We start from the raw sequence: 72,089 nt of genomic DNA, 5'->3' as shown, positions 1-72,089 counted from the left end.
ACAAGACAGGGATGTCCACCCCCACCACTGCTATTCAACATAGTACTGGAAGTCGTAGCCTCAGCAATCAGGCAACAAAAAGACATTAAAGGCATTCAAATTGGCAAAGAAGAAGTCAAACTCTCCCTCTTTGCTGATGACATGATACTCTACATAGAAAACCCAAAGGCCTCCACCCCAAGATTGCTAGAACTCATACAGAAATTCGGGAGCGTGGCAGGATACAAAATCAATGCCCAGAAGTCAGTGGCATTTCTATTCACTAACAATGAGACTGAAGAAAGAGAAATTAAGGAGTCAATCTCATTTACAGTTGCACCCAAAAGCATAAGATACCTAGGAATAAACCTAACCAAAGAGGTAAAGGATCTATACCCTAAAAAGTATAGAACACTTCTGAAAGAAATTGAGGAAGACACAAAGAGATGGAAAAATATTCCATTCTCATGGATTGGCAGAATTAATATTGTGAAAATGTCAATGTTACCCAGGGCAATTTACACGTTTAATGCAATCCCTATCAAAATCCCATGGACTTTCTTCAGAGAGTTAGAACAAATTATTTTAAGATTTGTGTGGAATCAGAAAAGACCCCGAATAGCCAGGGGAATTTTAAAAAAGAAAACCATAGCTGGGGGCATCACAGTGCCAGATTTCAGGTTGTACTACAAAGCTGTGGTCATCAAGACAGTGCGGTACTGGCACAGAAACAGACACATAGATCAATGGAACAGAATAGAGAATCCAGAACTGGACCCTCAACTTTATGGTCAACTCATATTCGATAAAGGAGGAAAGACTATCCATTGGAAGAAAGACAGCCTCTTCAATAAATGGTGCTGGGAAAATTGGACATCCACATGCAGAAGAATGAAACTAGACCACTCCCTTGCACCATACACAAAGATAAACTAAAAATGGATGAAAGATCTAAATGTGAGACAAGAATCCATCAAAATCCTAGAGGAGAACACAGGCAACACCCTTTTTGAACTTGGCCACAGGAACTTCTTGCAAGATACATCCACAAAGGCAAAAGAAACAAAAGCAAAAATGAACTATTGGGACTTCATTAAGATAAGAAGCTTTTGCACAGCAAAGGATACAGTCAACAAAACTCAAAGACAACCTACAGAATGGGAGAAGATATTTGCAAATGACGTATCAGATAAAGGACTAGTTTGCAAGATCTATAAAGAACTTCTTAAACTCAACAGCAAAGAAACAAACAATCCAATCATGAAATGGGCAAAAGACATGAACAGAAACCTCACAGAGGAAGACGTAGACATGGCCAACATGCACATGAGAAAATGCTCTGCATCACTTGCCATCAGGGAAATACAAATCAAAACCACAATGAGATACCACCTCACACTAGTGAGAATGGGGAAAATTAACAAGGCAGGAAACCACAAATGTTGGAGAGGATGTGGAGAAAAGGGAACCCTCTTACACTCTTGGTGGGAATGTGAACTGGTGCAGCTACTCTGGAAAACTGTGTGGAGGTTCCTCAAAGAGTTAAAAATAGACCTGCCCTACAACCGAGCAATTGCATTGCTGGAGATTTACCCCAAAGATGCAGATGCAATGAAACGCCGGGACACCTTCACCCCGATATTTCTAGCAGCAATGTCCCAAAGAGCCAAACTGTGGAAGGAGCCTCGGTGTCCATCGAAAGATGAATGGATAAAGAAGATGTGGTCTATGTATACAATGGAATATTACTCAGCCATTAGAAACGACAAATACCCACCATTTGCTTCGACGTGGATGGAACTGGAGGGTATTACGCTGAGTGAAATAAGTCAATCGTAGAAGGACAAACATTATATGTTCTCATTCATTTGGGGAATATAAATAATAGTGAAAGGGAATAAAAGGGAAGAGAGAGGAAATGGGTAGGAAATATCAGAAAGGGAGACAGAACATGAAGACTCCTAACTCTGGGAAACGAACTAGGGGTGGTGGAAGGGGAGGAGGGCGGGGGGAGGGGGTGAATGGGTGACGGGCATGAGGGGGCACTTGATGGGATGAGCACTGGGGTGTTATTCGGTATGTTGGCAAATTGAACACCAATAAAAAATAAATTTATTATTTTAAAAAAGGCAGATATTACTAATGATTATAATACTACTAATAATTATTAATACTTATATCTGTTATAAATATTATTTTTTTTCTTTTTTTTAATTTTTATTTATTTATGAGAGTCACAGAGAGAGAGAGAGAGAGGGGCAGAGACACAGGCAGAGGGAGAAGGCAGGCTCCATGCACCGGGAGCCTGATGTGGGATTCGATCCGGGGTCTCCAGGATCGCGCCCTGGGCCAAAGGCCGGCGCCAAACCGCTGCGCCACCCAGGGATCCCTGTTATAAATATTATTAATTAATATGCCTAAGTTGCTTTTTAGAAGTGAGAAAACAGGGGCTCAGAGAGGTTGAATAACTTGCCGGAGATCACACAGCTTAGAAGTAGTAGAACTAGGATTTAAATCAGCATTTGTCTGGCTCAGCCATCTCTGTGCTTACCCACTAGGTTCTACTGCTTCCCCCTTATCACACCTTTCTGAGGCACAGTTGAGGCGCTGTGAAATATGCAAATATACGCAATGATAACTACCTTCAAAACCCGTCAACCTAGTTGGGAAATAAATGGGTAGAAATATATGTAACTAATTATAATTATAGAACAAGTTCTGTTGTTGTTGTTGTGTTTGGTTTTTTTTTAGAATAAGCTCTGTTAAAGAAGAATGATAAATATGGTAAAAAGAGATATGGAGTGAATTGGAGGTAAGAAAACCAATTAAGAGACCATTGCATTAGTCAGGGCATACTCAAGATAAAGTGAAGGAGTTAAATAGTACAGATAGTGGAAATAGGAAGAGGCATAGAGGAAGAACAGTCCGTATTCAGAGACCATTTGCATTTAGGGAGAAAGAAACAGGGAAGTGTAGTTGCCAGTCTCTAAGATGAGCCCCCTCCCTATAGTGATCCTTGCTTTCTGGTATTCATGCTTTGGTGAGTCCCTCTCATGTTAGTGCTGACCTGTGTGACCAGTAGGATGTGGTAGAGGTGATGGCATGTGACTTCCAAGGGTAAGTCATAAAAGCAGCTTTCACCACCTCTCTTGGTTTGCCTACTCTGTGGGTGGCCAGCCACCATGTTATGAGGCTACTTAAAAGTCCCATAGGGAGGTCCACATGGGGATGAAACTCGAAGACATAATAAGCTCCTATTATTGTTTTTAGCTACTACATTTTGGGATGATTTACTATGTAACAATAGATAGCTAATAGAAGAGGTATCGGATTATTTTATGATTTCAGACTTGGGTAATGATGGAGCTAATTATTAATTTTCCGTCTTTTCAAAACATAATCCATATAAGCAAGCCACTTTGTGATCCAATCTCATGTGGACTTTCATTCAAAGGAACAACTGTCTGGCAACTAAAAAGTAGATAGACACTATTTAATCTTTTACAACCATCTCTCCTGAATGTGCTGGAGATGGACTACTTTCAGAATACTTAGTTACATTTCTTTTTTTTTTTTTTTTTTAAGATTTTAATCTTAAAATCCCCTACAGGGAGCCCAACACAGGACTTGATCTCAGGACCCCGGGATCAGGACCTGAGCTGAAGGCAGACAAACTCTGAGCCACTCAGGTGCCCTAATTAGTTACATTTCTTTAAAACCTAATTTCCCATCTGATCCTCCATATTGCCTTGATACCAACTTAGCTCCAAAATTTGTCTTTAAGATCTTCCAAAAAACTGAGCCATAAATTCAAGCAAGGTAGGCTTTTGCCACTCTCTTCATTGGTCAGAGTTTTATTATGTGGATCTATATTAACCTCTGTCTTTTCAGCTTTTCTATCCTCTCAGTATTTGCATTCCATACAACAAAAAGAAGAGCTCAAGAACTATCCGCAAAAGCAAAGAATCCTCTTTTAGAAGGAAAGAGTGGGCAAGAGAGTGAGATTATCCATGTTGCAACTACAAATAAGAAAACAAAAATTCTCTGCAATTTTTTTAGATGTATGTTTACCAAAGAAACAAGTCTTAGGATGTAGCCTGTTACAAGCAAGTTCATTTACCTATCTGGTTGACACTGAGGATGTTAGATAGCATTTCTGTATCTCAGTTTCCTAATTTGCAGAATGATAAGATCTATTTGCTGGCTTGTGAAAGGATAAAATGAGTGAAAGCACAAAAAATACTTCATACAATAGTATCCACCAGGTTGGAAGCCGGCAATAGCTACTAAAGTCTAAAATATCTCAATTCTTGGAAATTCTGCGTCCTGAAATGTTACACAAAGGGTAAGTTATTTCAGATGCTAATACTTGAGTATCCCTTCTAAATCATGCTTTGTTTGCCTCTTCTCATATTTTGAGATAGCTGCTTCTATCATTGTTAGGACAACAGGTGGCTGCAGTACTGGTGTGCATTGAATAACATTCATCATGTCTGGACCCAAAAGCTGTAAGCACATTAACTCTGATTATATCATGTCCCATATGACCAATACCTTCTACAACTAAGTTTTTTCATATCTTTTGCACATTTGTTTCTGATTCTGAATACATATAATAGAGCCCGTTATACTGCAATTGCTGAATCTCACTATGTTTAACTCCACAACTATTTTAAGGGTCCTTACTATGTGCCACAGTTAGGACCACAGTCTAGGTATTTTATTTGCATTAAGGTACAGAGAGCCAAGACTTGCCCCTGTGGAGCTTACATTCTAGTGGGAGATACAGAAAATAAACAATAAACATAGCCTATTAGTAAATTATAAAATATTAGAAAGTGATATTACAACAACAACAACAAAAAGAAGTGAAGATCTCGGATAAAATACTTATGGCCATGACTTCTCTGAGGATAGTACCTGATACATCCAAAGACAGATTTATCCCTAGAGTATGCACAGCCAGAGTAGTAAAGTGGATGAAGCTGTGACTTAGAGATAGAAGTCTTAATGAAAGTCCCTGCTGGGACACCTGGGTGGCTCAGTGGTTGAGTGTCTGCTTTTGGCTCTGGTTGTGATCCTGGGATCCTGGGATAGAGTCCCACAACAGGCTCCTCACAGGGAGCCTGCTTCTCCCTCTGATTATGTCTCTGCCTCTCTCTGTGTGTCTCTCATGAATAAATAAATAAAATCTTCAAAAAAAGAAGGAAAGAAAGTGAGTTCTGGGAGCATCTGAGTGGCTTAGTTGGTTTAGCGTCTGCCTTAAGCTCATATCATGGTCTCAGGGTCCTGGGATCCAGCCCTGCATCAGGCTCCCTGCTCAGCAAGGAGCCTACTTCTCCGTCTCCCTTTACTGTTCCCCCTACTTGTGCTCTCTCTGTCTCTGTCAAATAAATAAAAGAAATCTGAAAGAAGGAAGGAAGGAAAGAAAGAAAGAAAGAAAGAAAGAAAGAAAGAAAGAAAGAAAGAAAGAAAGAAAGAAAGAAAGAAAGAAGAAAGAAAAGAAAGAAAGAAAAGAAAAGAAAGAAGAGAGTCCTGCATTGGGAATAAGAACTTCCCTAGATATCTGAGTTCTCTAGATTAATTCAGTGCTTCTTCCATGCTTTTGAGAGCCTTTGGGCAGGGGGTCTTTTCAAGAACTTTAGATATATGTCTTTAGGTGTATTTTTTATATTCTTCATATACATCCATGTAGTTCATCTCCAAACCAGTGGCCCGGAAACCTTCCATCATTTTCTTCCCTTATTCCCCATACTGACCACGGTTCCATTTAAGAATCAGAACCACTGTGGACATTAAGGACTAAGGAATTCATTGTAGAAATTAGACCTCATACAATTATTGGGGAATCTAGGGAAATAAAGGTCTGAAAGGATCAGAGAAAAATCACTAACCAGTTGCTCGAGTGGAAAAAGAAATAAAAATCTTTGCATATACATTAGAAAATTTTAGCAATCAAGGGTTATTTTGGATTTGACTAATATTGTTACTGGAATTAAACTATAAGAAAACACAAATTCTTGACCATTTCACCCCGCAAGGATGAACAGTAACTTTTAAATGAACCTCAAAATAAGTATTTATAAAGTCACCTATAGAGCAGTAGTGACTTAATTCTCCTCTTTATCTACTATTTATTTTAAATATCAGGAAGTCAAAACTTAGTAAAATGTCTCCTACAAGAAAGTCTTAAATGAAAACTCCCTAAAACAACTTCCTGAGCTCAATATTTCAAACAGGGAAATGTGAAATAAGCTAAGAACTCTTCATGTTACTGATTTTACAGTAAATAGAAGAAAGAATAAAGACAGAGTTTTCCTACCTATTCCTGACCCTTGACTGGGTCAAATGCAGTCTGCATCATAATAAATCAAGATGCCTCATTTGATCTCAGTATTATTTCTCCATGATTTTTTTTCCTCCATATGCATGTCCCCTACTTAGCCAACATTTATATATAAAGGCAACTTCCTAGGTTATTTATAAATATTTTAAAATGTATATATATTTGAAACTTGTTTTTTTAAAATGTTACATAGATGAAAATGCCCTATAAACAGTAAATAGCCAACTCCTAACAAACCATAAGTAAATTTACTACACTGAGATATGTCCATAGCAAATTTTGGCCTTTAGGTATTTAAGGATCTTCTGCTTAGATTCCATTGCTTAGGTCTTCTGTTGAAATAACAGATTTTGTGGTAGTGCAAGTAGTGAAAGAGGGAGCCATTTGTTTTGGAACACCTAATTATCTCATACTATCCTTATGTGACATATGAGAGTGTATGTGAACTAGTTAAATTTATGTCTTACATCCTTACCCAATCCATAGTGGGCAAAAATTAGGCTACAGGAAGTATGTTTAGCTTCCTCCTCTGCATCTTGCCTTCTCAAATGAATTGACTTTTTCCTTTTGAGTTTTTATGGATCTTGTGAATTTTCAGTTTACTTATATTTAAATGCAAATGAAGAACACATTTTCAAGCCAAGTATACATGATTTTAGGTTTAAGTGTACTCCAGAACACTTCAAGTCCAAATTAAAAAACAAAAACAAAAACAAAAACAAACAGAAAAAGTAGTGAATTCTGAATTAAGTATTTGTGGTTGGCACAACAACCCTACCTATCTAGAGAGCATATATATACCTCAACCATGAGGTGTTACAAGAAAAGCACCTGGCATTCATCATATTGCTTAGGAGTATGTAAATTAAAGCTTTCCCTTAGAACTGATAAAACCCTGAAAGCAGCTAGAAATGATAACTGACAATAGAATTCTTCAGACTATGTCCATATTAGAGCAATTCTGTCTTACAACACAACAGATTATCCTTGAGGATGAGCCAAATTACCTAAGTATTGAAATTATTTTCTTTAAACTCTGTATTTAGGAGTGTATATATCTTAGGAATACAACCATCACAAATGTGCACACATTCCTATCAGCTCTTGAGTAGTAAACTCTAGTTAACTGGGAAACACATTTGTTTGGAATCCTTCATTCTTTGATAATACTAGGTAAATGAAGCACTTAAAATATTAAGGGGGGGCATATACAAAATAGAATACAATCTTCAGGCTTTAATATAATACCGTAATGGTACAAAAGTATCTACAAGGTTAAAAACAGAGAAATGTCTTTCTAAAATATCATCATTACCATCGACAGGAAGAGAATCTCCTGCATGGTCAAAGGACCAGAAAGCAGCAGGGGGTCTGTTCAGAGCTCATCAGTGCACCAGAATCAGAGGGAAAGACCAGGGAAATCGACATTCTGCAGTTTTTCCTATTTTATTTCAACTTGTTAAATATTACAAACTAGAAATAACAAAATAAACTCCATTCCACTGTCCTGTAACTAAACAAAAACACTGTGACATATTTAAACATATCTCTCAGCAAAAAAAAAAAAAAAACAAAAAAACAAAAAAACGAAAACTTCTTGTTTTTTCCTATGTTCCTTAAACATATAAAATAGTAAATGTTATTTCACTTGAGCTTACAGTATGTTAAATATAGGTACAACAGAATAAAGCAGTTTATCTGGATAACAAAATTTAAATTCATGGCAAAAAAGCTGTGGGGTAAAGATTTCCATTTTGAGGAGGAAGGAGTCACTCATACCCTGGATGCAAAAGCACTTATATACCCAATCAATGTTTAGTCTAGTCCATAATATGTTGATTCAAGTTAAACTGATCAAACTACCCAGGCAGTGCTGATTTCTAATCAACAGCTCAAGTGACTGCTGAGTAGGGTAGATTCACTCACTAGTCTGTCCTGTGCCTCCATGATATATAAAAAAGGCTAGATTCTGACTGAAATGCCAAATTCTTGATTAGTGGTAGTAAGAGTTTAACAGAACCCCCATGGTTATTTTTTTAAAAGTGATGACAGAGTAAACATTTCAAGAATAGTTAAATTGTAAATATCATTTGCTGATTTCACTTAAGACTAGTGACACAACCTGTAACAAATTTAATAAACATCTATTGTATTCCCAGCTGAAGATTATCTTTCTTAAGGAAGATTCTCCTTTTATTCACATAAATTCTTTTTTTAATGTTTTTAGTTTAAAACAGTAATTTCAAACCATGTTTAATCTATGGAAAATCTCAAGGGGAAGTCAGCATGTAATTCAAAATGGTGGACAAATGTCTTACATTTTAGAACACTTTGTTTTTCCTGTGCATATTGCTATAGCTGTTTCTTAGAAAACAAACATGAGCTTATGTAGGCAATTGTTAAGACAAGGCAATAGTCCAACTACAGGAAAATTGAGATGTTTTCCCTTGATTTCTTCTTCCTTACCTATTCTTCACCAGTATAATTTTCTATTTGACAAACAAGGAAATAGAAACACTGAATAGAGGTGTTTGAACAAAAATCTATGCCTGTGACAATTGTGAAATTGGGAAGCTTCTAAGTAAACTTAGCAAAGAAGGCAGCTTTTTAAAGAGTTTCTCATAAACACTTTAGGAGACACTGACAAAGCATCACAAAATTAGAGAAAGCCCATTTAGGGGGTTCTTCTGGAGATTTAGAAAAAGCAACCACAGAAATATTAATGGTGATCAAAATCCTGTCCCAGAAATTTGCATAATATTGAAAAATCAAGCTTATAAAATGTGAAATCCATGTTGTATTATAAAATTCTGTAAATTGCAAGCTTTTCTTTTCTTTTCTTTTCTTTTTGACGCTTTTGATAAAATAGTTCTTTGGAATCTCAAGAAACAAAAGGGAATGCCAAAAATTACTACTGGGATTCCCCTGACAGAATAATTAGGGGAGCATGACAAAATGGTTATAAATGAAACTCTTCTATGACTTTAGAGGCTTGACAGTCCCACCCAAAATCACCAGGAAGGTTTTGAACTTTTCACAGCTCAGTACATTCTGCAGCTCTACAGACTTTTGTAAGGAAGAATGAATCAATTTTTCTCAGTACTGATATGTATAAATTTAGGCAGTTTTGATGGATGATCACAAACAGGAAATAATGAAGAAATATGTAAGAGTGTTAACGGCAAGAACCTGTGTTTTCAACTTTTGGGAAATAGAGTCAGAAGAGATTAAAAATGTGACCCCCAAGATATACATACCAGGTGGGTAAGCCTACAAATAGCAGCCAAAGAAATATTCGCTATTTCAAAAGCTTCTAAGATGTATAGTTGTAAGAAAATACTTTAGTATTTCAGGATGTCCAGAAGGCAAAGAGTTTATGTTGAAGTTTTGCTTTTCAACCTTTGGATAGTGCTACTTTATCTGAAAATCTTTGGTGATTAAAATTCTCAAAATGTGATCCTTTGGGGATCACAGCAGTTTGAGACACAGCAGTTCGAGAAGTTTTTGAAGAGACTGGTATAAAATCAGAGTTCAAGTTCCTCCTGAGCATTCGGCAACAGCATGCCAATCCTGGAGCTTTTGGGAAGTCAGATATGTATATCATCTGTCGCTTAAAGCCATATTCATTCACCATAAATTTTTGCCAGCATGAATGCTTAAGGTGTGAACAGATGGATCTCAATGACCTGATCAAGACTGAAAATACAACTCCCATCACCAGCAGAGTGGCTAGGCTGCTGCTCTATGGGTACAGAGAAGGGTTTGACAAGATTGATTTCACCACGGAAGAACTTCCAGCAGTTTACACAGGCTTGTTCTATAAACTCTATCACAAGGAACTGACAGACAATTACAGAACTATGACAGGAATGGATTAAATCCATATTTGCATATTTTAAAAAATCTTAAGTAAATTGTACGTGCAGAATAATGTGTGCCATATTATAAATAGTGGACATTTGGGGGTTAACTAAATATCTGATTTTAATTTTCTCAGAAAACAATTTACAGAGTATAATTTACATGAAGAAAACTTACTTGAAGAAAATGTGCAAATTTTAAAAGCCTCTTTTCAAATGAAGCAAATGTAAGGAAGAGAGTGTAGCTCTAAGTAAGCTTTACTAGATAAAGGCAAATGCAATATAAAAGGTGGAAGTCTATACATTTTCCAGGCATTTTTGTTACCTTTTCTTTAGTAAGGCAATGATTAAATATTTACTCTTAGATAAAAGGTTATCTGACCATTTATCCAAACCGAGCAGATAACTGTACACATTTTTTCTTTTCTTTCATTAACAAATTTCTAAAATATACGTCTTCTTTCATGTGAAATGAGATCACATGCTGCCATTTAGATCAGCTCTTAGCAGACATTGGAAGAAAAGGTATAGCGTTCTGCCCAGGTCCTGTTTTTGGTCCAAGTTTCTACTGCCCAGGTCGTTCCAGCGCCACATCCGACTGGAGCATTTCCTTGACCGGTAGGTGTTGGAGGTCTTCGATTCCAATCGCTCAAAAAAGAAGCACTTGTCGGTAACGCATCGAGAAGCCAGTAACCTTCCACCTTCCTTCGTAGCAGGATAGCGATTTGCACGTACTCCTCTGACGGACACAACGCCTCTCTTCTAGTTGAACTTGCAATTTGACGTGAGGATCGCTCTTCTCCCGGACCCGTCCACCCGGCCCTCGGGGTGGATCCGCAGGAAGAAGCCCCCGTTTTTGCAGTACAGCCTCTTGGGGTCCTTCAAGTGGCCGGGCGGGAAGGCGCCGGCAGGGCGGACGGCGTGGTGATGCTCCCGGCTGCCGTGCCCCACCCCGGGGGGGCTCTGCCGGGGTGTCCGCGCCCCCAGAGCCGCGCGAGGAGCCGCCGCCGCCCCCGGGCCCGGGCCGACCCGGTCCGGGGCGCGGCCACGACCCCGGCCCCCCAGCCTCCCGCCCGGCAGCGCGGCAGCGCCCGCGGGCCCCCAGCCTCGCGCCGTCCTGCCGCTCCCCTCGCCGGCTGCCCTCGCGGGCCGTGAGCTGGGCGCGGGGCCGGGGAGCTGAGCGCGGGTAGCTGCACTCGGGGCCGGGGAGCTGAGCGCGGGCGGGAGCTCCCCTCGGGGACGGGGAGCTGCGCTCGGGCTGGGGGAGCTGCGCGCGGGCCGGGGAGCTGCACTGGGGCCGGGGAGCTGCGCGCGGGCCGGGGGAGCTGCACTCGGGGCCGGGGAGCTGCGCGCGGGCCGGGGGAGCTGCACTCGGGGACGGGGAGCTGCGCGCGGGCCGGGGGAGCTGCACTCGGGGCCGGGGAGCTGCGCCCGGGCTCGAGGCCTGGGAGCTGTGCTCCTGGAGATCATCTTTGAATTCTGACTGCTACGCAAGGCATCTAAGGTATAAGGGGAAGTACCAAGAACTGCTTGGATGAAGCAGTTTTGAAATATCTGAAGCCCTGCAAGGAGATAGACAAGGAGCTATTGTACACTGTGAGAGCCCTTGAAGGTTCATCACTCTTTTTGTAGTGCCTAGTATGGTGGTTGGCATAACAATCAATAAACAGTTATTGAATTAGTAGACAATGAATAAATAAGAAACACTCTTGCATCAGGGAGTGGAGAATGGGAAAGTACACCAAAACCCAAAGTCACAGGGATGTCAAAATCGGGTGTTCATTGGAAGTGATAGGAACCAGGACTAGAAATCAGTAATAACGTAGATGAATGAAAATGGACCAGCAGTTCAGCTGAAGAAGAAATCAATAGGCAACCAGGGAAGAGGGAGTAAGGAGATGAGATTAAAATGAATATTTTGCAAGAAGATATACGGAATAGATTTTGGTGAGAAAGAAAAGGAGCAAAAGCAGATGAGGCCAAGTCCCTCATAATTTAAGAGGGATTCGAAAATAGCTTTGAACAAAAAAAAAAAAGCAAAGAAAATAGCTTTGAAACTGACGAACTGGGATCCTGGGCCGCTCACTCCGCAGGCCTCGGGAGCGGTCGCCCCGCCCCAGCTGCGGCCCCGCGACCACCCGTACAGGTGCCCCGCCGGGACCCTGCCGAGCCCCGAAGACCCGGAAGTGCCCGACCACGCCTACCCACTGCGCCTGCGCGAGGCGCCGCTCTCCGGCGGGCGTGTTGACAGGCGCTGGGCGGGCCGAGAGGCTCGTCGCGCCTGCGCGGAGGGCCCGGGGCGTGCTGCGTCGTTATTTTCCAAACGAGTGGCTGGGGGATCCGTTGGAGGCGGTGGCGTCGCCGTCTGCCGGGTCGCAGCCGCTCCCTCGTCGGTAGGCCTGGCCATGGCGCTGCAGCTCTCCCGGGAGCAAGGCATCACCCTGCGCGGGAGCGCCGAAATGGTGGCGAGTTCTTCTGTAAGTCCCCCTCGCGCAGGCCAGAGGGCGGGGAGAGCTGAGGCCCGGCGGCCCTGGAGGCCCCGGCCCGACCCCGGAGGCGGGGGACGGGGGTGGGGGGCCGGCTCCCTGCTCAGCGCCCCCCTGGCTGGAGAATCTAATCTAGGCGCCTTCTGGTGCAGCGGGAAGCCCACGTGCTGCCCAGGCCTGCCTCGCGCCGGCCCCTCCCCAGCAGCCTTGCTTTAAACTGCGGGTCCGACGGGCTTCCCAGCCCCGGCCCCAGCCCCAGCCCCAGCCCCAGCCCCAGCCCCACCCCCACCCCCACCCCCACCCCCACCCCGAGCGGGTGGAGCCCCAGTATATTTTGCACACCCCATCCACCAAGCTTTGATTCCGGTACTGACTGGCGATGGACTAGATTTAGGAAACTCTGTCCTGGACCAGGCCATGTTTGTACCCTCTGATAGACTCCGGCAGGAGAAGAGGAGGGAAAAGTGAGGGAGAGGCTTGCTCTGGAGCATTGGACCGGTTTATCAGTTGCTAATCCAGACGCAAAAGCCTATTTCAGCACCCTGTGGTCACATAACCTGAATTGGGGCTTGCATTACCTGTGAGCTTGTAGTTCTACTTTGACACTAGGTTAATGCAGTTTGGCATTTTTATTTCTGCATAAACGAAGGTATCGTGTTCTTTTCACTTAGAAGCAACATTTTTAAGGATTTTCAGTGGCACTTTTCACCTACTCTGCTTTCAGCAAGACACCCACAAACGTACATTTAGCTTTTTCGGTTTGATACCATGAATGAAACCGCAGCCACATCTAAATAGGTTTTATTTTCCAGAGTTACAAAGTGAAAATGACTTTAACATTCCTTTTGTTTTCAGCATTTGGCATCAACAGCAATTTATATCAGCGTGGCATATATCCACCTGAAACCTCTACCGGAGTGCAGAAATACGGACTCACCTTGCTTGTAACAACTGATCCTGAGCTCATAAAATAACTCAATAATGTAGTGGAACAACTGAAAGGTATTTAATTGTTGAAAACCATTTTGAGTTTTGCAGGCCTTCTTGGACCCATAATTTCTGGCATCTTGGTGTTCATTTTTCAGCTCTATACAAAGAGGTGTAAAACACTGCAATCACAAATATAGTGATTCTCAATCGGAAGGAAGCAAATAATAAGTTGAAAGAAAGTCCACTCTTCCCTACCACATTTTGAGTGGGTTAAATACGTTGATGTTAGGAATCTGATCTGGCTTCACAAAACTGTCTCTATCAACTCCCTTTGATTTTTGCATTTCGTGTAGGCAGGTGGAACAAGTTGGAATTTTACATAACTATGATGGTGTTTATTATTGGAGAGAAATCCACTATATACTTTTAACATGATATGTTTTCTATAGCTGTCTAGAGATTAAAACCATTATTATTTTATAATAAAAGAAAATGAAATTGGATCCAGCCTGGGAACTAAACTTAAAAAAAAAATACTACTAATAGAGTACCCAATAAAGTTTTCTTTTTTTTTTTTTTTTTTTCCAATAAAGTTTTCTAATGTCTTACTGTCTTCATTTGTCTTTGTTAAAATCCTGCCAGTAAGTTAGCCATTTCTATCTGAACATTCTTTGTTTTTTCTTAGCTCAAGAAATTACTGAATACTTGTTGAATGAATACTTGTTCTCCATCTATTCTCTTTTCCCCCCATGTTTTTCTCTACTTAGGAGTCTCACTTCTAATTTTTCTGTGTTATAGGATGTTTCTCCCTGGCTCCTCATTTGACCTTCCGAAACTAGTTCCAAAAAAACATTACAGTAATTTTTTTAATTCCTGAGTCATATATGTATATATTTTTTTCTGTTTCATTTTTAAAATTCTATTAATTGTATTTTTATCATCTTCAGGGCTAAATCACCCAGGGCTATACTCAGATTATTTAGCCTGAAACGTAGAAGTAACTAAGAATCTATGTCACCTTCATTTGATGAAGAAGCAAGCCCTGCCTAAGCTACTGGTTTTTAGGTTGTCTCCTTTAAGACTACACTGATGACATTTCACCTCAGTTGTATGTAGACCTCCCTATTTAATCTGTCCCTTTTATTTTAGTTAGAATGGAGGAATTGCTCTTCTTAGAGGCAAATTGTTCGCTCTCTGTAACCTCTTGCATATTTAATGGTATTTACTTGCAGAACTGAAGACAAGTGAGAATTCCCTGAGTCAAATTTTCCTGTATTCTCTCATTGGATCATACACTGCACCTTCTTAGCATTTATTACAATTAAAATTTTACATTTATTGCTGCAGTGATTAGATTAATGCTCATCTTCTGCAGTTTACCTTGGATTAGAGTATACTGCATGTTCACTACTCTGTCCTTAGCCTTTAGTACTAGCTACATCTGGTACAGATACTGAGAATTGGAAAACGGGAGCTAGGTTATGGTGAGGCAGGTTTTCTGTACAGGTTGGAGGAGTTCCAAAATACCAGTGGCAGGAATTTGCTAAGGGTAGAAAGTGAGACCTGGGAAGAGTTATTTTGGAATGCAGTGAACCTTAAAAGATGCCTTGTTATGTATTGCAGATTGGTTATACAAGTGTTCAGTTCAGAAACTGGTGGTAGTCATCTCAAATATTGAAAGCGGTGAAGTCCTTGAAAGGTGGCAGTTTGATATTGAGTGCGACAAGACTGCAAAAGATGACAGGCAAGTATGAATTAAATTGCTTCCACTTTCATAGATTTTTTTTCCAAAACTTGTTTTCTTGACTAAATGAGTTCTAACTATATTGAACTAGTTTCGTATAAGGTAGTTTGTTTCTAACTATGTTAGATTCAATCTTTCATCTCCCGTGGAGAAGGATTAGACTCACAAACTGTGCTCACAAGAGTCGTGCCTATTATGGACTTGTATAGTGTGCTCTTAACATAATTGCCCTTAGTCTAAAATCCAAAAATTTCAACCTTTAGTATTTATGGTGCTATATGTAAGCTACACATGATGTACTAGGTGGGCCATTTTATGAATTGTGTCAAGGTACTTTTAACCATGAAGTATTATCCTAGACTTTCTCCTAGCTTGATCTGCAGATCTACTGTATTTCATTTAATGCTATGAACTTCCTAAGACACTCTTAACTGAGTTCTTAGATCCTCTGGATGGGAAATGCCCCTCATTAAATGCTAATTCTTAGCATTGTCCTAAGCATGCTTACTTGTAAACTCAGAACTCTCTCTCATAATGATATGTAGTTTGTTCCTGAAGCCTTTGGTCTATTTTAGAAAATGTTTAATTATAAAAACAACTTGATATAACATCTTATTTGAAGCACTACAGAATTAGACATTTAGGTATTACTAAAAATGCCGAAAGGATTATGCCATTTAAAGATCTTAGATACTACTTGTTATCTTTATTTTACAATATGCTGAATGTTTCCTGAGTTGAAGCACTTGGCAGGTTTTCTAGTCATCTGTTATTTAATGACCTGATACTAAGATCAGCCTTAAAAACTGGAATAATAAATGAAATTATAATTGTTTTTTAAAAATTCCTTTTGAATGCATTACTTAATTTGAGTTTTGAAGCATTTAATCAAACAAATAATCTTACCAGTGTTTTAAATAACTTGTTAAAACTTAAAGTGAATCAACTCATTTGGTTTCTTCAGTAGCACACCCAGAGAAAAGTCTCAGAAGGCTATCCAGGATGAGATCCGACAGATCACAGCTACTGTGACGTTTCTGCTGCTGTTGGAAGTCTCTTGTAAGTATTATATGACTTCATGTTGGTTCAGATTTGTTGTGGAAAGACTAAGCTATTTAAGAATTAGTTTTGTTGAATTTTTTCTTAATTATCCATGTCATGGTATGTAAGTGAGAAAAACGTCATGAATCTAAAGTAATGCTGGTTGCATTTTATTTACAAGTGCTGAATAGGGAAAGAATGAAAGTTTCCTACAGTACTCCTGAATATTTTGATGTGATTTCTTCCATTACTTTTATTTTCTACATATTTCCTTGTATATAATCAAGACTTACAGGTATAACTGTGTCTTTCTTTTCTAGCTTAGTTACTCCTTCATTCATCAGATATACCCTAAATGCCTACTGTATGCCTGACACGGTTTTGGGCATTGGGATACAGCGGTCACAGAACCAAGATGTTCTCTTTCTCTGGCTTAGATTCATGCTGCCTCATGATTAATTATATACTTTCTGTAAATATCTTGAATGGCTTTTCTCTTTGAAGAAAAAAAAAACTCGAGTTTTTTCATTAAGTAAAAAGGAGTACAATATTTTCTGTACTAAAATTTCCATTGAAGAAGTGCAATTAGCTAATATAACTGATTAGAGATCAAGCTAAACTAGCTTTTCTGACATGATAGGTGGCTCACATTTGAGGGACACAGGAAGGATAGTTGTACCTTTCAAAAAATAATTGTACTTTAATGATCTTATCCCCAATTTAGGTTCATTTGACCTACTGATTTATGCAAAGATTTGGTTGTACCTGAAAAATGGGAAGAGTTGGGACCTCAGTTTATTACCAATTCTGAGGAAGTCTGTCTTCGTTCATTTACTACTACTATCCACAAAATAAATAGCATGGTGGCCTGTAAAATTCCCACCAATGACTGAGGATGAGATAAGGACAGTGATGTACTTGTAGTTCTCAGTTGCGGTTTTCCTGAAACCAAGTCAAGTATAGTTGATAAATTATGTTTCACTGGTTAATCTTTAGACTGGGAAAACAACACAACATTATACATCTATTGAACTGTGCATAATTGTTCCATTTTTGGTACCTGTATGACTTTATACAGGGTAGGCATAAATTATTGCACGTTGTTCAAAAGGGAACTAGCAGATCACATCAGTATTGTTGTCAAGTCCTTGAAAGTAGTAACTGTAGATGGATAACTTTTGCCATAAAGCTAAATGCCTTATTAAATCAGACCTTTTGGTCAAGTACTTTGACTCTGGAATATAGGTAGGGAGATATTAAATGTAAAATACAGGAAAAGAAGTCTGAATATTGAGAGTCTTTGTTTAGGTTCTGAAATTATCTAATGATAATCTGCAAGTAATGAAACATTGCTTCTAAGAGGTCTCTGCCATTTATCTCATTTGTATATTTTCCATATTGAAAACATTTCCAATTATTTGATTTTAATTTGTTGGAGAACTCGAACCTGCAAAGCTATGTATATTGCCACTGTTTAAATTCCTGTGACACAAAACTCAAAATTTTTTTTATGTTTTATAAAATCAAGCTTTATTTTTTTGTTTATTTTTTATTTTTTTTAATAATAAATTTATTTTTTATTGGTGTTCAATTTGCCAACATACCGAATAACACCCAGTGCTCATCCCGTCAAGTGCCCCCCTCAGTGCCCATCACCCATTCACCCCCACCCTCCTCCCCTTCCACCACTCCTAGTTCGTTTCCCAGAGTTAGGAGTCTTTATGTTCTGTCTCCCTTTCTGATATTTCCTACCCATTTCTTCTCCCTTCCCTTCTATTCCCTTTCACTATTATTTGTATTCCCCAAATGAATGAGAACATACAATGTTTGTCCTTCTCCCATTGACTCATTTCACTCAGCATAATACCCTCCAGTTCCAACCACGTTGAAGCAAACGGTGGGTATTTGTCGTTTCTAATGGCTGAGTAATATTTCATTGTATACATAAACCACATCTTCTTTATCCGTTCATCTTTCGATGGACACCGAGGCTCCTTCCACAGTTTGGCTCTTGTGGACATTGCTGCTATAAACATCGGGGTGCAGGTGTCCCGGAGTTTCATTGCATCTGTATCTTTGGGGTAAATCCCCAACAGTGCAGTTGCTGGGTCGTAGGGCAGGTCTATTTTTAACTCTTTGAGGAACCTCCACACAGTTTTCCAGAGTGGCTGCACCATTTCACATTCCCACCAACAGTGCAAGAGTGTTCCCTTTCTACACATCCTCTCCAACATTTGTGGTTTCCTGCCTTGTTAATTTTCCCTATTCTCACTGGTGTGAGGTGGTATCTCATTGTTGTTTTGATTTGCATTTTCCTGATGGCAAGTGATGCAGAGCATTTTCTCATGTGCATGTTGGCCATGTCTATGTCTTCCTCTGTGAGATTTCTGTTCATGTCTTTTGCCCATTTCATGATTGGATTGTTTGTTTCTTTGGTGTTGAGTTTAATAAGTTCTTTATAGATCTTGGAAACCAGCCCTTTATCTGATATGTCATTTGCAAATATCTTCTCCCATTCTGTAGGTTGTCTTTGAGTTTTGTTGGCTGTATCCTTTGCTGTGCAAAAGCTTCTTATCTTGATGAAGTCGCAATAGTTCATTTTTGCTTTTGTTTCTTTTGCCTTTGTGGATGTATCTTGCAAGAAGTTACTGTGGCTGAGTTCAGAAAGCGTGTTGCCTGTGTTCTCTAGGATTTGGATGGAATCTTGTCTCACATTTAGATCTTTCATCCATTTTGAGTTTATCTTTGTGTATGGTGCAAGAGAGTGGTCTAGTTTCATTCTTCTGCATGTGGATGTCCAATTTTCCCAGCACCATTTATTGAAGAGACTGTCTTTCTTCCAGTGGATAGTCTTTCCTCCTGTATCGAATATTAGTTGACCATAAAGTTGAGGGTCCACTTCTGGATTCTCTGTTCTGTTCCATTGATCTATGTGTCTGTTTCTGTGCCAGTACCACACTGTCTTGATTACCACAGCTTTGTAGTACAACCTGAAATCTGGCACTGTGATGCCCCCAGCTATGGTTTTCTTTTTTAAAATTCCCCTGGCTATTCGGGGTCTTTTCTGATTCCACACAAATCTTAAAATAATTTGTTCTAACTCTGAAGAAAGTCCATGATAGGGATTGCATTAAACGTGTAAATTGCCCTGGGTAACACTGACATTTTCACAATATTAATTCTTCCAATCCATGAGCATGGAATATTTTCCATCTCTTTGTGTGTTCCTCAATTTCTTTCAGAAGTGTTCTATAGTTTAAAAACATCAGTTTCCTTGTAGAAAGGTAACACCGTCTTCATGTAACATGTTTTTAACAGGCTCCTGTAGATGCTGTGACACTGAAGAAGATGCCCAGATGGCAAATCAATGGTTAGTATCACTAACCATTAGGGAAATGCAAGTGAAATCCACAGTGAGATATCACACTACACAGCTATCAGAATAGCTAAAATAAAAAATGACAACACCAAATGCTCATGTGGATGAGGGGAAACTGAATGACTCATACAGTACTAGGGAGACTGTGAAATGGCACAGCCATTCTGGAAAACAGTTGGACAGTTTCTTAAAAAACAAAACATAGCAGCCACCATATAACCTGGCTCTTGCAGTCCTGGGCATTTAGCCCAGAGAAGTGAAGACTTAATGCTGACACAAAAACCTGTATGCAGATGTTTATAGTAGCTTTGTTAGTGACAGCCAAAACCTGCAGACAATCCCGAACTCCTTCAACAGGTAGTTAGGCAAACTGTGATACATTCATATCATGATGTAGTACTAAGGGACACCAAGAAATGAACTGTGAATACTTGCAGCCGTCCAGATGAGTCTCCAGTTACATCAAATGGAAAAAAGCAAATCCCCAAATGTCATAAACTATGTGATCCCATCTGTATAACATTCTTGAAAGGCCAACATTATACACATGGAGAACAGATTTGTGATTGCCAGGGATTAAAGAGGTGGTGGAGGGGGAAAGAAATTTGTGTGGTTGTAAATGAGTAATAGGAAGGACCCTTGTGGTGATGGAAGTGTCTCTGGAAGACTCCATCTTTAAAAAAAACTGATGTCATCTCTCTGTATTATTTCTTATAGCTGCAAATGAATCTACAGTTATCTCAAAATAAAAAAGATTACTTTTAAAAAATCAAAACTTGGAGGCCAAGATAGGGAAACCAGTATGTCAGTTTGGCAGTTATGACATGAGCCTTGAATCTGTGACATCATAATGGCAGTGATCGTGGAGCACTGCGGAATCTTCAGGCTTCAAGCATTTGACAGTACTCTGCCAAGTGCTGTAGACTCACTCGGTTTCCCGTCCCACGAATTGAAGAAAAAAGGATGTTCCCATCAATCAGAAAGCATGCTGAACTTACAGGGGGTCATTCAAGGCTTCACCGCATGAGGTAGTCTTCTGATACACTATTTCTGATCAGACAGACCGGCAATAATAGGAAGTGTTTTCTTTTTGTTTCTTCTAATACATAGAAACTAATTAGTAACTTCAGCACCAGCTTCCTGAAAAGCTGCTCCTGTTCAGAAGATTCAGTGCTGCTGAGCAGAAGGGAGCAGGCTTTATACATCCTTGGGGGAGGCGGAGGCACTTTCTTGGCTCCACGAGAGAGCCAACTCTCTCTCTCCATGAGACAGAATTTTCAGCGGGTCTATGAAAATACCTGTCCTATTTATGAAAGAATTTTTACATTCTGTTCAATTGAGTTGTTTTACCCATTTTGACCAGGAAGTCCTGTCAGAGCTCAGCCAAGCAATGGCTGAACTCTTGTGTTCAGAAACTTTTTGAGGTTTCCAGTATGTTTGCTGATCTTTGAGAATTTTTACCCAATTTTGAATATTGAATTAGATAAGATGGGGGTCAATATCCAGGATCTTCAGTTATCTTCATTTTTATCTTAACATAAAAGCAAATTGTAATTAATTCTTCACACATTGCTTTATTTTATATTAGGCCACAAGTTGTCCAGTTTGTTGTTGTTCATTCACCTTCTTGTAATCTGCTCTACCTTTGGCTTCTTGGCTCTCGCCTACCTAATGGCTCACGATTAGCTTGGCTGCTTTTCTCCACCACACCTCTAAGTGTGAACTGTCCTCCTCCTGCATCAGTTCCCCAAGTGACCTCACCTCTTTCTATAGCTTTCTGTAACTCAGGGATCCCTGATTCTGAGCTCTGGAGCTCTGCTTTGGGGGTTGAGACTAAATTTTAGTGTTGTGTGAACCTTGACACTTGGCATTAAACTATATTGTGTATTTGACTAGTAACTAGCTGCTCTGTGTTTGATGTGTTGCAGGAAGTGCTCGTCTGTGGAGGTGGACACCCACAGCGAAAGCACTACATCATCTGAGGGTGCCACTCGTACCGTGCTCATCCATGGCCCCGTTGAGCTCAAGAAAGGCTGGTGGAGGCAGAAGCGGCAGCTTTTCTTGTACAGCGATTCGTTGCTGATGTCTAATACCAAGTAGGTGTACCATGTTTCGTGCTCTTGTGATTCTCAAAAAAATTGCATTCCCATTGACCCTTAGTATAAGAAAACATTACATTTTTTTTTCCTTTTGTGTTTGCCTATGCTTGAATCCTTCATTCCACGAGTACTTCTGGAGGTCTTGTTTGTGTCATGTCCCTGCAGTGAATGCAATTGACAATGTGACAGGCCAGTGTCTCTCCTGCCTGGGACTTACAAATGATAAAAATAAGAGGGGGAATGATAATGATTAGTGCTACTGATAGAAGGTGGATAGGGGGCTGTGTGGAGAGGGTGGGAACGTATTAAAGAGGAAGAGTGTAGCAGGGCCTCTCTGAGGTGGAGCATTAAAACCAAATCTATGAGAGGAGAAGCAGCCACATTCCCAGACAATGTGCCTGAGCCGTCGAGGTTGAGGGACTTGCAGGCCTACATGGGTACAATTTGACCCCTCAAAGAGAAGGGCTCAGGGAAGCCTGATTTGACTAGAGCCCAGAGCGTGGGCCATGCTATCAGATATGATACTGTGCTCAGGTTTAGTCACACAGGGTCTTCACAGGCCATGGTAAAAAAAAAAAGTGGAAATATTTTGCCGAAGGATTTTTAACTAGGGGACTGACCAAATCTTATTTATATTTCTAGCAAATTTTTCTGACTGTTGGTAGATAATAGATGGATGGGTAAGCAAGAGTAGAAGCAGGGAGACTAGTTAGGGGAGGCAATAGCCCTGATGGATGGTATCAGGGCTCTATCTTAGCAGTTTAGTAAAAAGGAAAGATGGAGCAGGGTAGCCCTGGTGGCTCAGGGGTTTAGCGCTGCCTTTAGCCCAGGGCTTGATCCTGGAGACTTGGGATCGAGTCCCACGTCAGGCTCTTCAGGGGGCCTGCTCTCCCTCTGCCTATGTCTCTGCTTCTCTCTCTCTCCTCTCTGTGTTTCTCATGAATAAATAAATAAATCTTTTAAAAAAAGATGGAGCAGATAGATGGAATGTAGGAGAAAGAATCAACTGTGTGCACTTTCCTCTCAACCCTGAACACAAATGCATCAAATATCCAGTCTAGAACATGATGATTGCTCAGTAAATGTCTGGGAGCAGGTCATGGAAGGTCCCCTGTTTACTTACTCCATCTCTGTTTGCATTATTCACAAAACATGGAAGACGAAGAAGACTCCCACAAACAAAATATCAAGAAGTGTTTTGGTCATGAGAAAAGACTAACCCCCTGTTTTTTACTGCCTTCACCCTAGATCCCAGTTATGCCATGTCCTAGGTAAGACATGCTAGTAATAATTTGGCAAAATGCTATACTCATCTGAGTTACATTAATAATTTATCAGGGGCTTACTACATGTCAGATATTATGCTAAAAAGCTTTATGTACCTAATTTTGTCCAACCTTACAACTACCCTGCGAGATGGGATTATTTTTATTTTGGAGAACCTTGATGCTCAGAGTTCTAATGCTGCCCAGGTTACCACATTAGTAATTGACAGAGTCTACATTTGAAATTAGGTCTATTTATTTCAAAGCACAGGCTTTTATTCACTATGTGGTGCTACCACTTCTATTCTCTCTTTTCTCCTGAATTTCATAGAACATTCCATGAACACCTAGATTCTTTAATTTTTTTTTTTTTAATTTTTATTTATTTATGATAGTCACAGAGAGAGAGAGAGAGAGGCAGAGACACAGGCAGAGGGAGAAGCAGGCTCCATGCACCGGGAGCCTGACATGGGATTCGATCCCGGGTCTCCAGGATCGCGCCCTGGGCTAAAGGCAGGCGCTAAACCGCTGCGCCACCCAGGGATCCCAGATTCTTTAATTATTGAAATCAACCCTTCCTTTACATTGAGTGAACAACTAACTCCAGTCTGCTTGGTAAGAAATAGATCAGAACGCTTAGTGAATTGAAAAATGAAGGAAATATAGGTATCAAAAAAATCAGAGGCAAAGATAGCAGTAAAATATATTTGAGATTAGGGAAGTTGCCCATAGATGTAACCTTGAAGGTGGTGATGTCCTAAGGAGGACAAAGAGAAAAAGAATGTCCAGGCCTTGGCATGAGGTCCATATGAAAGACTCTCCTCCTCCTGACAGAGGGCCAAGTCATTATTTTAAAAATGCAGACTAGTTACCATTCTCTTTATTTAACCAAGGTGAGTATGGGAGACCAAAATATGTGGGATGCACGCTGGGAACCACACTAGGTACGTCACAGATGCCTCACCCACCTGGGTTGCTCAGTGATTGAGCATCTGCCTTTGGCTCAGGTCGTGATCCCTGTATCCTGGGATCGAGTCCCACATCAGCTTCCCCACAGGGAGCCTGCTTCACCCTTTGACTGTGTCTCTACCTTTCTCTGTGTATCTCTCATGAATAAATAAAATTCTTCTCACAGTCCTCCGAGGCCAGTATTTTTTATCATCCACAGGCTGCAGAGATGAAAATGGGGACAGAGGAAGTCTCAGAAATGGCCCAGTCATACAAAGGGAAATCATACAAGAGATTCCATCCCGGGCCTGCCTTCATCACAAGGCCATGTTCCTCCTCCCATACCATGTTGTACCCTTCCATCCTTAGCCCAAGAGACATGCTAACAAATAGCAAACTCATTTCCTGGTTGTTAGGACCTTGCAGACCAGTCATATTCAATTTATAAGAGGAATATGTTCGTCTTTTTTTTTTTTCATCTTTGTAATTATTATAGCATTTAGGAAGAGGAGAAGACTTTCCTTTTCTTACTAGAACCATTTATTGTCCTGGGTGCTGCTTACCTCTCAGCGGGTTTTACAGAGCCTACGATGTTCTGCTAAAAAGATTTTTATATAAAGACAGTGTTCTTTTTCCACTAGAGAGTTGCATCTATTGAAGGGCTGAATTTTTATTTCGAGTGGTTCATTATGACAAAACAAGTTGAACATTTTTCATCTTTCACATATTGCTTTTGAGATATGTCCTTATGTCTACTCAAGGGTTTTTATGTGACAAAATCTTTATCAATTTTTTGTTAAAAAAATTTGTTCTTTGAAAGAGACTCAGCTCCCAAAAGATTATCTTATATACTTTATATATACATTGGTAATATTAGAAAATGTAAGTGATCACAGGCATTTGAATTTCATTTTTAAGCCAAGATCTTTGATATAGAGAGAACACAGATTTTTAGAATTCCGAGTTCGGGATATCATCACGGTCAGGTTCTGGTGAGAGCTCTTTTTCTGCTTGCACATGGCCACCTTCTCACTTATACCCCAAGGTATTTCCTCAATGCATGTATGTACACACATACAGATCTCTCCCACTTCTTACAAGGCCATCCATCATACTGGATTAGGACCTTACCTTGATGATCCCATTTAAACTTAATTACCTTCAAAAGCTCTTATCTCCAAACATGATGATACTGGCAGAGAGGGCTTTATGGTAAGATGGCGGGAAAACAGTGGGAGGGAGACACAGTTTCATCCATAGCAGTAGCAAGCAGCACTTAATGCTTGCCACAATCTTTACAAAACTACTATGAGATCATTCCCACAGTAAATATTTGGGTATATTTATGATCACTGTTAATATTAAAAAAAAAAATTACCTTTTTTTTCTAGAAGGAAACAACTAAAAAGGAATAGCCCCTGAAATACCAAACAAATTTCATCCTTGTCATGCCTTGCTCTTACATGGAGGAATCAATACCCTCAATCAATCTATTCAAATTAATAATCTGAGTTTAGTGCCTAATTTTCCCAATTAGCTATAAAAAGGGGGTAGGGTGACCCAGGTTCCATTTTACCTCAGCTCACCCTCAGGCTTCAGCTGGAGACTGTCTCATCTTTAGGTTGACACTACAGAACTTAACAGAAATTGAATAAATAGTTGATTATTTTCTACCTATTTTTTTGGTCAGAATTAGCGAATTTTGGCTTGTGAAATAATGAGGGGAATTAAATATTTGTTTCTTCACAAAGAAATTCTGTTTCTCCAGTTGTACAAGATGTTAATAATAGTGAAAATTGTTTGGGGATTTTTGTCACTTCTTTCATACACTAGAAACTTGTGTTCACAAGAATTGAAGTCAAATGGAACCTTCCTTATCATTTTTGATATTCATAGAATAGTAAGTTATTTTTCAAATAAAAATTACTTTAAAAATTAAAGTACTTAAAAGTACTTTAAAAATTAAAATAAAAATTACTTTATTTTTAAGAACAGTATCTACTTGGGGCCCTTGGGTGGCTCAGTGTTTGAGTGTCTGCCTTTGGCTTAGGTCATGATCCCGGGGTCCTGGGATCAAGTCCCTCACCAGGCTTCCCACAGAGAGCCTGCTTCTCTCTCTGCCTATGTCTTTGCCTCTCTCTCTGTCTCTCATGAATAAATAAATGAAGTCTTTAAAAAAGAGAGAATAGTATCTATTTGATAAAATATTAAGATATTTGTACTAGTAGAAACCTGTGAAGAATTTAGAAAAAGGGACTGAACTTAGCTCACACCCTCTTTAGACATCACATTCCTCATTCTTAGTTATTAAAGAACATAGAAATGAAATAAAAAATGAATTTAATTTGGTCAAAAGATGAAGATGACTATTAACTCACTGTCAGTGAAATGACAAATAGTTACAGAATAGACTGTGACCCCTGCTCCCAACATTTGTAAGAGAATACCTCTATCTTAGAACAGAGGAAATCTCCTTAGAATCCCACAAAACTCCACAGTTCACTGGGGCTTAACATCTGGCATAAAGTTTAAGGTAGTGGAAAGCAAGAAGGACATCTATCATGTTAATACAACTATAATAAAGGACAATTTTTAGAAATAAAAACTGCAGTTCTCCTCCTCTTCCTTCTTCTTGAGTCAGTTTACAGTAGATTAACACTTCCTAATTTCTGCTGAGATAATCCAGTTGGGTCAGTGATTGAAATTAAAGAAACACATTAAGACCGTAGAAGAATCTATTGAAGTATAAAGCTTTGTTGTAACACATTTTAAAAATTTCCAAGCTAGCAACTGGCTTTATTAATATAATGCCTTGAGATTTATCCTCTCACTCCCAAGATAAATCCCATGAGAAAGCCTGATGGCTCTGGGGACAGAAATGAGGCTGAGGGTAGGAAAGATGAAAAGGTTACTTCATGGCCAAGTAGTTACAAACATGGGCTTATGAGTTAGGCTGTCTGGGTTCCTGCGTTTGACAACTTATTTAAACTTTCTGTGAGTTTCCTTATTTGCAAAATGGAGCTAATAGAGACCATCTAGTGTAGTTGCTTGAAGATTAAATTTTTTATACTTATATTTATAAAATATTTATTTATTTATTTTTTAAAGATTTTACTTTTTTTTTTTTTTTATTTACTTATGATAGTCACAGAGAGAGAGAGAGAGAGAGGCAGAGACACAGGCAGAGGGAGAAGCAGGCTCCATGCACTGGGAGCCCGACGTGGGATTCGATCCCGGGTCTCCAGGATCGCGCCCTGGGCCAAAGGCAGGCGCCAAACCACTGCGCCACCCAGGGATCCCCTTATAAAATATTTAGAACAGAGCTTGGCATATGATAAGTGTTCAAAATGTTATAGGAGAGTAGAAACCACGCTCTGGCTCTAGGATAATTCCTTGGTTCAACTAATCCTTGTGCTTTATTGAACTAAGGTTGTTGGATGGCTTTTTCCAGGTCAATGTATTTGGAAGTTTCCACACAGGATCTTAGGTGTCTGTATATACACAGATACCTATATTAGAAAGAAAAAAATCTGTAAAAACAAGCAGATATCTGTCTATAATTCCCCTTGGCCATATATTTTTGATGTGACAATGCCTTTGGAATTACTCTCTAGAAAAATGATTTTATCTGTTAATTGATTATGTTCCATAAAAATCTTCAAGCACACAGGTACAGGTACTTGGGTGTAATGTTGAAATAAAAAAAATGTTGAAATAAAAAAAATGTGGAAAGATGTTGGTATCCATCATATTTATATTCATTGTGTCCTAAGCTTTGAATCTAGATTATCCTTCAGGTGGGCTTCCTGAAAGATTATTTTTATTTCATAAATCCCATTGAAGAGTTTTAGCTTTAATTGTTCCATGAATCAGTGGAGTCATAGGGATTTTTGCACATGAAGTGTCTTTCATCTCAGTTTAGTTCAGTGTTTTCCACATGTGTTTCTGATTAGTAAGGAGTTCCAGAGTGGAGGATCCAAGTTCCCCAGGCATCCCTTATAGGACTTGTAACTATTTAAATCTCAAGCACACCTGTGAGTCAAAGTTGTGAATTAACCAAATTAATTAATTAATCAACCAAAATAAATCAATGGTGGTTTTCATCTTTAAGGTCAAAGAAGATTAGGCAGAAATTATCAAAAATCCGTTTCTCCCCTTCTGACTCCTCAGAGAAATGGGAAGTATCCATGACTTACATATAAGACCTCCAGACCACTGATCTGGGATTGACTGATGGACGGATGGATGGATGGATGGATGGATGATTTTTCAGTCGGGCTCAGTCTGTAGGCTAACAGTTTTTTCGTTTTAGCCAGAATGTAAGGGAAAATGGTATGGACAAAATTTTAAGAAGGGAAATTGAAAATAACCTATGCTTTAAAGGCTAGAAAATCTATTTTTTTAATTAAGATTGAAAGTAACTTTTAAATCTTTCTGATCCGAGCTTTTGTTTGTTTGTTTGATTTCATCTCTCTCTCTCACACTCTTTAAAAGATTTATCTGTTTGTTTATTTATTTATTTATTTATTTATTTATTTATTTATTTTAGAGAGCAAGCATGAGCAGGGGGAGGGGCAGAGGGAGAAAGGAAGCAGACTCCTCATTGAGTGGGGAGCCCTACACAGGGGCATGATCTCAAGAGCCTGAGATCATGGCCCAAGCTGAAACCAAGAGTTGGATGCTTAACTGAATGAGCCACCTAGGTGCCCCTGGTTTGTCTCTCTTAAGAAAAAAATTGTATAACTATTTTTATAAGTCATGTATCAGGTGTATCAAACACTTTTTGAAGTATGCAAGTCATAAATGAATAATTAACTGCAATAATAGCCATAAAAATTATGTGTAATAAGTAACAAATCCAGCAATAGCAAGTGAATTAATGGTTTTCTTACAAAGCTCTAAAATATACAGTGGTTACTCAACACTCACCATTCAAAAATATGGCTATTTGCTGCCATTAGAGTAAGTGTTTTCAGGCTTCCAAGCCAGAGTTTGCTCAACACACACATTGCAAAGGCCCATGTAACCATTTGCTGTGCGTGCACAGAGAGTAACAGAAATGCGGGAGGCACGATTTGCCCTGGAACAGTGAGAACTGGTCTCTAATGAGCACAGCTGCTCCCATAACATTTTTGAAATGAACTAACAGAGGTCCTGTTTGGGATCTTTCTAGGTATAATAAAAACTTTAAGATGAAAAAGAAAATACCACTGAACACTATGTGGATTGCCAACTGCATGGATATAGTGGGAGATGCCAACATCCGTTCTGGGAGGTCCTTTGTGTTGGGCTGCCGCACGGTAAACTTCGTGGCCACCTTCAGGTAAGACCGATGGTTTGGTGTCCTGTATTTACATGGCTTGTAAAGGATAACATTGTAATCTATTGTCTCCCAAGCTGGTGACTCACTTTTTGACCTCCCATGACACTTGTTTTGCCTTGTACTCTGCCTAAGAAGGTGCTTATATCCACATGAAAGCAAGTAGATAATGTATAGTGGGAACTACTGGAGTAATTTCCTTCGGTTTTGATCAATGGTTTTTCAAATGGGCTCTAGCCACTTGAGGAGTTAGGTGTTCTAGTTATGTGGAAGGAGAATCAACAGAGTGAGGTCTCCTCTCCTGTATCCTGCCCTCTGATTCCCAGGGAGTATCTGCATTTTTAAATCACCAGAAAAGATTTCTTGAGCAAGTACTGTTAAAGGGTCCAATTAAACTTGAAAGATTGCTTTTACACTCCCAAGTTAATTCCCTTAACAATAGTATGTAATTATACAAATAAATTGATCACATCATTGAATACTAGGTTGCCTGAATTGCTGTGTACAGATTATCTCAGTTGGTGACAATCTAAAACAAAAATATGATTCCATTGAGTAGAGGTTAGTTGTGTAAGACACATTCTTAGGCTGACATGAGGATGGGGAATGTGGCTCTTGACCCTGGATATCCTGAGCAGCCACCTCTGAGTTTACAGGGATCATGCCACACTTGCATCTCTGTTTGAAACATCCACACCCCAAGCTTCATTCCTGTTTTATGCAGTTGCACTTAACACACTGCTTTCTTCTCCTCACCCCACTCCACCAAAATCTCACACGTCATCATAAAGGTAAGACAACAAAAATGTTTACAAGTTGTTAATTTATTAATCCTATAATGCAGCTGTTGACAATGAAAAACTTTCAAATATTATTGAGAAGAAACATGTATTTATTTCCTCTCTGCATGTCTTCTTTTCCATAAAGATCATCAGTTCCCATTGCTTAATATCTTCTCCAGGTTGCAAGTGGAAGGAAACAGTTTCAAATGGGAATATATAAAGTGTTTGGTAGGGGAGTGTCCAAGATATTTTTTTTCCCCCTAATAGGAAAATATGGAAGCAAAAGGCTGTATAAATACATAGAAGGCATTTATAACAACTCCTGGCACCTAATGCTTTTGTTATTGATTATTATTACTGTTCTGCAGATTGGCATGAGTAACTAGAAGCTGTGTCTACGCACCTAGGCAGGTTGGGACACTAAATGGGCATTCTACTTTCTTGATGTGACAGGTCCTGAAATGGTGCTGGAGGGGGTGGGGAGCAGTGTTGCTGGTAGAACTATAGAATGTGGCAGCCACCATGGACAGTTTGATGGCTCCTCAATAAGTGAAACAGAATTACATATGACCTTCAGACACATATGCAAGAGAAAGGAAAGCATATGTCCACGCAAAAATTAATACACAAACTTTTGTAGCAGCATTGTTGACAACGAAAGAAGGAAAGAAAGAGAAAAAGAAAGAAAGAAAGAAAGAAAGAAAGAGAAAGAAAAGAAAAAGGAAGGAAAGGAAAGGAAAGAAAGAAAGAAGAAACAAACCAAGTGTTTATCAACAAATATACAAAACGTGGTACAGGAGCTAGGGATAGGAGGGAAGGGAGAGTGACTGCTTAATAGACACATGTTTGCTTTGGGGTGATAAAAATGTTCAGTCACGATGGTTGCACAAAACGGTGAATATACTAATTGTCACTAATGGTCAGTTTTCTTTTATGTGTAATTTACCACAATAAAAAAAATGCTGGTAAGTGATAAGTCCACGTGTTAATGAGCCTTAAGACATTTGCAACTTTGGATATTAAATGCTGTGAAAATTTTAGCAGAGAAAATACTGATCTTTAGTAATTTTGCATCAGTGGATTGATCTTTCTCAGAAGATCACAGTGATGAAGAATAAGGTTTTTAGGAACTAACTTAACATATCACAATCTGCCATATGTAAAAAGAAATAAAAATATTACAGGTGTTTTTTCCTAAAAAGATATTCTTGTTTCTGAGCCAAGACGGTTCCATCAAACTGCTGAATTTCTTAAATGTGATTTAATTTGAATGGTAATATTCTTTATATCCAAATAGCCCTTGCAACTGCAGGAACACTCTGAGCTATAATTAAACCTTTTCCAGTTATGGAAACTAAATATCAAAGTGGTTAACAACGTGCCTGTGATCACCTAGCTTGCATCACATAGTCACAATTAAGTTTTCAGATTTGAAATCAACTTTTCTTCCTCTTTAGGATCTACTTCCCATTGCTTTAATACCACTCTCAAAAGAGTGGAGTCCATCAAAAGCCCAACTCTAAGGGGAGTACAATTTACACATCCACATCCCTTAAGAACGGGCTGCTGATATTTTTAATCTGGAATGGTGATCTTAATATGTTAGTAGGAGTATTGTACGTTCCTCAATTTTTTTCTTCTCATTTTTTAAATTGCAGTTCTTCGGAACGAAAGGAAAAATGGCGTTCTTACCTTCAAAGGTATTTTGTCAGTATACTTATTAAAAGTCTTTAACCCATGATGAAAACATGTAAATCTCTTCAAAGCAGTGCCCCCGGGGGGAGGGGCAAGATGGCGGAGGAGTAGGGTCTCCAGGTCACCTGTCCTCAACAAATTACCTAGAAAACCATCCAATCATCCTGAAAATCTACGAATTCGGCCTGAGATTTAAAGAGAGACCAGCTGGAACGCTCCAGTGAGAAGAGTTCGTGCTTCTATCAAGGTAGGAAGACGGGGAAAAAAGAAATAAAGGAACAAAAGGCCTCCAAGGGGGAGGGGCCCCGCGAGGAGCCGGGCTGAGGCCGGGGCGAGTGTCCCCAGGACAGGAGAGCCCCGTCCAGGAGGAGCAGGAGCTGCACCAACCTTCCCCGCGGAAAGGGGCTCGCAGGGAGTTGGAGCAGGACCCAGGAGGGAGCGGATGCCCTCGGGCTCCCTGGGACAGTAACAGAGGAACTGCGCCCCGGAGATGCGCCGAGCTCCCTAAGGGCTGCAGCGCTCGGCGGGACCCGGAGCAGCTCGGAGGGGCTCGGGCGGCGGCTCCGCGGAGGGGGCTGCGGGGCTCCGGGAACAGCTCGGAGGGGCTCGGGCGGCGGCGAGAATCCACCAGCGCAGGCCCCGTAGCACAGGGCGCCGGGACACAGCCCAGGATCCGGCCTCCCCCGGGACAGGCAGAGGCCGGGAGGGCCCAGGACAGCAAGGACGCTCCTGCCTGGAACTGAGCAGATCAGCGGCCCCGCCCGGGAGCCCCCAGGCCCTGCAGACGGAGAGCCCCGGAGCTACTGCGGGGGCTGACTCCAGGGTCCCAGAGCTGCCCCCGCCACTGTGGCTTCCTCCCAGGGCCTCACGGGATAAACAACCCCCACTGAGCCCTGCACCAGGCAGGGGCAGAGCAGCTCCCCCAAGTGCTCACACTGAGAATCAGCACAGCAGGCCCCTCCCCCAGAAGACCAGCTAAAGGGACCAGTTCCAAGGGAAGTCAAGGGACTTAAAGTATACAGAATCGGAAGATACTCCCCCGTGCTTTTTTTTTGTTTTTGTTTTTGTTTTTTTTTGTTTTTTGTTTTGTTTTGTGCTTTTTTTTCTCTTTCTTCTTGATTTCTGATTGCTTCCCCCACCCCCCCTTTTTTTTCTTTTTTCTCCTTTCTTTCTTTTTCTTTCTTTTTCTTCTCTTTTTCCCCTTTTTTTTCTTCTTTCTCTTTTTTCTTTTTCTCTTTTCTTTCCTTCTCTCTCTTTTTCTCCTTTTCCCAATACAACTTGTTTTTGGCCACTCTGCACTGAGCAAAATGACTAGAAGGAAAACCTCACCTCAAAAAAAAAGAATCAGAAACAGCCCACTCTCCCACAGAGTTACAAAATATGGATTACAATTCAATGTCAGAAAGCCAATTCAGAAGCACTATTTTACAGCTACTGGTGGCTCTAGAAAAAACCATAAAGGACTCAAGAGACTTCATGACTGCAGAATTTAGATCCAATCAGGCAGAAATTAAAAATCAATTAAATGAGATGCAATCCAAGCTAGAAGTCCTAACGACGAGGCTTGACGAGGTGGAAGAACGAGTGAGTGACATAGAAGACAAGTTGATGGCAAAGAGGGAAACTGAGGAAAAAAGAGACAAGCAATTAAAAGATCATGAGGATAGATTAAGGGAAATAAATGACAGCCTGAGGAAGAAAAACCTACGTTTAATTGGGGTTCCTGAGGGCGCCGAAAGGGACAGAGGGCCAGAATATGTATTTGAACAAATCATTGCTGAAAACTTTCCTAACCTGGGAAGGGAAACAGGCATTCAGATCCAGGAAATAGAGAGATCCCCCCCTAAAATCAACAAAAACCATTCAACACCTCGACATTTAATAGTGAAGCTTGCAAATTCCAAAGATAAGGAGAAGATCCTTAAAGCAGCAAGAGAAAAAAAGTCCCTGACTTTTATGGGGAGGAATATTAGGGTAACAGCAGACCTCTCCACAGAGACCTGGCAGGCCAGAAAGGGCTGGCAGGATATATTCAGGGTCCTAAATGAGAAGAACATGCAACCAAGAATACTCTATCCAGCAAGGCTCTCATTCAAAATGGAAGGAGAGATAAAGAGCTTCCAAGACAGGCAGGAACTGAAAGAATATGTAACCTCCAAACCAGCTCTGCAAGAAATCTTAAGGGGGACTCTTAAAATTCCCCTTTAAGAAGAAGTTCAGTGGAACAATCCACAAAAACAAGGACTGAATAGATATGATGACACTAAACTCATATCTATCAATAGTAACTCTGAACGTGAACGGGCTTAATGACCCCATCAAAAGGCGCAGGGTTTCAGACTGGATAAAAAAGCAGGACCCATCTATTTGCTGTCTACAAGAGACTCATTTTAGACAGAAGGACACCTACAACCTGAAAATAAAAGGTTGGAGAACCATTTACCATTCAAATGGTCCTCAAAAGAAAGCAGGGGTTGCCATCCTTATATCAGATAAATTAAAATTTACCCCAAAGACTATAGTGAGAGATGAAGAGGGACACTATCTCATACTCAAAGGATCTATCCAACAAGAGGACTTAACACTCCTCAATATATATGCCCCGAATGTGGGAGCTGCCAAATATTTAAACCAATTAATAACCAAACTCAAGAAATACCTTGATAATAATACACTTATACTTGGTGACTTCAATCTAGCTCTTTCTACCCTGGATAGGTCTTCTAAGCACAACATCTCCAAAGAAACGAGAGCTTTAAATGATACACTGGACCAGATGGATTTCACAGATATCTACAGAACTTTACATCCAAACTCAACTGAATACACATTCTTCTCAAGTGCACATGGAACTTTCTCCAGAATAGACCACATACTGGGTCACAAATCGTGTCTGAACCGATACCAAAAGATCGGGATAGTCCCCTGTATATTCTGAGACCATAATGCCTTGAAATTAGAACTTAATCGCAACAAGAAGTATGGAAGGACCACAAACACGTGGAGGTTAAGGACCATCCTGCTAAAAGATGAAAAGGTCAACCAGGAAATTAAGGAAGAATTAAAAAGATTCATGGAAACTAATGAGAATGAAGATACAACCGTTCAAAATCTTTGGGATGCAGCAAAAGCAGTCCTGAGGGGGAAATACATCGCAATACAAGCATCCACTCAAAAACTGGAAAGATCTCAAATTCAAAAGCTCACCTTACACATAAAGGAACTAGAGAAAAAGCAACAAATAGAACCCACCCCCAGCAGAAGAAGACAGTTAATTAAAATTCGAGCAGAACTCAATGATATCGAGACCAAAAGAACTGTGGAACAGATCAACAGAACCAGGAGTTGGTTCTTTGAAAGAATTAATAAGATAGATAAACCATTAGCCAACCTTATTAAAAAGAAGAGAGAGAAGACTCAAATTAATAAAATCATGAATGAGAACGGAGAGATCACTACCAACACCAAGGAAATACAAACGATTTTAAAAACATATTATGAACAGCTCTACGCCAATAAATTAGGAAATCTAGAAGAAATGGATGCATTCCTGGAAAGCCACAAACTACCAAAACTGGAGCAGGAAGAAATAGAAAACCTGAACAGGCCAATAACCAGGGAGGAAATTGAAGCAGTCATCAAAAACCTCCCAAGACACAAGAGTCCAGGGCCAGATGGCTTCCCAGGGGAATTCTATCAAACGTTTAAAGAAGAAATCATACCTATTCTACTAAAGCTGTTTGGAAAGATAGAAAGAGATGGAGTACTTCCAAATTCGTTCTATGAGGCCAGCATCACCTTAATTCCGAAACCAGACAAAGACCCCACCAAAAAGGAGAATTACAGACCAATATCCCTGATGAACATGGATGCAAAAATTCTCAACAAGATACTAGCCAGTAGGATCCAAAAATACATTAAGAAAATTATTCACCATGACCAAGTAGGATTTATCCCCGGGACACAAGGCTGGTTCAACACTCGTAAAACCATCAATGTGATTCATCATATCAGCAAGAGAAAAACCAAGAACCATATGATACTCTCATTAGATGCAGAGAAAGCATTTGACAAAATACAGCATCCATTCCTGATCAAAACCCTTCAGAGTGTTGGGATAGAGGGAACTTTCCTCGACATCTTAAAAGCCATCTACGAAAAGCCCACAGCAAATATCATTCTCAATGGGGAAGCACTGGGAGCCTTTCCCCTAAGATCAGGAACAAGACAGGGATGTCCACTCTCACCACTGCTGTTCAACATAGTTCTGGAAGTCCTCGCCTCAGCAATCAGACAACAAAAAGACATTAAAGGCATTCAAATTGGCAAAGAAGAAGTCAAACTCTCACTCTTCGCCGATGACATGATACTCTACATAGAAAGCCCAAAAGCCTCCACCCCAAGATTGCTAGAACTCATACAGCAATTTGGTAGCGTGGCAGGATACAAAATCAATGCCCAGAAATCAATGGCATTTCTATACACTAACAATGAGACTGAAGAAAGAGAAATTAAGGAGTCAATCCCATTTACAATTGCACCCAAAAGCATAAGATACCTAGGAATAAACCTAACCAAAGAGGTGAAGGATCTATACCCTAAAAACTATAGAACACTTCTGAAAGAAATTGAGGAAGACACAAAGAGATGGAAAAATATTCCATGCTCATGGATTGGCAGAATTAATATTGTAAAAATGTCAATGTTACCCAGGGCAATTTATACGTTCAATGCAATCCCTATCAAAATACCATGGACTTTCTTCAGAGAGTTAGAACAAATTATTTTAAGATTTGTGTGGAATCAGAAAAGACCCCGAATAGCCAGGGGAATTTTAAAAAAGAAAACCATAGCTGGGGGCATCACAATGCCAGATTTCAGGTTGTACTACAAAGCCGTGGTCATCAAGACAGTGTGGTACTGGCACAAAAACAGACACATAGATCAATGGAACAGAATAGAGAATCCAGAAGGGGACCCTGAAATGTACGGTCATCTAATATTCGATAAAGGAGGAAAGACTATCCATTGGAAGAAAGACAGTCTCTTCAATAAATGGTGCTGGGAAAATTGGACATCCACATGCAGAAGAATGAAACTGGACCACTCTCTTTCACCATACACAAAGATAAACTCAAAATGGATGAGAGATCTAAATGTGAGACAAGATTCCATCAAAATCCTAGAGGAGAACACAGGCAACACCCTTTTTGAACTCGGCCACAGTAACTTCTTGCAAGATACATCCACAAAGGCAAAAGAAACAAAAGCAAAAATGAACTATTGGGACTTCATCAAGATAAGAAGCTTTTGCACAGCAAAGGATACAGTCAACAAAACTCAAAGACAACCTACAGAATGGGAGAAGATATTTGCAAATGACATATCAGATAAAGGGCTAGTTTCCAAAATCTATAAAGAACTTATTAAACTCAACACCAAAGAAACAAACAATCCAATCATGAAATGGGCAAAAGACATGAAGAGAAATCTCACAGAGGAAGACATGGACATGGCCAACAAGCACATGAGAAAATGCTCTGCATCACTTGCCATCAGGGAAATACAAATCAAAACCACAATGAGATACCACCTCACACCAGTGAGAATGGGGAAAATTAACAAGGCAGGAAACAACAAATGTTGGAGAGGATGCGGAGAAAAGGGAACCCTCTTACACTGTTGGTGGGAATGTGAACTGGTGCAGCCACTCTGGAAAACTGTGTGGAGGTTCCTCAAAGAGTTAAAAATAGACCTGCCCTACGACCCAGCAATTGCACTGTTGGGGATTTACCCCAAAGATTCAGATGCAATGAAACGTCGGGACACCTGCACCCCGATGTTTCTATCAGCAATGGCCACAATAGCCAAACTGTGGAAGGAGCCTCGGTGTCCATCGAAAGATGAATGGATAAAGAAGCTGTGGTTTATGTATACAATGGAATATTACTCAGGAATTAGAAACGACAAATACCCACCATTTGCTTCGACGTGGATGGAACTGGAGGGTATTATGCTGAGTGAAATAAGTCAATCGGAGAAGGACAAACAGTGTATGTTCTCATTCATTTGGGGAATATGAATAATAGTGAAAGGGAATATAAAGGAAGGGAAAAGAAATGTTGGGAAATATCAGGAAGGGAGACAGAACATAAAGACTCCTAACTCGGGGAAACGAACTAGGGGTGGTGGAAGGGGAGGAGGGCGGGTGTTGGAGGGGAATGGGTGACGGGCACTGAGGTGGACACTTAATGGGATGAGCACTGGGTGTTTTTCTGTATGTTGGTAAATTGAACACCAATAAAAATTAATTTAAAAAAAAAGATTATCAACACACACACACAAAAAAAATTTCTCAAGTAAATTTTCTTTTGCATAGGGATGGTTTGCTTTTAGTTATTAATGGAAAGCACAGGCTTTGCTCCCTTCTTTAGCACTCTCTGACCTAAGAGAGGGCTTATCATCTCATTTGTACTTTATGAAAGTTGAATTTGATCACTTATTGTCAACTGATAAGGGAAAGGAGAGTTGGGAGAACAACAAAAAAAAGTTCATAAAACACGACTTCATCCCAGAGTGAACAACTTTTAAAATCTAGGTAGGGCTATGGAAGTGTGAATCTTTGTGCCATTTGTTGTTAAAATAATATGGAATATTATATTTTTGAAATAGAGTAATCAAGTTTTTTAAAAAAAAAAAAAAGCAGTGCCCCCAAACTATGCTCCCTCCGCTTAGTAGAAATTGTTACACTATCCTCCAATAATTCCTTATTTAACTGTACCCTGGCCATTACTACAAATACCTGCTCTCTTTTACATGCATATATTGCTTATTTTTTAAGAAATTCTGGTTATCATTCTCATCTTCCCCCACTCTCCAACCTCACGATTATAGTTAACATTATTCTCAAAACATATATTAAATTTCTGTAAGTGCAGTTTACCCTACTGAGTAATGCTCGAAGCAACTTCTCATTCCTACATTTGAAGGTGCTAATAGGCCCTCTGGTCTGGGCAGGAAAGCTTTGGTGACTGGATCTGCTGGTCAAATCTCACATGACGAGAGTAATCTATTGTTTTCCGAGTCACAACTTATTTTCCTGAAATATTTTTGCATGTTTCCTTTCAACCCAAAATTTGGTTTTGCTGAGCTTATTTATATGCATTTAAAAATAACGAAGTACGTTGAAAATATGAGCAATATAAATCTATTTGAAAGTAAGGTAATTTATCTTACTTTATTTTGGGTTACTTTCGAATTCGATTAGGTACATCATGCTAGCCAAAGTGGAGGAGCAGCCAAAAAGCATTCCCCTCAAAATCTTCACTGAGAACATCAAGAACTGTGCCTGTGTAAGTATTTTTAAGACCAACAATTAAATTCCGAGTTCCTAATTCTGACTGAATGAAACAGATGGAGATAGAGGTGGAGAGACAGAGAGGGAGGAAGCAGTGAGTTGGGGAGAGAGGAAGGAGAGAACAAAAAGATAGGAAGAAGAGAGAATATTTAGAAATGTACCATGCGGAAAAATGTATTTTCCCCCTCTCCATGTACTTCTAAAAACTGCATCCTAGGTAATATGAAGCAAGAGGAATACATACTACAGTGCTTAAGCAAGGAAAGAGTATTGGATGTTAAGTGTCTATAACATTTCTTTGGATCCATCTAATTGCTTATAGTGGCTTGTAATACAGTGATTTAGAATCAACCTTTTTTTTTTTTCCCCAATATCCACCACTTACATACAGAATGGTCTGGATTGTCTCCACAGTTCTTTTTCCCCTCCAGATATTTTATTTGGCATAACCATAAACTCAGAAAAGTTGTAAATATAAAAGTAATATATAAAACACCCCAACACCCCGTATACTCTTTATCTAGATTCATCTATTAGTAACACTTTATTCCATTTTGCTTTATCATTTATTTTCTTTCTCTGTGTCTATTACATGTATGTATATACTTACATTTGAGGGTCATACATATACTATGGCCCTTTTTCCTTAAACCTAAGCATTTTTTAAGAATAAAGATACTCTACAGTTATCACCTTTAGTGCATTTAACCTTGGTAGAATACTTTACTCTGCCATTCCCTTCTCATTTTGTCAGTTGACCTCAATAATGTCTCCTTTCTAGTACAGGATCCACTTAAGGATCAGGTGTTTCATTTAGTAGTTATGTCAAATGAAGAGGAGTTTTGAAAAGTCTTTTGTTCCAAGGAATATCAGGATTGAATTGAACTAAGGGGATGATACTTTTAAGGGATCAGCATATTTCTATTTCATTTTCTTTATACCGTTGGGAGAAAAAAATCAAACCAATTGGCCCAGTTTTGTGTGTAAAATTTGATTTCTGAAATTGTAGTACAGTAGCCAAGACATTTACAGTGATGAACAAGATATTTTGGGTATCTTTAAGTGGTATTTTTTGTGGTGGTTGTTATAGTTTAAAGTAGCTCTAGATCACACAAAACAGTATTTGAAAGTGGAAAAAAGAGGTATTCCTGGCTAAAGCAAAAGCCATGCAAATATTTTTATCTGTTTCTAAGTGCTGGCTAGATGCACTGCATAAAGGAGAAAGAATTCTCTAGTAGCAGAGCGCATTCTTGTCTCTGCCTTTGAAATCAATTGTGGCAGTGATTTACATTCAGGATTTTCCTTGGAAAATTACCTTGAAATTTTTAAAAATCAACTTTATTGAGGTATAGTTTGTACGAAATAAACATTTCTGATGTTCTTCACCCATTCTTAAAGATCCAAGTTTCCCACTGCACTGTTTCATTTCATCGTAGAGAGATGATTCTTAGCATTTCTTGTTGTGCAGAACTGGTGCAAACAGATTTACTTAATTTCTTTTATCTGAATACGGCTTTATTTCACACTGACTCTTGAAGGATATTTTTGGGGATGTAGAATTTTGTTTGCAAACTTTTTCCTTTTAGTCCTTTAGAGATGTTCTGGTCTTTTGGTCTTGATGCTTTCTGATGAGTAGTCTGTGATCATTCAAACATTAATCCTCCGTAGGTGATTTATCATTTTTTCTCTAGCTGCTTTCAAGATTTTCTCTTTCTTTTTGGTTTTTAGCAGTGTGGCTATGAAGTACCTAAGCATGGTTTTCTTTGAATCTGTCCTATTTGACATATTCTGAATTTCTTGAATTTATATATTTGTCTTCGCCAAATTTGGGAAATTTTAATCATTATTACATCAAATATTTTCTTCCTCATTATCTCTCTTTCTCTCCTCCTGACAGTCCCATTCTTTGTATATCAGACTCTTTCATATTGTTCACAGATCCCTCAGGCTTTGTTATTTTTTTCAATCTCCCCCCCCCCTTTTCTTCTTCAGACTGGATAATTTCTAGTATCTATTTTCAAATCACTGACTTCTTTTCGTCATCTCCATTATGCAGTGTAGCCTAGTCAGTAAATTTTTTAAAAATATTTTTCAGATAAAAATTTCTATTTTTAAATATTTTTCCTCTCAAAAAGGGAAAAGTCATAAATACTTATTTCTATACTAAGATGCCTCTATTTTTGTTTATTGTGAGCATATTTTCATTTGTATCATTGAGCATTATTTTAACACCTGTTTTTGGCTAATAGTCTAAGCATCTAGATCATCTCAGGTGTGCCTTCAGCTCTTAAAAATTGATCACATTTTCCTGGTTCTTCATGTTAAGTAACAACAGTTTGAGTCATGAACAAAAACTAACTTTTTCTTTTGAATTATTTCAAAAAATAGTTTATTTTCCTGAAGTTATTTGTTTAGAGAGACTTCTACGTAATGGAATTTGTCTGTTGGGAGAACCTACAACATGCAGGAAAATATACATACATCCCTTGAATTACTATTTGAATTACTATTGAATTACTTTTGGACCATCTGTCATATCCAGTGATTGCATTCAATTCATAAGAAGAAAAATACAATGAAAGGACAAGGAATGAATTACGAAAGAGTTTCTTTTAACTTTGTTTTTAATATTTTCAAGGCCTGTGGGTGTCCACTTGTGCTGTTTGTCTTTATGCAGTTTCCCGAAGGACATAGGCCCCATTGCCTAAAAATGTTATAAAAACTGTATGCATAATAACTGTTCTGGTTACATATTCTCTTATCTTAAAATGACTTTTTGAATTCAGATAGTTTTATAGATATCATCTCAGATTCCTATTAACCCCTTTCAGAAAATTTTCTGTAAACTTTTCCTAGTTGTATGGAGCAGTTTTTCAATGTATGGTCTGATAGAGAGCTATTATAAGTAACTACTCACTGGCAGAGTTGTGAATGGAACATAAACTTCTAACATTTTCAGTCTCATTTCCTAGACTCATTGGTTTTATTTGTTTTAACAGATTTCAACAATGGAAGTCTTAGTAACCATGATGCCTGACACAAACAAAATACGGACTAAATAGTAGTAGTTTTTAAAAAGTGTCTTTCATAGCCAGTTCTTACTCTGATTTTACTGAAACTGACTATGTAATTACAAAGGAACTGAGCCATACTATAAAAACACAACTCAAAAAAAAAAAAAAATAAAAACACAACTCAGTAAGAGAGAATAGTATCTAGTGCCTTTAATACTACCCCCCACCTCCATTTTGGAAATAGTCTTATGGAGCTGAGGGTCACCCCATGTGCCCTCTTGGAATTCTCAGGTTTTCTCTTCCTTGCTTAAGCTGCTGTATTTTGTATGCCACAAATTCTTGGAGGGAAATATATGTTTTACTGACATGTTTCCTACTAGCTCCATGTTATATAAAAAAAATGAAAATATAATTAAGGGATTGTGTTCTACATATGCTTTACTTTGTCATTACCTGAAAACAAGCTTCACCTTTGGAATATGGGTAATAATTTGACAACAATGATTTGGTCACGTGCTTTAGATTTTAAAAAGTTTGTAGCAATTTTTCTTATTTATTTTTACAGTCTGTAACTGTAACAGTGACAAATACAGACACTATCAAATGACACTATCAACATGTTACTACCAATGCTGGGAATAACTATCAGATGACACTATCAACATGTTACTACCAATGCTGGGAATAACCGTAAGTTGCCTACAAACTATTTTTAGTTTAAGAACCAACTTTGACTTTTGAGATTCGTGTGTGTGTGTGTGTGTATGTGTTGTGCACCTCCCATCATAAGACAGCTGATTATTGTAGATAACATAGTCATATTTTGTCCTTCCAAATTTAAAAATTATTTTTTTTTTAATTTTTTTTTTATTTATTTATGATAGTCACAGAGAGAGAGAGAGAGAGAGAGGCAGAGGGAGAAGCAGGCTCCATGCACCGGGAGCCTGACGTGGGATTCGATCCCAGGTCTCCAGGATCGCGCCCTGGGCCAAAGGCAGGCGCCAAACCGCTGCGCCACCCAGGGATCCCTGTCCTTCCAAATTTAGAGATTGAAGGCAGCAAAGCTATAGTATTAGCTTATACATGAGTGCTATTCTTATAGTCCCATTTTAAATTTTCTGCAAATTCAAAGTCATAGCCTAAAATTGGGCTATAATTTTAGAGTGCTAATAACAACATGCAGTTTATTGTGTATATTTTAAATACAGACAATCAAAATGTTTCTAAATTCCTAAATATTTCCTCCTCTATTGGACTCTTCTTTCTGTGTCTTCAATTCTGATACATCCCCATCCCTATTGGCCCTAGTTATCATGCAAGGAAGGACTCAGTCTGTTTAATGAATTCTAAATTACATGATCTGTTGTACATTTTGACATAAAGACTAGATGGCTACAAGCTACCTCCTTTTGATGCAGATCCTGAGGATGAGGCAGCTCATACCCTTTATGAACTGGTAAAGACGAAGACAAGTTCTGAATAAGACCATGGATCTGGGGCATTTGTACATATCACTTTCATCTTGTTTTGGTTTTAACTGTCTGTTCACCTTTATGTTTTGATGGTGCTCGTGTGAGTTGCTGATATCTTTTTATGAAAGAGAAATATATTTGAGGATGAGGTTTTATAAGGGAAAAAAGAGGGACAGTGATAGATGGAGAGAACCAAAGAGAGCACTTGGAAAGCACAGCTTCTTATCTAAAATCCTCTCTAAATGTGACATGACATAATCATAAGATTGTTTGTAAATTCTATCTGACCCAATGGTATAATAAAGCCCTTTAAAATTTCAGAGCAACTAGAATTTGGCAGAAGAAATCAATGACTTCTGTACAAACAACATTTAATAATACATGCAAAATAAAATTGAATTTATATGTACTGACTAAAGCACATCTCTACATACTTTTCTAACCTGTATGCTATATAAACCCTAAGTAAGAATTAAATCCTGGAAAAGAGAGTAAGTGGTTTGAGGGATGAAGTTGGGGAGATTGAGTAATGATATAACTCATTTTATTTCGTGTTTGTGATTTTCTTTGCTTCAAGTGATCAATGTCACTAGGCAAAGAGTTTCTATTTTAATGAAGAACTGGGGCTATTTGGCTTTATGTATACCTGATTTAAGGGATTCCAGCATAGCATTTCCAAACCCTACCCTACCTTATTAGCTCTTACTTCTTATTTGCAACACAATTTTGAGCAGATTTAGCTGTGTGTGTGTGTGTGTGTGTATGTGTGTGTGTGTATCTGTGCCTGTGCCCATGACATTCCTTCATAAGGTGAAGGCCATGATTTTTAATCAAGAGTCAAGAGCAGGGATCCCTGGGTGGTGCAGCGGTTTAGCACCTGCCTTTGGCCCAGGGCACGATCCTGGAGACCTGGGATCGAATCCCACGTCGGGCTTCCTGCATGGAGCCTGCTTCTCCCTCTTGCCTCTGTCTCTGCTTCTCTCTCTCTGTGTGACTATCATGAATGAATAAATAAAATCTTTAAAAAAAAAAAAAAAAAGAGTCAAGGGCAAACATGGGAACTATTACCAAAAATTCCATTTCAAACATTTTTTGCTTTAGTCTCCTGGAAGACTCTTTAAAATAGTTCAGCAATTTTTATAATTTAGAATTGTTTGTTTCAAGTGGGATTTCCAGTATTACTGGGCAATAATTCTGCTGGGAGTAATCGTTTTCTGCATCTGACCTGTTGTCTAGAGTCCTCATCCTTTCTCTCCCTAAAGTGGGGCTTGCCTGCACCAAAGCCAGTGGCTGACTTCCGTCCACTATCTCCTCAAGGTCTCTTGGGCATTTGTCTCCTTTTGCTCAGGGCTGCTGAGCTATTGATGCCTCTCAAGTTGCTTTGCTCAGGAATGGTCATAGCAGAGTATACGGCTCTCTGGACAATATGCATCTCTGGGCAGGGACATTTGGAGACAAAAGCCAGGGTTATCCAAGGAGTCTAGAGACAGCAGAAGAGAGGACTCTGAGATGAGACTTTTCCTCTTAGTAAAGGGACACAAATCTCATTTCTTATGCCATGGGCCACCCACAATGTGGGGGGCTGACTGTACTGTGGTTTCCCGGTCTTTATCAAAAATGACAGTCTGGGACAGTCTATTGGAAGCTGTGAGGGGAGCTAGTTAACAAGTACTATAGCTACCTCCATGGACCAAATACCATTTATCCTGGCCCCAATTCTTTCTTTTTGGAAACACAGATATGCTAAGGAAATGTGTTCTTCAAGTACTGTGAAAGATTTGTTATGACACCTAGTTCTTTTTGTTTCCAAGGGCTCTGAGAAAGACTACCAGCTGTGGGTGAGTTCTGGCAAGGATAAACTTCCACTAATTGGTAAGTGTCAGGGAAAATCTAAGATGGGATTGATTAGGTTCAAAATTGTAACTCTAAGTTTCAAAGTAATGGTTGCTCTTTCTTAAGCCTCAAAATCTTTAAAAGTGAAAATCACATGCATTATTCACTCACATGTTTATTAAATAATTACCAGGTACTGTATCCCAAGCACTGATAACATCTCTTCATTCAGCAGCTATCATCTAGTGAGGGAGAGAAATGTAAATTTTTGTTTCTACTTATTTTTACCTGACAAACAGAGCTGTCTTGAAAAAGTGTGATTATTTATTATTTACTTATTTACTCACTTAGGTATGAAAGCAAAATGGATTGGAATTTTCCCCATACATTTATTTTTCATATTTCAATCTTGAATTCTAGTTCCTAACTACTAAGAAGCCTCTATTTTGTGAGAATCCTCTAAAATTCAGTTATGTCTCTGAATCCAGGTATAGCTATGTATTTAACACCCCTGCCCTGTGCCCAGTTTTCTCTGCATAATAAAGAAAATGAGATAATCACATTTAAACTGCTCTAGTCTTCACTGACGAAATCACCTGCACTTTGTTGTTTCTCAGGTTTTTTCCATCACTGTTCTTAAGGTTATTGATAAACAGATTGCACCTCTTCTAAAATAGTTATTAGCACAAGTTCTCTGAAAAAAAAAAAATCTTTGGATTAACAGAATTGCTTAGTGTTTCCAGTAATGGACGGATTTAAAAAAAAGAAAAATAAGACAGGATCTGTCGCAGACCTTGAAGTATGGTAATGGATGCTAATGGTGACAATAATCTCTTCTAGAAACCTTAAAGCATTCCTTCTTACATGAATTTTTTTTATCCTTTTAATAAACCTGTGAGGCTATGATTCTTTTTCAAATAATCTGGAAATCTAAACAACCAATTTCTTTTTTTCTTTAAACAATTTCTTTCTGCAAAGTATATATTCCCAGTCTTAGACTATAGAGTCACAAAGCACATCACTGAGAACAAAATCCCCCAGTACCACTTCCTGTTTCTTTTATAAATTTATTTTTTATTGGTGCTCAATTTGCCAACATATAGCATAACACCCAGTGCTTATCCCATCAAGTTCCCCCCTTAGTGCCTGTCACCCAGTCACCCCCACCCCCCACCCACCTCCCCTTCCACCACCCCTAGTTCGTTTCCCAGAGTTAGGAGTCTCTCATTTTTTGTCTCCCTTTCTGACACACTTCCTGTTTTGAATTAATGTTGACATCTTTGTAAAAGTTGTTCAGGGGCAGCCCTGGTGGCTCAGCAGTTTAGCACCGCCTTCAGCCCAGGGTGTGATCCTGGAGAGCTGGGATTGACTCCCACTTCGGGCTCCCTGCATGGAGCCTGCCTCTCCCTCTGCCTGTGTCTCTGCCTCTTTCTCTCTCTGTGTTTCTCATGAATGAATAAATAAAATCTTAAAAAAGTTGGTTAGCAGTAAAAAGGAAAAAAGCTAAATACTTATATATTTTTAATGAAGTGCATTAATTTAGATAAAATGATGTAGATGATAACTTTTTAGACTTTGAATAGCTTCACACATGAAAGCAGCTCTAAGGAATCAGAAGAGGCTGTCAGCGTTCATGATGATCCATTAGCAGCATTAAAAATGCATTTTTTTTTAACATACTCTCAATTCGCAATTGTGGATTAACTCCTGGTTATCTAGGTTTGGTTGTATTGCTGTCATAGAAGCTTCTTTTTCCTTAACAGAGGGAAGTCCCTGTGATTCTTGTGAACATTGCATTTATGACAGATGAAAAGAACAGCAAAAGCGCCCTTAGGTACATTCAATAATAAATCTGAAATGACAGAATGAGAATTTTCATTCTATTCTTAAAAAATGAAATCTATATCATAGCATAGGGTCTTTGAGAATTCTCTAGAGAGAAAAAACAATTTAAAGCAAAAAAGAGCAAAACAAATCACTTGGCAGGCAATTCTGGATGGCTCTGGGTGTGGTTTTCTATTCTCTAACCATCGTTCTACAGTTTGCTTCTGGGTTTCCAACTCTGTGCAGCCTTCCTTCTGATCATTGCCTGGCTGGACATCCCTTGGAAGGAGGGCACCATAAAGCATAAGGGCAACCCATCCCACTACTCTAGAGTAGCTCTGGCTCGAGAATTGACAAAAGGAAATTTAAAAAAAAATCTGTTCAACTGACATTATGTCAGAGAGAATAGTGAAGATAGCAATTCTTAATATATATACTCCAAATATTTAAAAAAATATTAACCAAAAAATAAAAATAAAAAATAAAAAATATTAACCACCAATGCTTATTAATAGATTCACTCTGATAAGTTTGTGTGCAGACAAGCATTCCAAAGAATGAATGTAAGGCTCGATGGGGTCAAGTAATTTGGCTAAGATGTATAGATCTAGTTAGTATCAAGGCACAAACTAGAAAACCTTAAATATTCTCAGATAGAAACACAGCAAAAGTCAGCATTGTTTAATGCACTCATGAATATATGTATTCCAAGCAAAGTAACATGCTTTAAAGTTTTTTCTCTTCTTAAAATCTTTCCCTTGGGCACACACTTTGTGTAGAGTGTTCCTGACAAGGGTGCCTATGATGCTCCCTCAGGAGGCCCAGCCTTCTTTATCTAGAAGTCCCAGAAAAATAGCAAAATATACCAGGGTGATGCTTACACTCATGATAAGGTAGGTTTGAGGACAGCCATCACCAACAGCCTGAATATTCAGGTTTATTTCCATACAGGACATGAACATCCCTATGGAATTAAAATGAGCCATCTTCGATCTACTAAACTGCTGCCAAAGGAACCAGAGGACTCCATCTCTCCTTCCACAACTCAGGAGTCCCTCCTTCTGGAGTAGAGGATCACAGAGATGCAAAGCCAGCTGATCCTGAAGCCCAGGCACCGAGCCCAGAACAAGCAAGGGAGAGGTGAGCCACTTGCCTTTCTTCAAGTGCCTTCTCTTGGCTCATGTCTCCATACTTAAAAACAATTCATGACACACAGAATATTCTTTCTGGGTGAGCTATTGTCATCGATGAGGAGGAACAGTATAGGCAAGAATGCAAAACCTACCCTAAATCAAGCTTGGAAAAACTCAAAAGTCTGACAACAAGACCCAACTCATTTCTATGAAGGTGGTTTGCTTGTTTTAAATCTTGTAGGGGGATCCCTGGGTGGCGCAGTGGTTTGGCGCTTGCCTTTGGCCCAGGGCGCGATCCTGGAGACCCGGGATCGAGTCCCACGTCGGGCTCCCGGTGCATGGAGCCTGTTTCTCCCTCTGCCTATGTCTCTGCCTCTCTCTCTGTCTCTCTGTGACTATCATAAATAAATTAAAAAAAAAAAAAAAAAATAGAGTAAATCTTGTAGGTAGACCATTACTCCTTTCTTTCTCTATATCCCCAGAGCACTTTCAAGGCTGCCCTGAGCCATGTCTTGTGCTGAGTAGTATATTCTATATTTAGTTTAATGCGTTGTAGGCAGCATCATTTATATTAAAGTTGAGCAAACTGAAGCTTTAAAATGATGAGCTTCCTAAGTGGCAGAACCAGGATACTTCTGGTGCAGTGCTGGCACTCAAATGAGTGGAGGTGGTGATGCACTCACTACATCCCAGAAAAGCCAAGTGGCCAGGTATTGAAGGTTATTTGGTGAAATGTTGCTCATCTGTTTATCCTTCGACAGCTTGGCTCATCTGTTGACTCAAAGAATTCAGTTTTTTTTTTTTTTTATTTTATTTATTTATGATAGGCACACAGTGAGAGAGAGAGAGAGGCAGAGACACAGGCAGAGGGAGAAGCAGGCTCCATGCACCGGGAGCCCGACGCGGGACTCGATCCCGGGTCTCCAGGATCGCGCCCTGGGCCAAAGGCAGGCGCCAAACCGCTGCGCCACCCAGGGATCCCCAAGAATTCAGTTATTTAAGCAATGTTAAGGTATCTTCAAAGGACAACATTCACAGCTGAGCAGTAGAAACTTTCAACTCAGCTTTCCACTGCTGATCACCTTTTCTTTGGAAAGCTCTTCTTTTGATAGGGAATGTTGAGTAATTAAAAATCATCTCTGAAAACTGGTGGTCAATAAATGCATTCATAACCTCTCATTGCTTTTCCTTTTCTATGTTTTCTTTCAAGCCTTGTACTTGTGTGTAGATGTATATATACATGTAAGTCTGAGTGTGTCTGTATGTGAGGAAGTGTGTTTCCACACTTCATTGTGGTTTACGCTCTTTTCAGTAAATGTTAAACATATTTAACTGAAAACATCATCTCTGGGTGGGTTGGTGGGGTATGACAAGAAAACACAGCCACCACATAGCCAGCATGTAATGACAACTTCCCAAGGACCCTGCCTGCAGAAAGTCATCCTTGAAGATGGCCCAGAGCAGAGGAACCAGAGAAGTAGAGTCAGGCAGATTGTGTCCTGAGAGGCAGATATTTTGGATGGTAGAAACTTGAGCACTCATTAAGCCAAAGAGGAAATCTGAGGCTGAGGGGGGCCTGGCTGTGAAAGCAGAGGATTACCAAATTCAGCTTGATTTGCATATCAAATCCTTCTAGCTTTTATTTTATTTTATTTTATTTTTTAATTTTTTTTTAATTTATTTATGATAGTCACAGAGAGAGAGAGAGAGGCAGAGACACAGGCGGAGGGAGAAGCAAGCTCCATGCACCGGGAGCCCGACGTGGGATTTGATCCCGGGTCTCCAGGATCGCGCCCTGGGCCAAAGGCAGGCGCCAAACCGCTGCGCCACCCAGGGATCCCTCCTTCTAGCTTTTTTTTTTTTTTTTTTTTTTTTTTTTTTTTTTCCTCCTTCTAGCTTTTAAAATCAGATCTGACACCTGAACCCACTGATTACACCAGTAGTAAACAAACAACAAACAGGTTCAGTACTGAATGGTCAGTGTGGAAATTTGCTGAGTATCCAGTACCTCTGCAAGCCCTGCACTATATTTGGGAATGTTATCCTAGGTGTGAAGAAATTTACCACATTAGTTATATGCTACTACTACCCCAGTCCTTACATCACAGCAATTTTAGGGGGTAGCTAGAACTATCATCCTCCACACTTTACAAATGAATTAGAAAGGTTTCAATACAGTTCGCATGTGCCCCAGGTCACACAAATGATCAGAAGCATAATAGGTTTCTGATCCCTTGGTCTATCTGACTCCAGCCCTTATTATCTTTCTACACTGCAGGGAGAGGACATGAAGATAGAGCAAAGGACAGTGAAAGACTCATGAAGGGAATGTAATGAGAGAATAAGAGAGCATTTGAGCTCGATTTTAAAAGAGGAAAGGAAATAGGCATAGTAGGAATGGAGGATGCAATCACTTAAAGACGAATCAACAAATGGGAAATGAGTATGGCAAAAAGATTTCCATACTTGGGGAAGAGCATCTATGTAAGGGAATAAGGATAAAAGACTGGTAAAGTAGGAGACAGGTGAGGATTCCACAAAGGCCATGAAACACGGAAGTTTGATGTAAAAGGGTAAATTCAATAAAAAAAATCTGATTGAAATAAGTGATTACAGTGTTTCAGGGTATGACTGTAAGGTGGATTTTTGGGTAGAAACTATAGAGAGACATTAACTAAAGAATCTAAATTGACTTTCTGTCCCCCCAGCTCTAAAACCGTATACCATCCCATAGCCTAACTCTTTCAAAAAGGAAGCAAGCTTTGTTCTGGGCTTGGGATATGAAATGCCATATACTCTTCCTTTTTATCTTACGGGATATGCTTTCCTTTATTAATCGGAAAGGACCACTCACGGAAGGCATCTTCAGAAAATCAGCCAGTATAAAATCATGCACCATCCTAAAGGGGAAACTAAATTCTGGGGACACAGTGAACTTGGACAGCGAATCTGTTCTTGTGGTAGCATCTGTTTTAAAGGTGGGGAAAGTTCTAGCTTTATCCACGCGTGAGTAACTGAAGCTGTGATTGGTGTCTTTCAATTATGATTGCCCAAGAACCATCATAGGCATAACTGATGAAGAACTTGACACACTGGAAAACACTTCATGAAATCAAAATTTAAGGAAGATACTGTAGGAGTTAAAAGCCCCAAACATTAGAAATACTTTGTTTTTACCACACACCGCCCACCTGAAGACTCCATGCAGAATACTAATACTAATATGACTACTAGTAATAATAATAGATTTCAAAATATACATTGACACATACATAATGTCTACCAAAGCAAACATCCTGCTTTTGACGACATCCTCACCACCCTACAAATGAAGGCAGTTTACAAAAGAAAAATTGTATGAAACATTTGAAAATACGTATAGAAGTTTACAGTAGTAAGCACATGTTTACTTTATGAGGAATCCAAAAAAGCTCAGTAAGGCGACCAGATCATTCTTAACCATCATTGTCTCCTGTTTCTTAATTCCTTTTACTTTGTAAGTCATGGAGGAAGGATTCCACCATTTGTGTCTCCTTTCACCACATCCTAAGCATTCTTTTGTTAATATTTGTGATGTCTAGCCCACCACCCAAGGTTATAATGACATAGTAACCAGCTCTTGCTATATGCCTCTTTTGATTAATCGTTAACTTTTGGAGTAAGTGCAACAGACAGAAGTAGTTTGGAATTCTGAAAAATCAATAGATCGACCTAAGAAATAGATTAATTTTGAAATTATACAGCTGAATCACAGATATCCAGTTCTGTTGCTAAAAGGGAAATGGAGAAAGGAGAACTAGAACAGATAATTTAATCCATGTACCTTGGCACTTGCTAACAGCTGTCAACAAAACTGTGATAATGCAGTAATGACGACACTCTTAGAATCAAGGTCATATTTGGTCCTTCCTTCTCACTTTTGGTCTTTCCTTGTCCCCCATTACTTTTCAGCTATGCAATAAATAACAATAGTCCCTGACCATTACTACACTGGGCTACAGTAAAACACACTATTAAAATATATATAGGCACGCAGAGACAGGGGAAAGAATGATGATACATTAGTTAGTCGAATAGCATGGTAAGTGTTGCCCTCTTTAAGGTGCACACATGGAATTGATGTTTCTAGCAAGACTTAGTAGGGTCTTTTCTATTTCCGTGTTATAAGCACAGACTATGAAGATGATGACCACGTGGGCAGAGTTCTTAGACATTTCTGAAGTTTTCCCTTCCTAAAATTGACTAATCTTTCTGGAGAATCAGACTCTGCAACCTTGGCCTGGATAGTATCATGTCAAACTATCTGGAGAATTGGCCTACACTAGAAACGAATATATCCTCAGGGCCATCATGAGTTTGCCATTAGACCATCTACTTTTATACAGTTAAGGAAATGAAGAATGATGCAGTTATGAGTAGCTTTTGTAGTACTTTGCAAAAAAGTACACAAAAGAGTAACTGCCATATGATGAAAGGGAGCTTTGTCTTCCTTTCCACTGAAGCCTAAGCTCTGCTTTAATGCTTTCGTTTTTGTTGAAGGAAATCCACACACCTGCTTTTGCATGTGCAAGTCAATGGACAGTCAGAGGTGAGCTCTGTGTGGGTCACAGTTTAGGTATCTATGAAGGAAGTAGGGAGTGAACTGAAGTTTTCAACTAAGTGTTTTCTCTGTAATATTTCCAATATATATTTTCTAATATATATATGTGTGTGTATGTATTTTTTTTTTTTAATCTACATAAGGATTTTCTTCAGAATGTCCAAGGAAGTATACTGTCATCTGACCTCTATGCTAAATGGCTTGGTGTTATTGATGAAGCAACCAAGGAGGAGAAAATAAATGCAGCCCAGAGGTAATGATGCAATAATTACTCTACTCTGGTAATTTCTCAGAAATACACCAATATACTATTAGGAAAATATTGGCGTACATTTTGCCACTTTGTCCACTAAAATAATGATCGGTGCCAAAGAGTTTCAATTCTTCACACCCGTGGAGGCCAGTTTCAGAATACAGGCATGCCTTATGGCTATTATTGTTCTACTTCTGACCTTATTAATGTGGAATCCTTAGCCATTGTACACCTTCTCAATATATGAAACTGGTAGACAAAATTCAGTGGCCTAAGGCAGATGCTAGAGCATCAACAGCCAGTGGTATAACCTTAAGTTTGTCAAACATTTAACCAGAGTGGGTTAGCTCAGAAATTGAATTCGGTGAAACATTTTTGTATACGTTCCTGCCTGGAATTCTGCTACAGCGTGTTGAGTACTAGATCTAGAAGGATGTTCTCTGTTCTCCGTCTCTATACTTCCAGCTTCCTAAGTACAATGACTTGCCTTATTCAAAAGTGCATCTTTCTGACTTTAGGCTTCTAGCCCAGCTGCCAAAAGCAAATGTTGTTCTCTTGAGATACCTTTTTGGAGTGTTATACAACATTGGGCAACAATCCTTATCCAATCAGATGACAGCTTATAATTTATCAGTGTGTATAGCCCCAAGCATTCTTTGTCCACCTAAGTCCTGCATCTTGGAATTGGAAGACAAGTATATAAAAAAGGTAAGAGAGCTCTCTTTCATGTCCCCTGGGATTTAGAATCCATGCTTTGTATCTTCAGTGTTTAGTAGTAAATCGGATGGATCAGTTCTGAAAAGTGCACATTTTCATAGGGACCTTGGAATGGCAGCATTATTTACCCTACTCTGATGGAATACGGGAAGGGGTGTTGTTAATGTGGGAAATGCAGAGCAGTTAAGTCGCTTCTTTTCCATCCAGGAGATGCAATACTAGACTGACTAACCAAAAGAAAGAGAAGAGTGGTGTAACATGGTAGGAAAGAACCTTGGCTCTGGAGTTTGACAAGCCAAGGTTCAACTCAGGCTGATCCTTGAGGGGGGAGCTTGTAACCTTGTGCAAAGCCATGGATTCCTCCTGACACAATTGTAACAACACCCAGCTCCTCTGGTCATTACTGGCACTTCCTAGGTGACTTGGGCACTATGAGCACCCATGGCTCCAAACACATTGGCCTTCATCTGCAAGTTGTGGCTCATTTAGAAAAATACTTGGCTACTGTTTTGCCTCTGCTACATCAGACAGAAACTAGTAGAATATTCCAGAACATCCTAATGGAGCTACACATGCCTAATAAGATGATAGCATTTCCCCCAAACTCATGTTGAGAGCCAGCATTAGGAAAAGCAAGACATGAGAAGGGACTGTGGTTTGACAGACATGTTTTTCTCTGCAGCCATGTGAGTTTTTCCTCAAAAAAAAAGAAAAACTCCACAGGAATCTCCACTTTGAAATAAGATATTTTCTCATTGATGAAATGAATTTCATAAGTTTTTGCCTATGCTTTATACATTTTAATAAGATATTAAACAGAAGTCACAACCCAATATGTACTGGAAACAAAATTTTAAAAAATAAAGTTTAATAAATTAGGTTACTTTGAAAACTACCCTAGTTTTAAAGATGTAACCATTGGTATCACAGTGTAAGTTATAAAACTAGGCCACAAATTGAACTATAGCCCACTGACGAGTAGTATTTCAAATCTATACCCAAAGTACGCCGGAAAGTATCACTCTATGTTATATTTCTTAGAGAACTCGGGTTTCTATATATTTTTATCAACTCTGAATTCTTCTTAGAAGTCTTTCACATTTTTGGTTAGATCCAAGATTTATACACAAAATGTGACTTATAGCAATGCCATATGGAAAAGAGCACCCCATTGTGGTCTTTTTGCATTACAGGTTTCTCTTGTAAAGTTTTTGATTGAAAATTGCCTCAAGATATTTGGAGAAGACATCACTTGTCTCTTTGGAGAGAATTCAGTGAGTTATGATAACAGTGAGAGGCTGCAGGTACTGTGAATATTTTAAGGTTGGAGGGGGGTCTGGCAGATACTTAGCCCTGTTCTGGAGCCCACAACATCCCCAAGGCAATGATTCCCAGCTGCTCCTTCTTCTGAAGGCTGGCTCACAGGTCAAGGAGGTTTCACACTGTTGGAGACCAAAGAAAGCATAGAAACTTCAAGAAGTTTCTAGCAGTATTAGGGGATAGCATGGTATGATACAGTGTTTGGGAATTTTTTCTAACAAAATCTTAAATGGATCCCACATATATATGATACTATATAGGTAGTTAAACATATAATATGCAATTATTTATTTCTGTTTGTAATATATAAATGTGTTCTGGTTGAAACCAGAGCGCGGGGCTTTTATTCCTCCTCTCTCCTCTCTCTAATCAGTGGCTCTAGAGGCACCACAGGATTCACGTGCTTTGTAAAATGAGTTGAAAAGAACCAGCATCATTGAGAGAAAAGGACTTGACTTGAGGTTGACTTGATGTCAAACAACCTCCAGATTACAAACTCCAGTGCCACCTTGTATCAGCTATTTGACCTTGGGTCAATTACTCTAGCTCGGTATCAGTTTATTCATCCCTAAAATGTGGATAAAAATAATGTCTAAATCTTAGAAATGTTTTAAAGTTTAAATAAGATCATTTGTGTAAAAGACATTTATAAAAAAGCAATTAATAGAACTAGGAAAAATTCCCCTGAGACTAGTGCGAGTATCATTGGAGCCTAGATAATTGCTGCTAACTGGCAACACCCCATTTTGTAAAACAGAGTTTAGATTCAGAACCTAGAGACACATATCATTAATCCCTCCATAGTTTTGACATGTCTTCGTTTTTTTCTTTAGTGTAATCCATGTCATCAGGAATTAAGATGATTCTAGTGTCATTTCTGAGAGTATTCTGATATAAGACAAATGTTTGTTTTTTTATTTCATCAGTGATAGAAAAACCGCCTGTTGAATCCAGCCAGTGAGAGTGATAGTGATTTCCAAAAAGGCACAACTGCAGAATGATACCAAGTCCCCATCTGGCATGGGTCCATCCACCTACATGTCTACAGTTTACTAACTCACTGAAGACTGGAATCTCCATAATGACACTTGACACTTCCTTTTTCTTTATTTTGCCAATGAATGAAAATGAACCCCTTCCAAGACCCAGCTATTTCCATTTAAAGTTTTTTCCTGGGTCTCATATATTCATATTGAGGATATCTTCCTACAAAATATCTCCTCTATCTTCAATGTCTACCATACCTATCATATTACATACTTTTGTATTGTGTTGTATGTCTTTACATGGATAATAAAAATCATAACTCACTAGGTTAGACAACCATTTCACTTGGTTATGATTCACATAGCACTTCAGTGGAGGCTCATCTGAGCAGTTCTGGTCTCAGCTGAGGTCACTTGTGCACTTGCAGTTAGCCTGCAGCTCATCTGGAGCTAACCTAGGTATCTGTCTATTGGCGCTGGCTCTCGATTGGTCCCCATGTCTTCCATAAGGTAGCTTCTCCTCCTTTCATATGGTGGAAAAGAGTTCCCAGAAGCAAGAGAGACTTTTTAAGAGTTAATGTGGGAGAGGACTGTGCAAAGGACCACGCCAAAGATGGTGGTTTACAAGACAAGGAGGCATTATTTACTGAGACCACACATAATACAACTCACGGCAGCACCACTACTACACATACCTTTTTCTTCACTGGCTTTTAATCCTCAGTTCTGTACACCAGCATTTCCTAAGGGGTATTCCAAGTATGGTAGGAAGTATCTTTGAAATAATAACTCATTTCTTACCTCAGGTGTTCCTTCCTTCCCTCATCCTTCTTCCTGTCTTAAGCTGCCTTAAGAGGCAAGTAAATCTCCTCCTCAGAGAATAAAAGCAATAGGAGAATATGAGGAAAAGTGAGCTCTATGTTGCTTATGAGTTGTGTGGAGTTAGCTTTCTAGGAAACAAAAATGATTCATGGCATAGAGTAGAAGATTTAAGTGGCAATCTCATGGGGAAAGCCCAAAACCACTAGGTAGGTACATGGGATATCTGCACCTTTTCCTGGATGGAAACCAAACGGAAGCAGAAATTCCTCACAGAATAGTGAGCTGACATGTCTAAGAAAGATGGGGCCCTCTATGTCCACACAGAGTTTTTTATGCCTCAACATGGAACAGATCAGTTAGTAAAAGTATCTCCATCAGTCCTAGAATAGTATGGAAGAAATAGAAAGCCACTGGGTTTGAAGACATGTCTCAGCAACAGGAGTACAGACCAAATTCCCAGGACCAGATAGCAGTTTGGACACCTCAGTGGCTATTAGTATACATCAATGACACAGAGCAACCAGGTAAGTGCCACTTCACCATTTTACAGCCTCCCCAGTACTAGAAGACTCTGGAACATAGACACACTCATGGGGGGCAATTAAGAAATCCTAAATCTCTACCAGTCTTGGAAGAGAGAATCAAACTAGACATCAAGTGAGCTATTTAGAACTACAGAACTGTACATTTCTTACATATGCCAGTGTATAGACTGAGATTGTTATCAGTACATATAGAATATATGATCCGTACATTGTTTTCCCTTTCCCAGAAAGGGTTCCCTTGTTAAATAGGTTTGGGAAATTCATACTTTCCTTTTGGAAGTCAAATGCTCCAGTTTTTTGTCCACATTTGTTTGACATTATTTGACCCTTTTGAAGTGACCCCATTAATTAATGATCCTTGGAACATTATTTTTTTTTTTTTTTGTTCTTTTGCATACTTTTTATTCATGTTGTTTGGCCATTTCTCTAATTTACAGTGCTTTTCTTTTTTTTTTTTTTGTTTCTTTTCGGAAAGGTTTTATTTTTTTTTTAATTAATTTTTATTGGTGTTCAATTTACCAACATACAGAAAAACACCCAGTGCTCATCCCGTCAAGTGTCCACCTCAGTGCCCGTCACCCATTCCCCTCCAACACCCGCCCTCCTCCCCTTCCACCACCCCTAGTTCGTTTCCCCGAGTTAGGAGTCTTTATGTTCTGTCTCCCTTCCTGATATTTCCCAACATTTCTTTTCCCTTCCTTTATATTCCCTTTCACTATTATTTATATTCCCCAAATGAATGAGAACATACACTGTTTGTCCTTCTCCGATTGACTTATTTCACTCAGCATAATACCCTCCAGTTCCATCCACGTTGAAGCAAATGGTGGGTATTTGTCGTTTCTAATGGCTGAGTAATATTCCATTGTATACATAAACCACATCTTCTTTATCCATTCATCTTTCGATGGACACCGAGGCTCCTTCCACAGTTTGGCTATTGTGGCCATTGCTGATAGAAACATCGGGGTGCAGGTGTCCCGACGTTTCATTGCATCTGAATCTTTGGGGTAGATCCCCAACAGTGCAATTGCTGGGTCGTAGGGCAGGTCTATTTTTAACTCTTTGAGGAACCTCCACACAGTTTTCCAGAGTGGCTGCACCAGTTCACATTCCCACCAACAGTGTAAGAGGGTTCCCTTTTCTCCGCATCCTCTCCAACATTTGTTGTTTCCTGCCTTGTTAATTTTCCCCATTCTCACTGGTGTGAGGTGGTATCTCATTGTGGTTTTGATTTGTATTTCCCTGATGGCAAGTGATGCGGAGCATTTTCTCATGTGCATGTTGGCCATGTCCATGTCTTCCTCTGTGAGATTTGTGTTCATGTCTTTTGCCCATTTCATGATTGGATTGTTTGTTTCTTTGGTGTTGAGTTTAATAAGTTCTTTATAGATTTTGGAAACTAGCCCTTTATCTGATATGTCATTTGCAAATATCTTCTCCCATTCTGTAGGTTGTCTTTGAGTTTTGTTGACTGTATCCTTTGCTGTGCAAAAGCTTCTTATCTTGATGAAGTCCCAATAGTTCATTTTTGCTTTTGTTTCTTTTGCCTTTGTGGATGTATCTTGCAAGAAGTTACTGTGGCCGAGTTCAAAAAGGGTGTTGCCTGTGTTCTCTTCTATGATTTTGATGGACTCTTGTCTCACATTTAGATCTCTCATCCATTTTGAGTTTATCTTTGTGTATGGTGAAAGAGAGTGGTCCAGTTTCATTCTTCTGCATGTGGATGTCCAATTTTCCCAGCACCATTTATTGAAGAGACTGTCTTTCTTCCAGTGGATAGTCTTTCCTCCTTTATCGAATATTAGATGACCATACATTTCAGGATCCACTTCTGGGTTCTCTATTCTGTTCCATTGATCTATGTGTCTGTTTTTGTGCCAGTACCACACTGTCTTGATGACCACAGCTTTGTAGTACAGCCTGAAATCTGGCATTGTGATGCCCCTAGATATGGTTTTCTTTTTTAAAATTCCCCTGGCTATTCGGGGTCTTTTCTGATTCCACACAAATCTTAAAATAATTTGTTCTAACTCTCTGAAGAAAGTCCATGGTATTTTGATAGGGATTGCATTAAACATGTAAATTGCCCTAGGTAACATTGACATTTTTACAATATTAATTCTTCCAATCCATGAGCATGGAATATTTTCCATCTCTTTGTGTGTTCCTCAATTTCTTTCAGAAGTGTTCTATAGTTTTTAGGGTATAGGTCTTTTACCTCTTTGGTTAGGTTTATTCCTAGGTATCTTATGCTTTTGGGTGCAATTGTAAATGGGATTGACTCCTTAATTTCTCTTTCTTCAGTCTCATTGTTAGTGTATAGAAATGCCATTGATTTCTGGGCATTGATTTTGTATCCTGCCACTCCTTGGAACATTATTAAACATTTCTCTAAATTTATTTCTTAACTCATAGTTTAACATTTCACTCCCTACCAAGAAGCCATCAATGGATTTCAATATATCTTTGGGGTTTTTTTTTTCCTTTTTTCATGAAAAAAATGTCCTCTTTAAGATCCTCCACAATACAGCCTGCTCTAGTAATGAGTATTGTCTTCACTCTTTCCCAGTGCAGACCTTTACTTTATCTGGGTCAGACATTTCCTTGGTTCCTGAACAAATCACACTCACTTTTCTCCTATAATTCTCATCTCTTCTTGGACTCTGCATTGCCACACACTAAGTAGGTTAGCCATTTGGGTTTTCCACTCCCAGAAATTTCAAAGCCTTTCTGATCTCATTTTTTTAATTTATTTTTTATTGGTGTTCAATTTTTCAACATACAGAGTAACACCCAGTGTTCATCCTGTCAAGTGCCCACCTCAGTGCCTGCCACCCAGTCACCCCCCCCCCCCCCCCCCCCCGCTCACCTCCTCTTCCACCACCCCTAGTTCGTTTCCCAGAGTTAGGAGTCTTTCATGTTCTGTCTCCCTTTCTTTTTATTTATTTTTTATTGGTGTTCAATTTGTCAACATACAGAATAACACCCAGTGCTCATCCCGTCAAGTGCCCTGATGTCATTTTATTTGTTCTTTGTAAAACATGAGCACTTGACTCTACTAGACATTAGCTCATATGCTGCTTTGAACATCAGGAATTACACTGATGTGCTCATACGTTATCCAGAAAATCCAAATTCCTGTGGTAAACAACTGTATCTTGTGTTAGTTTTATACTACTTTTATTTATTTTTTTTTTTAAATTTTTTTATTTATTATAGTCACAGAGAGAGAGGCAGAGACACAGGCAGAGGGAGAAGCAGGCTCCATGCACCGGGAGCCTGACGTGGGATTCGATCCTGGGTCTCCAGGATCGCGCCCCGGGCCAAAGGCAGGCGCCAAACCGCTGCGCCACCCAGGGATCCCTTATACTACTTTTAAAGCCTGGCCAAATGTCTACCAAAAAAAAAAAAAAATGTACAAATAAATATGTTAAATTTTCTAAGAGTATAGAGATTTTATAGAGATTGGTAGAAACAGTAAGTTTTAAAACAAGAGTTCTGTAGAACACAGCACATGAAATTTTAGGGGGCAACAATAAGACCTAGGTTTGAGTACTTGTTTTAGATATGGCTTCACAACCTGATTCACATGTTCTTGGATATACTATATTTATTCATTATACAAAAAACATGATATTGGTGTGTGATATGTTTGGGAATAATGGCATGTTTGTATGAAATTTCTTTTAAATATCAATAATCCAAAATAAAAGGGGCAATTTTTATTTATATTAAAATTTTTCAGCTATTATGTCTTTGACCACTTTGTTCCAATATTCCTCTATTATCTTTTACTAGAATCCATTACAATTTTATGAAACAGTGATTCTCAACACTCGATATGAACAACCTTTTCACTTTTTCTCTTTGTACTGCATCCTGGGTAAAATTCTCAGTTCTTTTTTCCAGTTTATTAATTCCTTAACGTTGGTCATTCTAGAGTTTATTCTTTTACTTTCATATTTTTTGCTTTTTTCCACACCTATATGTTTTCTGGGATTACTAATCAGATCTTTTTCCTATTCATACAATTTTATATTTTTTCAATAAAGATCATTTCAGGGGCCCCTGGGTAGTAGCCCAGTCGGTTGAGTATACGATTCTTGATTTTGGCTCAGGTCACAAGATGGAGCCCCCATATGGGGCTCCTCACTGGGTGGGGAGTCTGCTTGAGATCTCTCCCTCTCTCCTTCCCTGCTCTGTCTCGCTCATGCTCTCTCTCTTAATTCAATAAAAATCTTCAAAAAGATCATTTCATTCATTTTCCCCTCTGATTTTGGTACCAAGAAGTAGGGTCCTACTCTGACAAATACCTAAAAATGTCAAAGCAGCTTTATTTTTTTTTTAATTTTTATTTATTTATGATAGTCACACAGAGAGAGAGAGAGAGAGAGGCAGAGACATAGGCAGAAGGAGAAGCAGGCTCCATGCACCGGGAGCCCGACATGGGATTCGATCCCGGGTCTCCAGGATCGCGCCCTGGGCCAAAGGTAGGTGCCAAACCGTTGCGCTACCCAGGGATCCCTCAAAGCAGCTTTAGAACTGGGTAAGGGATAATAAGGCTGTAGGAGTTTGGAAGGCCATGCTGGGAAAAGCCCACATTGCTGTGAAGGAACTAATGGTAGAATAGATGTTGAAGGCGATTCTAGTAAGAGTTCAGAAATAAAAGCAAGAGCTTCAGAGATAGACTCTATCTTCTTGGAGAATACATAACTAATCAGAAACAGATTGCTCGAATACGGATGTTGAAGACCTTTCTGGGGGATCTCAGGAGGAAATAAGGAACCTGTTTTTGGAAACCATAAAAAAGGAGAACCTTGTCATAAAATGGCAGAAACTTGGCTTAATGAGTGTTCTAGTGTTTTGTGGAAGTTTGAACTTGGAAACCATAAAATCGGATATTTATCTGAGTAGATTGCTCAGGAAAGTTTTAAAGAAGCTCGTTTCCTCCTGACTGCTTATACTAAAATGCAAGAAGAGAGAAATGAGTTGAGGGTATTAAGTAAAAGGAAGTCAGGACTCAAAGATGTGGAAAACTCTCAAGTTTTCTAATTTCTCAGTTTGTCATTTCTGCTCTAGCACGTGTGCTCATGCTCTTGCTACCCCTAGACACTTCCCTTCTTGTCTTCTTCCCATCCAAACCCGACCTATAGAGTGTCAGCTTCCCAACAAAGTCTGTCTTGATCTGTTCAGTCATGTTGGCATTTTCTCTTTTGAATTTCCATAGCCTTATAATCATTCTCCTGTAATTTTTGTGACATGTAGTCTTTAAGTGGGAAATTTAAGCAAACCAGTGGAGCCCTGCTCTGGTCATTCCTACAGCCTTGAACAAGCAGCTGAACTCTTTTTTTTTTTTTTTTTTTATACTTTTTGCTTTATTATTTATGGATCTGAGCAAAAAGTTTTGTGAACCAAAAAATATTGGTATAATTGTTTTAGCTTTGTCTCTCTTAGGAGAACACAGGCTTCTGCACTCAAAGAGACTGGCACAGTTATGTCTAGATAATTAAGTCAGCTTATTCTTGATTGTTTTGTGTGCAAACATGCAGACTACATCCATAGTCATCACTCCTCTTAATCTTTTCAAACAATTCTGTGCCAATCTCCTAAATGTTAGTTCCCTTCTAACATTTTTCTTTAAAAAAAAAAAAAAAAAGGGTGTCCCAGGCCTCCCAGAATGAACACGAATTTTATAGCATTAGTATTTCTGTACAGACAGCAAATTTTAGATTTCTTTCCAAAGCACAGGAATAGACTTTAAGAAAATATGTGAATGGCTATAATTTAAGAAGAAAGTATTATCCTTAAGATAAGATTAGAATTTGGAAGGAAAAACAACCACAACTTTTATCTAGAAACTTATCTTCTCCCTCTGCCCCTTCTCCTGCATGCTCTCAATCAATCAATCAATCAATCAATAAAATCTTTATTTCAAAAGAAGAAATGGGTTCACACAATTGTGGAGGCTGGCAAGTCTAAAATCTATAGGGCAAGCTTGCAGTCTAGAAATTCAGGTAAGAATTGATGTTATAGTCTTGAGCCCAAATTGCACAGGCAAATGAGACATTCAGGCAAGGTTTCTATGGCACAGTCTTGAGGCTGAATTTCTTCTTCAATAGGAAACTGGTCTTTGCTCTTAAGGCCTTCAACTGTTTGGATGATGCCCACTCACACTACGGAATGTAATATGCTTTACTCAAAGCCTACTAACTTAAAGGTTACTCAAATCTAAAAAATATATTCACAGTAACGTCTACACTAGTTCTTGACCAAACTATTGGGCACCATAGCATAACCACGATAACATAAAATTAACCATCACAGTGTGTCATTATCTCTTAGGCTCTGTTTTCTTACCTCTTTCCCTCACTCTTCTCTACTTAGTTTCACCTTACTCCACCAAATAAAATGCAGTATGATTTCAGCCTTGTAAGGGTCTCCAATCTGCTACAGACCTAAAATCTCTGAACTAATCAGGAGTTCAAAGAGCTCTCTAGATGACACAGCCACAAAGACCAAATTCCCAACAGCTTTGCGTATCAGAGGTTTTCCTGCATGGCAGGTTTGGTGGAAGAGACAATGAGTGAAAGAAGCAAATGTATGGGAGGCAGGCCGATCTCAAAATGTTAATACACATTTGCCACTGAATTCACATCATGGATGGTGTATCATTTGTGTCATTATTGCTCGAAGTAAATTTTCATGAAGTATTTAAACCTGTACCCTGATCCATATGTCAAGACTGATGGAGTGTGACTAGGTAAGGGTGGATCTGAGCTGCTCTTTCATTCTGTATTTGGAATCTCAGTAGTCATCTCCTGGATTTTTTTAGAGCAGAACTGATACAGCATTCAGCAGCATTTCAAACTCTCAAAATGACATTTGAAAGCATTCAAATGAATGCAAATAGCTGCATAAAGTAAGCACTAAAAACTGAGATTAACTATTGCTATGCTTTATGAGCCCTTTCATGTTTTTCTTCTAGCACTGTGGTAATAATAAAACTTCATTGTAGCAGCCTTGGCAGTTTATTTTTATTAAGATTTTATTTATTTATTCATGAGAGACACAGAGAGAGACAGAGACACAGGCAGAGGAAGAAGCAGGCTCCATGATGTGGGACTCGATCCCTGGTCTCCAGGATCACACCCTGGCCTGAAGGTGGGCACTAAACCTCTAAGCCACCCAGGGGTTCCCCAGCCTTGGCAGTTTAAAAACAGCACATATGTATTTCCACGTTTGATTCATCCTCCAAATAGCACCATGGACAAATACTGTTCCACAGATATGAAACTGGGGATTCAGAATTCAGATTTCACTTGCTGAAAACAAATAGTAAATACTGGGTCAGAAGTAGATAACAGCTTTTTCCATTACATCATCTAGTCTGTTAAACATTCTCAAATGCTGTTCTGGGAAATAAAAATCATTATGCTTCTAAAGTAAATTATGAACCAACAGCCCCGAACAACTTGTGTTAGAGGTAAGAGTTCTTACACAAGAAAAAAAAAAAAGCAACTATTTCTGGCATTACCATGAAAGTCTCTTACTGTGAACTATCAGAGAAAAAAGTTAAATTTACATGACTCTTATTGATTTAAAATGTAACATAAAAAACTAGAAGAAAAAAGAAATGGTGTTTTCAGTTATGATAAAGGAAGTAATTTTCTTTTGTGTCTGGTAATTGCATTGGAAAACATTAAAAAAATAAGTACAACTCAAACTTGACTAGATCTTTGAAGAAGTAGAAGAGGAGATTCATTCTGAGGATCAGCTTGATCTTTGCTTCTTTCACAGAGATCAAAAGATTTATTGTTATTTGAGAGGGTAAAGCAGAATTCCATTAGGACTGAGATGAAGGATGCTGGGAGCAGAGTAGCTGCCTTCTCAGTACTTACTATTTGGGTATCCTGTCTCCAGCAAGATACTCTTAATTGATTCTTCAATATCTAATTCCAGTAATTAAGCCATTTAGACATGGGAAGGATGTTAAACAGAGTCCAGTAAGAGCAACAGGATTCAAAGTCCCTGCAAATGACTTGAGTGGCTAGGAGATGAAGGGATTGGAAAACAGCAAACTTTTTTCCTGGCCCTCTAAAGTTAATCTGCAGTGCCTCAAATGAGTTCATTTATCATTCATGGGCCAGAAAATAGGTCTCAGAAATCTCAGAACTGGTTTTCTCTATATAAATCCATCCTTTGTTTTAGATACAAAACCTAATTATACCCATTCTGTCCTCATCAGCACGCTGACTTCCGAGCCCAGCCCAACTCAGAATTTGCGGACTGAAAGTGTAGTTAGGGGCCTGAATTATGTGACAAGATGTTCTTAGTTTTACTAAAATCAAACTCATCACACATAATACAGTAATTTCTGAAGTTGGTTTTTAAATTTTTTTTTTAAAGCACAACCACAACAAAAGCAAGTGATAAAGCCCCAACTGTATTTCTTTTCCATGACAATGAACAATGAAATGTTCTCTGTTTCTGAGAGGATCATATGTTCTATAGAACATAATTTAATAAAAAAAGAACATTTAAGAAGGCACATCTTAGAGCAGTACAGACATTTAAAATTTGGGCCATGTATTTATGTTTTAAACTGCAGTTCTTACTCATTCTCCATCTTTTTTGCCCTTTGCTTATCTCATTTGACAAGCATATTCTCAATAGCCTTCATCTCTTTCTCCATATATGGAATACCAATCATATACAGTTGAAAATCAGGATGAAAATGAGCATTCCATAAACACCACTTTCTTTCATAGTGCCTCATTTTATTTATTAGAGAGCTTTCATCGATATTGCCTGGAATGACTTGCTCTTTTGTTGATTTTATGGTTGATTTTTATCTCAACAGACTGTAAGTTCCATGAAAGCAGAGCCATTTTCTGTCACATGTTCTTCTAGATCCTGAGCCCCAAAGAAGTGTGCTTGGCACATAGTTTTGTTTTTGTTGTTTTAGAGAGAGAGAGAAAGTTTATGCATGGTTGGGGGAGGGGGGAGGGGCAGAGAGAGGAGAGAGAAAAATCCAGGCTCAGCATGGAGCCAATATGGGCCTCCATCTCATGACCCTGAGATCATGACCTGAGCCAAAATCAAGAGTAGGATACTTAACCAATTGACACTTAGCCCACCTGGGTGCCCCCAAGATATTCATGTATTTTAATAAACTCCAGGCACAGGCCTAGACACATTGTGGATATTACTTCATTTAATTCTCAAAGTGATCTGAAATGTAAATATATTATCCCTTTTTCACAATGAAGAATCAAGGCTTAAAGGAATGAAGTAACTTGTGAAAAATCAAACAATTAGGAATTTAAGTCTGCTGTGTGTTCTGTTTGGGGACCATGTTATAAGAAATGTTCCCAAAGTAGGCCATGGCTATAAACAAGATGATTATGGGTACTAAACAAAGTGGCATTAAGTCACAACAGCATCAGACCATAAAAAAAAAAAAATTATTCCCTTTAAAACTTCTTTGTAATTAACTCTATTACACCAAGGATAAAGTCTCAAAATGGTGCCAGTTTGTATTTATTGGTCCTGCAGTAATTGCTACTCTCTTCTTCTCTCTCTCTGTCTCCTTATTTCACTTAAGGGCAGGTAAGAATATAAACCCAGACTTTGTTGGCAGTGTATACATGGCAATTATACTTACTTGGGCAATTAGTTCTGGTTTGGATTCTTTAGTTACTTAAGGCAATTAGTTCTGGTTTCTGATTTGCAATAGTTACATAGTTCCATCATAAATAAAATTTTAGATAAAAGCCTTAAATTTACTTAAGGAAAATATTAATTTTTTTTTAATTTTTTTTTTTAAATTTATTTATGATAGTCACACACAGAGAGAGAGGGGCAGAGACACAGGCAGAGGGAGAAGCAGGCTCCATGCACCGGGAGCCCGACGCGGGACTCAATCCCGGGTCTCCAGGATCGCGCCCTGGGCCAAAGGCGGGAGCTAAACCGCTGCGCCACCCAGGGATCCCCTACTTAAGGAAAATATTAATTAGATAAGAGTACAGGTGGGCAGCCCAGGTGGCTCAGCGGTTTAGCACCAGCTTCGGCCCAGGTTGTGGTCCTGGAGACCCAGGATCAAGTCCCTCATCAGGCTCCCTGCATGGAGCCAGCTTCTCCCTCTGCCTGTGTCTCTGCCTCTCTCTCTCTCTCTCTCTCTCTCTCTCTGTGTCTATCATAAATCAATCAATCAATCTTTAAAATTCAAACAGGGATTTTGTGATTTCTCCAGAGAGGCGACTTTCACATATCCTCTGTAGAATCAGTCTGGAATGTCCTTCTCATTTGCCACTCTCTTCTTTAGCTGGCTAAGAGTTAACATGTAATACAATGCTTGCCCTAATCTTTTTATAGCCACTGACTGCGGCTCCCTGGAAACTTCCACATTTTGTTTCTGATAAACAACATATTAGATATCTGCCCAAACAAAACATAAAGTGTTTGAACTCAGCCTGTGCTGTTTTTGCATACTTTTACTTTATAGACAAGTGCTACAATAAAGACAACGTGTAAGTTTAGGGAGATAGAGCATGTAAGACCCCTAGACTTATTGGCCTGCGTACAGAACAAAATGTTTAATGCTTCAGAATATCTATCTGGAGGAAGAATCATTCCTGAAATGTTATAGTTTCAGTTGTGTGTGCTGAGTGTGAAGCAGGCCCCCACTGGCTGTAGCCATTTGGCTTTTGGAGAATCAACTGGACCTGAGAAACCACAGAACTCTTCTCTTTAACTTGGTTTTTAGTAGTAACAACCTGAGGCTGTATTGTTCAAATCTCCTTAGATTCTCAACATACCAGAGTACCCTTATTGCAAATTCCCTCTTGGGGCGTAAGCAAGCATAAGTGGGTATCTGTTACATATATACTAAAGAATCCAACTTTAAAACAAATTTTAAAACTTTTAAGGATATTAAACTGGTCATCAATATATTAGGCCTCTGTATGTCTTAGTACATTTTTTTCACTATAAAAAAACTCATCTACTTGTTTCAAGAGCCAACAGGTAGGGTTAACTGCCTCTAAAAAAAATCAGTAAAGAAAAACACTCTTACTCAGTGAATTTCTCAATGTAATGGGGCATATAAAACATGCACATACATAGCATTTCAGATTTAATTTTACCTTCACCAAAATTATGTTCTCATTAAAATGACCTAAATCTTTTGAATTAAAAGAACAGGAGTTTCTTATAATATTCAATATTCAATATTCTTGTGATATTAGTAATATATATTATATATATATATATATATATATTAACTCTAGGATTTTAAGCAGTGACATACTTTTGCAAATGTGTATCATTTATTTGAGCCAGATTTTCAGGAATTTGTACTGGGAAGTCACAATAGTTATTTTACTTCTTTTTGTAATGTATATCTTGAGAAATTTAGTCCCCCTATACTTCCCGAAGTTCTTCTTTAACTATCACATATATCCTTCCAACATACCACACACTTTCCTATCGCTGCATCTTTTTTTTATGTTATCTCTCCCCTCACGTAAGTTTGCAAGGAAAACTTCTATTTATCTTGCAGAACCTGATTTAAATATCACCACCTCTGGCAAGTATTCCCTATGTGCTTTCTATCTCTACCTCTTTAAGCAGAAGCAATTTTTTACTTTCCATTTATATTTCATCATATCACTTTGTAAAACCATCTAGTATTTTTATGATCTGCTCTATTAGTAATTTCAGGTCTGTCATCCAAAGTTATTGATAAGTCCCTTTACGGCAAAAAACAGGTCTTCTTCATAATTGTGTCTTTCTAGCACACTAGACAATTTCTCATTGATAACTGACGTTTAGTACATGTTTGTTGTTGTAAACAAAGAAATTTCAGCTCAGGAAAATGTGAAGAAAATTTCAGGTGATCCTAGAGTAATGGTTTTGAGAATTAGTAAAAGGTTCTTAAGTACAGTATTAGGGCTTTTCGTGGTTTAGATGTATTTTTTCCATTTATGATTCTATTAAAGTTTTAAAAGTGTTTCAAAGTAGTTTTATCAATTTCTATTCCAAGCAACAGTGTATGAGAGTTCCAGTTGTTCCATATCTTACCAACACTTAGGGTTTTCACATTATATTTATTTTTTATTTTTTTTTTTTTTAATTTTTATTCACCTATGATAGTCACAGAGAGAGAGAGAGAGAGGCAGAGACACAGACAGAGGGAGAAGCAGGCTCCATGCACCAGGAGCCCGATGTGGGATTCGATCCCGGGTCTCCAGGATCGCGCCCTGGGCCAAAGGCAGGCGCCAAACCACTGCGCCACCCAGGGATCCCTCACATTATATTTATATATTTATACACACACACACATATTGCTGGGCTGGGCTTGACATCTTATTCAGTATTTTTGTTTCTAGTGTTTATAAGTGAAGTTAGACTATATTAATTAATCTTAATCTGATAATTTATTTCCTCCATTCCACTTTGTGATATTCTTCCTTTTTTTTCTAGTTTCTTATATTGAAAGCTTAGATTCACACAGATTCAATCTCTGTATTTGTGTATTTATGTGTGTATATACATATGTATCTGTATACATATATTTATGTATTAGATACATCTTAATATATTAATATTTATATTATATATCAATCATATATACAGATATTTATGTATTAGATACATCTTAATATATTAATATTTATATTATATATCAGTCATATATCCTATCTATTATTAATATTTACTTTTTACTCTACTATGTAATTAATATGTAATATTAATATATCAATATTGGCTCTATTAATATCAGGCAAATAGATCTTAAGATAGAATTATTTTCTGAAGCAGTTTAAGTTCTAATAATATATATTTAATATATGTACTATATATGTAATACATAATGCATATATAAGCTAATATAAAAAGATAATATATATTAATGGCATAAGTATATCATATATCTATATCCTGTTACTTATATAGCATGCATTTAATATATGTACATTAATTATATATTAGATTATATAAGTCTATAATATATGTTTAAGATCTAAAGATATGTATCTAATATATATACAAATAAATATTAGAATTATATGTGAAAGATATTTGACTATATATTCCACTATAATTTTACATTTATACATAATTTAATATATAATAATCCTGTTCTTTTTTTTTTTTTTTTTTAAACTTTTTTTTTTTTTTAATTTTTTATTTATTTATGATAGTCACAGAGAGAGAGAGGCAGAGACACAGGCGGAGGGAGAAGCAGGCTCCATGCACCGGGAGCCTGATGTGGGATTCGATCCCGGGTCTCCAGGATCGCGCCCTGGGCCAAAGGCAGGCGCCAAACCGCTGCGCCACCCAGGGATCCCAATAATCCTGTTCTTATATGATATATACTTGATATATATTATGTGTCTATGCACTATACATGAATATATTATATAATTTATACTTTCTGCATAATCTGCCCAGATAGGTGAGATTCTTTCTCACCACATTAACTTTCTGTGCTTATGCTACTGTGTTTTGTCTTGATTACTTAAAAAAACAAAACCCAGAAGTTCTTACTTCTGAGACAGCTAAGATTGCTTATAGTTACCCTAACTTCTTATGTTTATTTATAAATATTGTGTTGTCATTTCAATTAGCAAGAAACCAAGCTACAACCACTCATTGTTCTCAGGTATTTATGTTAAAAGTCAAGTGACTAATCTCTTTTGCTAATGATTTTGAGTTTGTCTTCTCAAAGCCAGCCACAAAATTTAGAAAAAAATCAAGGGTAAATAAATGAATAAATCCAAGATATCTTTTTAAACTATTTTGTTTCCTTTTTTTTTCTTACCTTACAAATAGTAACAGTAGGAAATACTACTAGAAATAATCTTTGTGTGTGTGTGTGTATTCTATTTCATTATTAGCTCAGTACTATCACAAAAGCTACAAGAGAAGAATTATGAAATCAGACAAGTTTCAACTTTATTGGTTGAAACATTCTGGTAAAAATGTTATTAAGCTAAATATATTTCTGAGATTATATACTTTATAGAAAAGTACTCATATGTCACACACAACATGTTACTACCCTAAAGGAAAACTGATATAATCCCTATATAACATTTGTATATCATACCCAAAAATAGAGTTTTACTTTCTTCCATTCTGATGTTGTTGGTTACTGATTTAATTAACCATAATAGTTCATCCTTATCCTCAACAGGTAATACTGATTTCCTTTCCTGCTAGCCCAAAAGCTATGACATGAGGCAGAGGCCAAACACTGTTTTTTATAAGGTAGGGCAGTTTCAGAGCCTCATGAAAAGGACTGTACCAGGAATTCTAATAATGCCTCAAGA

The 72,089-nt window shown here is 38.7% G+C and overlaps 3 protein-coding genes across 3 annotated transcripts; all 3 read left to right on the top strand.

The window, feature by feature from the left end:
- The first annotated feature begins 9,479 nt into the window (after positions 1–9,479).
- Positions 9,480–10,203, top strand: LOC121492516 (nucleoside diphosphate-linked moiety X motif 6-like). Its single transcript, XM_041757786.1, has 2 exons — positions 9,480–9,585; positions 9,809–10,203. Exons 1-2 carry the CDS (start codon positions 9,480–9,482, stop codon positions 10,201–10,203), a joined length of 501 nt encoding a protein of 166 aa, XP_041613720.1.
- A 2,387-nt stretch (positions 10,204–12,590) lies between these two features.
- LOC121492515 (mitotic spindle assembly checkpoint protein MAD2A-like) lies at positions 12,591–20,051 on the top strand. The gene is made up of 5 exons (XM_041757785.1): positions 12,591–12,681; positions 13,659–13,673; positions 15,225–15,345; positions 16,310–16,404; positions 19,705–20,051. Exons 1-5 carry the CDS (start codon positions 12,591–12,593, stop codon positions 19,830–19,832), a joined length of 450 nt encoding a protein of 149 aa, XP_041613719.1. The 3' UTR covers positions 19,833–20,051.
- A 1,617-nt stretch (positions 20,052–21,668) lies between these two features.
- On the top strand, positions 21,669–48,731 carry LOC121493769 (rho GTPase-activating protein 20-like). The gene is made up of 7 exons (XM_041760010.1): positions 21,669–21,861; positions 29,251–29,400; positions 31,838–31,879; positions 39,142–39,226; positions 42,811–42,935; positions 45,529–45,589; positions 48,326–48,731. Exons 1-5 carry the CDS (start codon positions 21,683–21,685, stop codon positions 42,850–42,852), a joined length of 498 nt encoding a protein of 165 aa, XP_041615944.1. The 5' UTR covers positions 21,669–21,682; the 3' UTR covers positions 42,853–42,935; positions 45,529–45,589; positions 48,326–48,731.
- Positions 48,732–72,089: the final 23,358 nt, after the last annotated feature.

Source organism: Vulpes lagopus, chromosome 6, assembly GCF_018345385.1.
Source record: "Vulpes lagopus strain Blue_001 chromosome 6, ASM1834538v1, whole genome shotgun sequence".
NCBI lineage: Eukaryota > Metazoa > Chordata > Mammalia > Carnivora > Canidae > Vulpes > Vulpes lagopus.
Note: the sequence above shows the minus strand (reverse complement) of the source record. Positions and strands in the feature narration are given on the sequence as shown.

What these genes read in the sequence shown, in the direction of transcription:
- LOC121492516 (XM_041757786.1), top strand. Translation starts at nt 9,480, where the DNA reads ATGAAGAAATATGTAAGAGTGTTAACGGCAAGAACCTGTGTTTTCAAC. An exon ending in CCCCAAGATATACATACCAG is followed by an intron (nt 9,586 to 9,808) that starts GTGGGTAAGCCT and finishes CAGCAGTTTGAG; the next exon opens with ACACAGCAGTTCGAGAAGTT.
- LOC121492515 (XM_041757785.1), top strand. Translation starts at nt 12,591, where the DNA reads ATGGCGCTGCAGCTCTCCCGGGAGCAAGGCATCACCCTGCGCGGGAGC. An exon ending in AAGACTGCAAAAGATGACAG is followed by an intron (nt 15,346 to 16,309) that starts GCAAGTATGAAT and finishes TGGTTTCTTCAG; the next exon opens with TAGCACACCCAGAGAAAAGT. An exon ending in GCTGCTGTTGGAAGTCTCTT is followed by an intron (nt 16,405 to 19,704) that starts GTAAGTATTATA and finishes TGTTTTTAACAG; the next exon opens with GCTCCTGTAGATGCTGTGAC.
- LOC121493769 (XM_041760010.1), top strand. Translation starts at nt 21,683, where the DNA reads ATGTGTTGCAGGAAGTGCTCGTCTGTGGAGGTGGACACCCACAGCGAA. An exon ending in TGGCGTTCTTACCTTCAAAG is followed by an intron (nt 31,880 to 39,141) that starts GTATTTTGTCAG and finishes GAATTCGATTAG; the next exon opens with GTACATCATGCTAGCCAAAG. An exon ending in ACATCAAGAACTGTGCCTGT is followed by an intron (nt 39,227 to 42,810) that starts GTAAGTATTTTT and finishes TTATTTTTACAG; the next exon opens with TCTGTAACTGTAACAGTGAC.